We start from the raw sequence: 71,060 nt of genomic DNA on the forward strand, positions 1-71,060 counted from the left end.
TTTTCTTTGTTACATACATATATTTTGAAGGATGCAAATTCAAATGTGTTACAAAACTCTATAAAAACTCTCCTATACATTCTTCTTAAAAATTGTAACACAAAACATTGCAAACAAGCAGATAAACACAAAAACAGCAACATCTTGTAACTCTTCTGCAGTAAAATCTCGCACACCCAAGTAATTCTCTGCAGCTGCCACCACAACATCTATCCTCTGTGATTTACGTACCATTCCTGCGATACAGTTGACAACCATGGCCACCAATGCCAAAAAAACAACCTTACTGATGTACGTTATTCCTATCACTCTCTATTTGCCCCAGCCTACTCACAGGGATCCTCTTAGGATCCCTCACCCTGGACCCATCTTCCTCTCCTACTCTCTTCACTGCCTCAGCATACAACAACTTCTGTACTACTCTGATCCTGGCCACCTCAACCTGCCTCTCTCTCACCATGGGTACCCCTTATTGATGTCACTTGTTAAATCCACATCAGTCACTGTAGATGAAGGGAAGGAGACAGGTTAAAGAAGGATTTTTAAGCAAGGAGACAATTGAGACACGGCTTGTGTATGTGGGCCATTCAGAGGGTGAATGGCCAAGACAAAATAGGGGGGGAAATTCAGTATTAGGAAGGGGTTCTTAAAGTTTTGTACACTCAGTGTATATGTTTTTCAATAACATTCTTTGAAAGTCTTTCAACTTTACTCATGCTTTTTTGTGTTTTTTATGGAAAGTTTTCTGAGAACATTACTTTAAATAGAACCATGAGGAAACCTGCAGAAAACATTATGCTGAAATACTGAAATTCCCACAGAAGAACGTTGTTTCGTAGGGTTCTCTGAACAAGCATATCTACATGTACATACTACCTCAATCAGCCTGACTAACCGGTGTCTGAATGTAGCCTTACTACTTTTATAGCCTCGCTACTGTATATAGCCTGTCTTTTTACTGTTGTTTTATTTCTTTACTTACCTATTGTTCACCTAATACCTTTTTTGCACTATTGGTTAGAGCCTGTAAGTAAGCATTTCACTGTAAGGTCTACTACGCCTGTTGTATTCGGCGCACGCGACAAATAAACTTTGATTTGAATTTAAGAACATTAAAACATTTAAATAGAAAATTGTGGAAATGTTATGCTGAAGTATTGAAATTCCCACAGGAGAACATTGTTTTTTAACATTCTCTGAACCTTTTGAGAACATTCCCAATGTCAAACAAGTTGGAGAACTTGCCGAGAACATTACCTAAAATTAAACTAAATGTAACAATGTTTGAACTTTTAGGAAACATTCTGTTAAAGTAAGGAAAACCCCCCAAAAAAGTTCCCTAAATGGGGTGAGAATGTTCCAAAGCCAAGCAACTATCCTGCACCATCCCAGAACGTTGTGGGAAGGTTATATGTCAAATAACCATGGGACAACCAGTCTCACCAAGCTCTAAGAAGCAGAACGATAATTAAGAGTTTAACCCTGGCATTTCAGCTGCAGCTCATTCCACTATGTTCCCACTCCCTCTCAAAAGCTAGGCTGCAACAACACTGATCAACACAACGAGATTTGTATTTTCATGTGTATTAAATGGCCTTAAACAGGGTAGTTACATAGGCATGTATGGTAAAGCGTAGTACTATATAACTACAGTATAATTACACTTTACCTGCATATAATGCATATGCATTAGCCACTGTAATATGGAACAAAAGTTTTATTTAATCCAGATGCCAAATCTGTAGTAAATTGCATTGCACATCCCATGACATTAACACAAACATACAGTACCAGTCAAAAGTTTGGACACACCTACTCATTCAAGGGCTTTTCTTTAGTGTTTTACTATTTTCCACATTGTAGAATAATAGTGAAGACATCACAACTATGAAATAACACATATGGAATCATATAGTAACCAAAACAGTGTTAACAAATCAAAATGTATTTTATATTCTTCAAAGTAGCCACGCTTTGCCTTGATGACAGCATTGTAAATTGTGATCTGTTCTTGGGTTAGAGCTGGCTCCTCTGCTTCTCTTGGATTCAAGAATGGCAAAGGATTATTTGTGTTGCAGGCCTCAGAAACCACAATGCTGTGATTTGGAATATAAATAAAAATAATTCACCATTACAGATTGGTCTTCAAGTTGTCCCTGGAGCTGGCTTGCTTGTGGACCAAGTCAATTGGAATTGTACTGCACAGCTGTGGTCAGACATCTATGATATAAATCAAAAGGATCAGCCCAAAAATATTAAACACTTCTAATATCAATGGATTCCAACCCCTGGAAGTGGGAATTGAGGGACCCAGACGTGGATTTTAGAATTTAGTATCTCTTTCAGGAATTTCCCTTCGCATGTCGAAACATATCAATTTACTTTATAATTATCAAACTCCTGAATCCTGCTTACTGCATTTGAAAGCCACAATGACTCACAGGCACCCCCCCATACAAAAGACATGTTGCAACGGTAACCTTTAAACCTTAAAACAACATTTAAATCGTTTAAAAAACAGTGTACAAATATGACCAGAAAACAATTACACAATACATTTTGGACATCACATTGTTAACCTAAAGTACAGCACAGCCATTCACTAAATATTCACCTGAAACTAATTCACTCAACATGGAAATGACATACTATATACAATTTATTTTCTGGATAATAGTAAGGTCAACAACAGTCCTGATTGATATTTCTCAGAGAGCTTCTCAAGGTAAACCATTGGTTTTTTTCCGCTGCAATTCTTTTGATTTTCACAATGATTTTGCATTCTCAAAAATGTTGAGTGTAAAAACAAGAAATGAAAGAACATTAGAAAAATGTCACCAAAATTACAATCTTGGTACTCTTTGATCACATATCCAAATAAACATTGATAGAGAAAATTCTAATTGTTTTAAAAGGGCACATGAAGAGACAATTTCCTTAGAGTGAAACATTGTGTTGTCATGACACGATTGGTCTCTGGCAGGGCAGGGCTTGGAAGTAGAGAAGTTTGCGTAGAAAGTTAAAGGAACCAGGCATCTGTTTGTAGAGGCCGTTGGCCGTGTATTCTGAAACTTCATGATTTACCTGAACACAAACAACATGGAGGCTTCATAAGAGGATATACTTTAATATCATTAAAAGTAAATACAGCAGTATTTTAAAAAGACAACAAACTCACCATCATTAACATGGTGACCAGGTCATCGGTGGCAGCATTCTCTTCCAACATGTTATCCAGTGTCTCTACATACCAGGAGCCAGCCTGGGTATCTCTCCAGGAGACATAACCTGTACAAGTCACACCGACAAACAGCCATCAGAGCGACAGACACACTAACAACACTTTCTGGGATTGATAACCACAAAGATTGACTGTATTTGACAGAAACACACGCACACACACACCTGGGAAGGTGGAGTAGGACACCAGTATGTCGCTGGCTGTGGGTAGTGTGGCCTTTGCGTCTGGCTCATCAGACTGAGTGCTCAGAGAGTCACTGCTGGAGGACATGGGCATTGCATCTGTCTGGTCACCTGTTCCTCCAATACAAGGCCTCGCCTTGTCAGGAGACACCTCAAAGCCTGTGTCTCTCTCACCTGCCAGTCCACAATGTACAGAACATTATACAAGTTATAACAAATGACTCCAGCCATTCTGGGTTTCCCAAACGAGAATCCTGTGTGAGGACTGACAGAGCGAGACTAGTTCCACTAGCCCCCAAATACTTCCTCCACTGTTGGAGATGTAACCCAGTGTACAGACTATTATTTCAACACCTTCATAACATTGTTGTTACAGTGCTGCAAAAGCAGTAGTAAGTAATAACTAAGCATGAGCAACTATTATAGCTAGTGAAGTTGCCTTACCTCCCCCACAGGCCTGGATGAAGAAGATCTTTGGCTTGCCCTGTAGGGAAAGACAGTTCTGACCGTTCAGGTAGTTGGTAATGTGCTGAACTGGGACATTGGGCCCATCCACTGCACCGGGGAAGCGATTGTTACACACCTGAAAATATGCAATGAAATGGATTAACTTTATTAATCTCCTGAAAGACAAAAATGCTTACACTTTCTATGCATTTGTAAAAGGATAGAAAGAGTCTTACCTCCGTCCCATGTGATAACATGATCACCACACAGCAGTCATACTGTGAATGATCCTTCTTGGACAAAGCTGAAAGCTCCTGCTTTATTTGCTGAAATATAGTGATTAATGTAAGCATTGGATCACTTGGCCAGTTAAACATGAATATTTATAAACTAAACTAGTAGGCTAAACAGGAAGGTAGCTGGGGACATCCTCACCTTTTGTTTCAGGTTTCTTTTGACAAGAACAATAAAGTTCAGAGATTTGAATCTTCTTTCCAGTTTTTCACAGTCTATGTTGGACCCTGTGTGCTTACTCAGCACCGACTTAGGCTCGTAATCGACATTGTTTATGATCAGGCAGTGTCCACAGGGGTTGGCATCCATCTTATAACTCTGAGAGAATATGAAAGTAAAGCATGCAAAGATTCCACAGTATATCCAAACAATCAGGAAACTGGTTGGACTCAAATTTAGACTTGTTGCAATCTTGACTAGGCAAGATATAGAGTATGTGGAAATATCACATTTAAATAAGTATTCAGACACTTTAATCAGTACTTTGTTGAAGTACCTTTGGCAACAATTACAGCCTCGAGTTTTCTTGGGTATGGTGCTACAAGCTTGGCACACCTGTATTTGGTGAGTTTCTCCCATTCTTCTCAGCAGATCCTCTCAAGCTCTGTCAGGTTGGATGGGGAGCGTCGCTGCACAGCTATTTTCATGTCTCTCCGGAGATGTTCGATCGGGTTCAAGTCCAGGTACTGGCTGGGCCACTCAAGGATATTCCGAGACTTGGCCCGAAGCCAATCCTGCGTTGTCTTGGCTGTGTGCTTAGGATTGTTGTCCCGTTGGAAGGTGAACCTTCGCCCCAGTCTGAGGTCCTGAGCACTTTGGAGCAGGTTTTCATCAAGGATCTCTTTGTACTTTGCCCCGTTCATCTTTCCCTTGATCGTGACTAGTCTCCCAGTCCCTGCCGCTGATAAACCTCTCCACAGCATGATGCTGCCATCAACATCCTTCACCGTAGGGATGGTATTAGCCAGGTGATGAGAGGTGACTGGTTTCCTCCAGATGTGACGCTTGGTATTCAGGCCAAAGAGTTCAATCTTGCTTTCATCAGACCTTAATAATCTTTTTTCTCATGGTCTGAGGGTCCTTTAGGTCCTTTTGGCAAACTCCAAGCGGGCTGTCATGTGCCTTTTACTGAGGAATGGCTTCTGTCTGGCCATTCTACCATAAAGGCCTGATTGGTGGAGTGCTGCAGAGACGGTTGTCCTTCTGGAAGGTTCTCCCATCCCCACAGAGGAACTCTAGAGCTCGGTCAGAGTGACCATCGGGATCTTGGTCACCATCCTGACCAAGGCCCTTCTCCCCCGATTGCCTTTCCAAATCATGTCCAATCAATTGAATTTACCACAGGTGAATTGGGTTGTGCCGTGGCGGAGATCTTTGTGGGCTATACTCGGCCTTGTCTCAGGATGGTAAGTTGGTGGTTGAAGATATCCCTCTAGTGGTGTGGGGGCTGTGCTTTGGCAAAGTGGGTGGGGTTATATCCTTGCTGTTTGGCCCTGTCCGGGGGTGTCCTCGGATGGGGCCACAGTGTCTTCTGACCCCTCCTGTCTCAGCCTCCAGTATTTATGCTGCAGTAGTTTATGTGTCGGGGGGCTAGGGTCAGTTTGTTATATCTGGAGTACTTCTCCTGTCCTATTCGGTGTCCTGTGTGAATTTAAGTGTGCTCTCTCTAATTCTCTCTTTCTTGGAGGACCTGAGCCCTAGGACCATGCCTCAGGACTACCTGACATGATGACTCCTTGCTGTCCCCAGTCCACCTGGCCGTGCTGCTGCTCCAGTTTCAACTGTTCTGCCTTATTATTATTGGACCATGCTGGTCATTTATGAACATTTGAACATCTTGGCCATGTTCTGTTATAATCTCCACCCGGCACAGCCAGAAGAGGACTGGCCACCCCACATAGCCTGGTTCCTCTCTAGGTTTCTTCCTAGGTTTTGGCCTTTCTAGGGAGTTTTTCAGAGCCACCGTGCTTCTACACCAGTATTGCTTGCTGTTTGGGGTTTTAGGCTGGGTTTCTGTACAGCACTTTGAGATATCAGCTGATGTACGAAGGGCTATATAAATTAATTTGATTTGATTTGGACTCCAATAAATTTGTAGATGCATCTCAAGGATGATCAATGGAAACAGGGTGCACCTGAGCTCAATTTCGAGTCTCATAGCAAAGGGTCTGAATACCTACACAAATAAGGTATTTCTGTTTTAAATTTTTATAAAATTGCCAAAATTTCTAAAACCTGTTTTCACTTTGTCATTATGGGGTATTGTAGATTGTAGATTGATGAGGACAATTGTTTATCTAATCAATTTTAAATAAGGCTGTAACAGAAAAAAAATGTGGGAAAAGGGAAGGGGTCTGAATACTTTCCAACGCCATGTTTATAGCATATTGTGTGTTATATTATAAGTTCAATTCAATATAACTGAAATACAACAATTCCTTTAGAGAGTACTGTCAAAAACCACAATAGGGAACTGATGCTTACTTTAGCCTACAGTAAATAGAACAAAAAGGCAAGATAACTTACCTGAATACTGTCATGTCTAACTCTTCCTGTTGCCCTGGGTTTTCCAAACTCCCTTTCAGGGGCTGTAATAAGCATGGAATAAACATGGAATAAACATCACCACATTTATACTTGAATATGCAGACTCAAATTCCTTACAGAAAATTGATGTGAACACTTACAGTGGCAAGAAGAAGTGTGTGAACCTTTTGGAATTACTTAGATTTCTGCATAAATGTGTCATCAAATTTGATCTGATCTTCATCTACAACAATAGACAAACGTAGTGTGCTTAAACTAATAACACACAAATGATTGTAATTTTCTTGTCTATATTGAATATATAATTTAAACATTCACAGTGTAGGTTGGGGAAAGTATGTGAACCCCTAGGCTAATGACTTCTCCAAAAGCTAATTAGAGTCAGGAGTTAGCTAAACTGGAATCCAATCAATGAGACGAGATTGGAGATGTTGGTTAGAGCTGCCTTGCCCTATAAAAAACACCCACAAAATTTGAGTTTGCTACTTACGAGAAGCATTGCATGATGTGAACCATGCCTCGGACAAAAGAGATCTCAGTAGACCTAAGATTAAGAATTGTAGAATTACATAAAGTTGGAAAGGGTTACAAAAGTATCTCTAAAAGCCTTGATGTGCATCAGACCACGGAAAGACAAATTGTCTATAAATGGAGAAAGTTCAGCACTGTTGCTACTCTCCCTAGGAGGGGCTGTCCTGCAAAGATGACTGCAAGAACACAGCGCAGAATGCTCAATGAAGTTAAGAGGATTCCTAGAGTGTCAGCTAAAGACTTACAGAAATCTCTGGAACATGCCAACATCTCTGTTGATCAGTTGTCAATACATAAAACACTAAACAAGAATGGTGTTCATGGGAGGACTCCATGGAAGAAGCCACTGCTGTCCAAAAAAAACATTGCTGCACATCTGAAGTTTGCAAAAGTGTACCTGGATGTTCCACAGCGCTATTGGCAAAATATTCTGTGGACAGATGAAACTACAGTTGAGTTGTTTGGAAGGAACACACAATACTATGTGTGGAGAAAAAAAGGCACAGCACAGCACACCAACATCAAAACATCATCCCACCTGTAAAGTATGGTGGAGGGAGCATCATGGTTTGGGGCTGCTTTGCTGCCTCAGGGCCTGGACAGCTTGCTATCATCGACGGAAAATTGAAATCCCAAGTTTATCAAGACATTTTGCAGGAGAATGTTAGGCTATCTACCCGCCAATTGAAGCTCAACAGAAGTTGTGTGATGAAACAGGACAAGAACCCAAAACACAGAAGTAAATCAACAACAGAATGGCTTCAACAGAAGAAAATACGCCTTCTGGAATGGCCCAGTCAGAGTCCTGACCTCAACCCGATTGAGATGCATGACCTCAAGAAAGCAGTTCACACCAGACATCCCAATAATATTGCTGAACTGAAACAGTTTTGTAAAGAGGATTGGTCCAAAATTCCTCCTGATCATTGTGCACGTCTGACCCGCAACTACAGAAAACGTTATTGCTGGCAAAGGAGGGTCAAACAGTTATTAAATTCAAGGGTTCACATACTTTTCCCACCCTGCACTGTGAATGTTTACACAGTGTGTTCAATAAAAACATGAAAACATATAATTGTTTGTGTGTTATTAGTTTAAGCAGACTGTGTTTGTCTATTGTTGTGACCTAGATGAAGATCATATCAAAATGTATGACCAATTTATGCAGAAATCCAGCTATTTCCAAAAGGTTCACATACTTTTTCTTGCCACTGTACATGGAATGGGTGTGGTGGGCATAGGCTTCACTGATTGAGTTGGATAGACAGGGGTTACCACTTGAACAGGCTTGACAGTGTCCATAGGTGAGTCTGTCAAAATAGAGCAGTCCAGGGCAAATATAAGAATTTCAGCAGTATGGACCGATATTGTAATGAATGACTACACATGCCTACTCACAAACTGGTAAAGGCCTAACGACTGGCCGGACATGAACAGGCTGAGGTAGAGGCTGGTTTTGTGGTTCTCCATCCAGTAGGAGCTCTGCTAAACTATGCTGCCCTGTCTCATGAAGGCACTCTATTAAAGCTGGGAACGCCAGACTCCCGCGGGTCTCCAGGTCTCGAACCAACTGCCTGGCCTGGCCTTGTCTGATCCCTGAGCTCTGAAATAGAGGAACAAGGTATGTGCTTTTGAGAACTGAAACAGTGGCATATGACGCATGGTAATAATTCAGGTAACCTGTTCATAGTCTCACACACCAGACTTCGCAGTGCGTAACAACATGGGATGAGAATAGCCTAATCATGATGATGTTTATCATGAATCGGGATTCTTTCAAAACAGACAATAATAGTCAAGAAGCATACCATCACACACTACCTTAATCTCGTCGATCATGTCTTGAGTAAATATTCCTTTTGACAGAAGTCCATGATACATATCTGAAGGGTTCAGGTCTCTCACGAGATTGACCCTATTGCATTGGAGAATCCTTTTGTGTGTCACGAGTCCGACCGAGGGTGTTTCCTTTTCCCGGGCGGGTGGCGCTCGGCGGTCGTCGTCACCGGCCTATTAGCTGCCACTGATTGTTTTTCCTCCCCCTCCTTGTATGTTTAGTGGTAGCACCTGTGTAGGGTTAATTAGTTTGTCTTTATTAGACAGCCGGCCCGCCTGGTTGTTGTGCGGGATTATTTCTATGTAACCTTCGGCTCTGTTGTAGAGGTACGTGTTTTGTGCCTGGCCGTGATTTGTTCCAGTGTATATTTTGATTCCCTGTGTTTGGGAACGTTACTTTTGTGAGCACCCTGTGGTGTGTTAAGCGCTATTAAAAGACGCACAGCATTGAACTCTCTGTTTCCTGCATTTGACTCCACACCCACGACACCCGGAGCATTACAGAATCCCGCACCTATCAAATTGAATGGAGTCAGCAGGAGCAGCAGCCAACCCTCTCCCATCGATGGAGGAACGGGTTCTCCACCACACCACCGTCCTCCATCGGATCGGATCCGCGATGGATCAAGTGATGGAGAGAATGGACAGATGGGAGAGGAGTGGTCTCCTCTCTCCACCTTCGGCACCCACGGTTCCGGACTCTCCATCTCCCGACTCCAGCACCCTCCGTCTGACGCTACCGAAGGCTTATGATGGAGCTGCGGCGGGTTGCCAGGGGTTTCTGCTTCAGATGGAGCTATACCTGGCCACCATCAGACCCACTCCCTCAGGAGCAGAGAGGGTGAGTGTCCTCATCTCCTGCCTCACGGGTCGTGCTCTGGAGTGGGCGAACGCAGTCTGGAATGGCCCAGACTCAGCGGGGAGCACTACCCAGAGTTATCCCGCCGCTTCCGTGCCGTGTTTGATCACCCTCTAGACGGCCGAGCGGTGGGAGAACGACTATTTCATCTCAGGCAGGAGAGGAGGAGCGCCCAGGATTACGCGCTGGAGTTCCGGACCTTGGCAGCCGGATCTGGGTGGAACGACAGGGCCCTCATGGACCACTACAGGTGTAGTCTCCGAGAGGACGTCCGCCGGGAGTTAGCGTGTCGGGACACCACTCTGTCACTGGATCAGCTGATTGACATGTCCATTCGACTGGATAATCTGCTGGCTGCCCGCGGGCGTTCAGAGAGGGTCCTGTGCATTCCACCACCCAGCCCCTCCGCTCCCATTCCGATGGAGTTGGGAGGGGCTGCGCCGAGGGTACCGGAGGAGGAGGCCTTCCCTGCACCAACTGTGGTCGGAGAGGACACACGTCTGATCGGTGCTGGGGGTCCGTCTGGGAGTAGAGATGGCAGGCGGAACGCTTCTCGGTCACCCCAGGTGAGTCAGCATCAAACTCACCCAGAACCCCTTGTTGGCCACATGTTTGTCTTAACCTTTTTCCTTCACTTTTTTCCCTCTTCCCAGCATAGGGCGCTAGTCGATTCAGGCGCAGCTGGGAACTTTATGGATCGCGGACTCGCCCTTAAGTTAGGGGTTCCGCTGGTGCCGATAGATTCTCCCTTCCCCGTGCACTCCCTAGATAGCCGGCCATTAGGGTCAGGGATGGTCAGGGAGACCACGGTCCCACTGGACATGGTGATGCAGGGGAATCATAGGGAGCGTATCAGTTTCTTTATTATTGATTCGCCTGCGTTTCCAGTGGTGCTGGGGACTCCCTGGTTGGCCCGGCACAATCCTAAAATTTCGTGGAGACAGGGGGTTCTCCAGGGGTGGTCAGAGGAGTGTTCTGGAAGGTGTTTGGGAGTTTCCATCGGTGCCACGTCGGTGGAGAGTCCAGACCAGGGTTCCACGGTGTGCATTCCCCCCGAGTATGCCGATTTGGCAATCGCTTTCAGTAAAGTGAAAGCGACTAAATTACCACCTTATCGACCGGGAAGGGATTGTACGATAGATCTCCAGGTAGACGCTGCGCTTCCCAAGAGTCACGTGTACCCGCTGTCCCAGGAGGAGACGTTGGCAATGGAGACATATGTCACGGAGTCGCTGGGACAGGGGTACATTCGGCCCTCCATTTCACCCGTCTCCTCGAGTTTCTTTTTGTGAGGAAAAAGGAGGGAGGTTTGCGTCCGTGTATCGATTATAGAGGTCTAAACGCCATCACAGTGGGGTATAGTTACCCTCTACCTCTCATCGCTACGGCGGTGGAATCGTTCCACGGAGCGCAGTTCTTCACAAAACTGGATCTCAGGAGCGCGTATAGTCTGGTGCGTATTCGGAAGGGAGACGAGTGGAAAACCGCATTTAGTACTACATCAGGCCACTATGAGTACCTCGTCATGCCGTATGGGTTAAAAAATGCTCCAGCCGTTTTTCAATCCTTTGTAGACGAGATTCTCAGGGACCTGTGCGGGCAGGGAGTGGTTGTTTATATCGATGACATTCTGATCTACTCGGCCACTCACACCGCGCATGTGTCTCTGGTGCGCAAAGTGCTTGGTAGACTGCTGGAGCATGACCTATACGTCAAGGCTGAGAAATGCGTGTTCTCTAAACGAGCCATCTCTTTTCTGGGATATCGCATTTCCACCTCGGGGGTAGTGATGGAGGGTGACCGCATTAGTGCCGTGCGTAATTGGCCGACTCCGACCACGGTAAAGGAGGTGCAGCGATTTTTGGGTTTTGCCAACTACTACCGGAGGTTTATCCGGGGTTTTGGCCAGGTAGCGGCTCCCATTACCTCACTGCTGAAGGGGGGCCCGGTGCGTTTGCAGTGGTCAGCAGAGGCGGACGGAGCATTCAACAAGTTGAAGGCGCAGTTCACTGATGCGCCCGTGTTGGCGCATCCGGACCCCTCTCTAGCATTCATAGTGGAGGTGGACGCGTCCGAGGCTGGGGTGGGTGCCGTGCTATCACAGCGCTCGGGTACGCCACCAAAACTCCGCCCCTGCGCTTTCTTCTCAAGGAAGCTCAGCCCAGCGGAGCGTAACTATGATGTGGGGGACCGGGAGTTGCTAGCGGTGGTTAAGGCACTGAAGGTGTGGAGACACTGGCTTGAGGGGGCTAAGCACCCCTTTCTCATCTGGACCGACCACCAGAATCTGGAGTATATTCGGGCAGCTAGGAGACTTAACCCACGTCAGGCAAGGTGGGCCATCTTCTTCACCCGGTTCCGGTTTACTTTGTCTTATAGACCGGGCTCCCAGAACGTAAAGGCTGACGCACTGTCCCGCCTTTACGACACGGAGGATGGGTCCACCGAACCAACTCCCATCCTTCCCGCCTCAAAGTTGGTAGCCCCAGTGGTATGGGAGGTGGACTCGGACATCGAGCGGGCGTTACGGGCTGAACCCGCGCCTCCTCAGTGTCCAGCGGGGCGAAGGTACGTGCCGCTTGGTGTTCGGGACAAACTGATTCGGTGGGCTCACGTCCTACCCTCCTCGGGTCACGAGGACAGTGGGGAGCCTTCGGGGGAGGTATTGGTGGCCTACGTTGGCTAAAGACGTTAAGGGTTATGTCTCCTCCTGTTCAGTGTGCGCTCAGAGTAAGGCTCCTAGGCACCTTCCTAGAGGGAAGCTACAACCCCTCCCCGTTCCACAGCGGCCATGGTCACATCTGTCCATAGATTTCCTGACCGATCTTCCGCCGTCTCAGGGGAACACCACGGTTCTAGTGATTGTGGATCGGTTCTCTAAGTCCTGCCGTCTCCTCCCGTTGCCCGGTATCCCTACAGCCCTACAGACTGCGGAGGCGTTATTCACCCATGTCTTTCGGCACTACGGGGTGCCGGAGGACATCGTTTCTGATCGGGCCCCCAATTCACGTCTCGGGTATGGAGAGCGTTCATGGAACGCTTGGGGGTCTCCGTCAGCCTGACCTCCGGTTATCACCCCGAGAGTAATGGGCAGGTGGAGAGAGTGAACCAGGAGGTGGGTAGGTTTCTGCGGTCGTATTGCCAGGATCGGCCAGGGAGTGGGCACGATACATTCCCTGGGCTGAAATGGCTCAGAACTCACTACGCCACTCCTCTACTAACGTGTCCCCTTTTCAGTGTGTGTTGGGGTACCAGCCGGTCCTGGCACCATGGCATCCGAGCCAGACCGAGGCTCCTGCGGTGGAGGAATGGGTACAGCGCTCCAAGGAGACCTGGAGGGCCGTCCAGGACTCTCTACGACAAGCGAGTGGACGGCAGAAGAGGAGTGCTGACCGCCACCGCAGTGAGGCCCCGTGTTTGTACCGGGGGACAGGGTCTGGCTCTCGACCCGAAACCTACCTCTCCGCTTGCCCTGCCGGAAGCTGGGTCCGCAGTGTGTAGGGCCCTTTAAAGTCCTGAGGAGAATAAACGAGGTGTGTTATCGATTACAACTCCCTTCCTATTATCGTATTAACCCCTCGTTTCATGTGTCTCTCCTCAGGCCGGTGGTGGCTGGTCCCCTGCAGGACAGTGAGGTACCGGAGGTCCCTCCCCCTCTGGACATCGAGGGGACCCCGGCGTACACGATCCGGGCCATTCTGGACTCAAGGCGCCGGGTGAGGGGCCTGCAGTACCTCGTGGACTGGGAGGGGTACGGTCCGGAGGAGAGGTGCTGGGTACCGGTGGGGGACATCTTGGATCCCTCCATGTTGAGGGATTTCCATCGCCTCCATCCGGATCGCCCTGCACTTCGTCCTCCGGGGCGACCTCGAGGCCGGTGTCGGCGCGCTGCGGGAGCCGCGCGTCAGGGGGGGGGTACTGTCACGAGTCCGACCGAGGGTGTTTCCTTGCGGGTGGCGCTCGGCGGTCGTCGTCACCGGCCTATTAGCTGCCACTGATTGTTTTTCCTCCCCCTCATTGTATGTTTAGTGGTAGCACCTGTGTAGGGTTAATTAGTTTGTCTTTATTAGACAGCCGGACCGCCTGGTTGTTGTGCGGGATTATTTCTATGTAACCTTCGGCTCTGTTGTAGAGGTACGTGTTTTGTGCCTGGCCGTGATTTGTTCCAGTGTACATTTTGATTCCCTGTGTTTGGGAACGTTACTTTTGTGAGCACCCTGTGGTGTGTTAAGCGCTATTAAAAGACGCACAGCATTGAACTCTCTGTTTCCTGCATTTGCATTTGAGAAATTACCAAATCAGTTTACAATAAGTGTTTTTAAAACATATGTATTTACAAAGACAGTCCCAGTACTACAAAATATCAATGATCAATACAAACAGCAAACAGGCAGAGAAGAAGATTACTTTATTGTCCAATTGAACGGAAATTCGACTTCCGCTTTATCCCAACCCCTTCAAAAGACTACCCTGCCCTTCTAAGGTCTTCGAAAGCCAAGTCAACAAACAGATTACCGATCATTTTGAATCTCACCATACCTTCTCTGATATGCAATCTGGTTTCAGAGCTGGTCATGGGTGCACCTCAGCCACGCTCAAGGTCCTAAACGGTATCTTAACCGCCATCGATAAGAAACATTACTGTGCAGCCGTATTCATTGATCTGGCCAAGGCTTTCGACTCTGTCAATCACCACCTCCTCATCGGCAGACTCGACAGCCTTGGTTTCTCAAATGATTGCCTCGCCTGGTTCACCAACTACTTCTCTGATAGAGTTCAGTGTGTAAAATCGGAGGGTCTGCTGTCCGGACCTCTGGCAGTCTCTATGGGGGTGCCACAGGGTTCAATTCTTGGACCGACTCTCTTCTCTGTATACATCAATGATGTCACTCTTGCTGCTGGTGAGTCTCTGATCCACCTCTACGCAGACGACACCATTCTGTATACTTCTGGCCCTTCTTTGGACACTGTGTTAACAACCCTCCAGGCAAGCTTCAATGCCATACAAGTCTCCTTCCGTGGCCTCCAATTGCTCTTAAATACAAGTAAAACTAAATGCATGCTCTTCAACCGATCGCTGCCTGCACCTGCCCGCCTGTCCAACATCACTACTCTGGACGGCTCTGACTTAGAATACGTGGACAACTACAAATACCTAGGTGTCTGGTTAGACTGTAAACTCTCCTTCCTGACCCACATCAAACATCTCCAATCCAAAATTAAATCTAGAATTGGCTTCCTATTTTGCAACAAAGCATCCTTCACTCATGCTGCCAAACATACCCTTGTAAAACTGACCATCCTACCAATCCTCGACATCGGCGATGTCATTTACAAAATAGCCTCCAATACCCTACTCAACAAATTGGATGCAGTCTATCACAGTGCAATCCATTTTGTCACCAAAGCCCCATATACTACCCACCATTGCGACCTGTACGCTCTCGTTGCCTGGCCCTCGCTTCATACTCGTCGCCAAACCCACTGGCTCCATGTCATCTACAAGACCCTGCTAGGTAAAGTCCCCCCTTATCTCAGCTCGCCGGTCACCATAGCATCTCCCACCTGTAGCATACGCTCCAGCAGGTATATCTCTCTAGTCACCCCCAAAACCAATTATTTCTTTGGCCGCCTCTCCTTCCAGTTCTCTGCTGCCAATGACTGGAACGAACTACAAAAATCTCTGAAATTGGAAACACTTATCTCCCTCACTAGCTTTAAGCACCAACTGTCAGAGCAGCTCACAGATTACTGCACCTGTACATAGCCCACCTATAATTTAGCCCAAACAACTACCTCTTTCCCTACTGTATTTATTTTATTTATTTTGCTCCTTTGCACACCATTATTTTTATTTCTACTTTGCACATTCTTCCACTGCAAATCAACCATTCCAGTGTTTTACTTGCTATATTGTATTTACTTTGGCCAGGTCGCAATTGTAAATGAGAACTTGTTCTCAACTTGACTACCTGGTTAAATAAAGGTGAAATAAAAAATTAAAAAAGACACACATACATACACAGTTTGGAGTGGAGAGGTCAGAGCAGAGGGCGTGGGGCCCATGGAGCAGCTGGGATATAGGATTACTGCGTGTGCCAACTCACATTCCAACTACTGTTCCCAAGGCAGACCCAGGATTTGAACTTGCTGGCTCATGAAAAATTGTGGAAACCTGCCTAGCTTTAACCATCTAAAAATTATGTTTTGGGACACATTGGTGGGACCAAAAACACATAATTTGAACAATGTTGAGCAGTTATTTCTCAATTCAACTCATTATAAAAGTCACGCTGGTTTGGTTCCTAGAGTAAACGATAAACGGTTTCCGTTGCCAACGCAACGTTTTGTAAGACACAACGTTTTGCAACGGAGTACGACTAATGAATACACCCCAAGCTAGGTAAAGCGTTAAGATACATGTTATTGAAACGATGTAGACCACAGAGAGCTACGCGGAAGTCCTGAGTTTTAAAATACCAAAAATGGCTTATACAGTTGTCGTAAATGGAAATAAATAGAATACACAAACTATAATGACAAGCAGTGGTGATAAATATGTTTTTTTTTTACCAGCTCCGTGTGATCACTCCCCACGCTTCTCTCCCCTCCTTTAATTTTTCAACGACTTCCTTGTTTACATCACACTTCCTCGTGATTGGTGGATTGTAAAAGACTGTAACTCCCACAATGCCTTTGGTGTCTCTGGTCCCCGGTTCGCACTCACTTGATGCAGTCCCAGCAGGTTATCATTTAAGGAGAGAGATAACAGTAGAGAGCTCAGATGATGCTACAAACTACACATTGTCCATGCTTTCCTTTCGCAGCTAAACAGTGACAATGTTGAGGAATGTGGCAGAAGAACAGTTGATCCAGACAGATGCTTGAGGTCCAGACAGATGCATGGTATTCAACAAGCTAATCTGGATAGCTAACTAGCTAGGTTAGCTATCCATCTATTCTAAATTGATTGCAAGGCAAGGTGGTGAATTCAAGTCAATGGCAATTTAATGAATTTTTTCTGTTTTGTAACTTACATGTGGCAATTATAATGGTATTGCCTACTAACGGCTGTGTTTAGACGGTTATCTAGTTGGATCTGTATATGTTTCAAATCTTCCCTTTACCAATGCAGATTAATTTACCTACGCATCCCGTCAGACATATGTGTTCACCCTGACTGTTGTTGTTGCTTTCCCGACAGAGAACATGGCAAGAAGAACAAGGATGTGTTTGGCATTTCCTGATATAGTGGTTGTCTGTCTGCTTCTTCTGGTTCGCTTAGTGGAGACAGCCAATGAAGTAGACCCATACAATATTCTTGGAGTGACCAAAAGTGCAAGCCAAACTGAAATCAAGGAAGTGTACAAGCGCCTAATTAGAGAATGGTAAGAACATGACTTACTCTTTCTGTTCTGGGTGTCAGAACTCATATATTTAGCACTAGACTATTGACTGTTTACAACAATGAATGGCCCATTGATGCATTGTCTTTCCTTTATTTCTGTAAGGCATCCTGATAAAAACAAAAATGAAGGCGCTGAAGATCTGTTCATCAAGATTACCAAATCTTATGAGGTAAGAGTGAATCCAATTTTCACCAGCATCAAAACTTCAGCAGCCTATTGTTACTTTCTTTTTACGTGAGTTTATTTAGTCAATATTTTATTAATTTTCTTAAAAATGCATTGTTGGTCAAGGGCTTGTAAGTATGCATTTCACGGTAAGGTCTACACCTGTTGTATTCAGCGCAAGTGACAAATAAAATTTGATTTGAAATGCATTATTCAGAAGGGAATGCCCCACCCTCTGGTAACAATATCCATGTGCTTTCTACCCAAACTCTTTAAGATCTTATCCAACAAGGAGAAAAGGGCCAACTATGACCGGTATGGACAGACTGATGACACCCAGCCGTATGGTCATGGTCACTACGGTCATGGTCATGACCAATTCTACTTCGATGAGTCCTTCTTCCACTTCCCCTTCAGCAACAAGGGCAGCCAGGAGTTGCTGACTTGCTGACAGCAAGTACTCTCTGCGCTTCAACCAGTATGTGAATGACGTGGTGCCAGACAGCTTCAAAAGACCGTACCTGATCAAAATCACCTCCGACTGGTGCTTCAGCTGTATCCACATTGAGCCAGTCTGGAAAGAGGTTGTTCTGGAGCTGGAGGCCTTGGGTAGGAAATGACGAAATGAATTACACAAATGAAAGTTACTCAACGACTTCACCGTCCATATGACATAATATTACGTTCTAGTAATTTAGCAGACACCATTATCCAGAGCAACATGCATTCAGTGCATTCAACTAAAGTAGGTACAATAACCATAGTGAGTCTTTGTATGGCTGATTATGTGTGGTATGTGTTAGGTGTGGGGATTGGTGTGGTGGACGTTGGTTATGAGAGACGTCTGGCCAATCACCTCGGTGCTCACCGTACCCCGTCCATACTCGGTGTCATCAACGGGAAAGTGACCTTCTTCCACTACGCTGTGGTAAAGGAGCACCTGAGGCAGTTTGTGGAGGACCTGCTCCCTCAGAGACTGGTTGAGAAGGTAAATAACAACAGCAGCAGCAAATATGATTTTGCAAATTCACAATAATTTTTGTTGTGTGTATATGTTTCAGGTTACAGACAGGAATGACCTTCAATTCCTGAACAGCTGGCATGAGCAGAACAAGCCGCACTTGCTTCTGTTTGACCAAGTGCCTGTAGTCCCACTCTTGTACAAGGTAAGCCATTGTCTAGACTAGTCAGTCTGGCATCAGTTTAAACTACCTCTGAGAGAGCTGGTCTGACTATCACTTATTGACTTCCTCCTGGAACAAAGGTCATCGACAACTGCTTTCTGATACTTGCTTCCAGGTTTTTTTTCTCATCTTCCGTAGCTGACTGCGTTCGCCTATAAGGATTATATTCAGTTTGGGTACATGGACCAGGGTCTCTCAGATACTCCCAACCTACTGAAACAGATCAACATTAACACCTATGCCCCCACCATGCTGGTCTTTAAGGAGAGTATAGACAGGCCTGCAGACATTATACAGGTAGTTACTAGACAGTTAACTAGATTTGACTACTTTTCCACCAGACAGGTTAATTTAATTGTTAAATAGCATTTGAATACCCGAGTAGCATCTGTATTACTGATGTTTATTGATTATATTTAGAGATGCTGTTTTTGTTGAGGTGACAATTGTTAATTCAGCTGATTAGATACAGGGCATTTGATTAATATCTCCATGTTGTTGTTCTCTTCTTCTAGGCTAAAGGAATGAAAAAACAAGTCATTGATGAATTCATATTGAACAACAAGTTTCTCCTTGTCCATCGACTGGTGAACCAGAAACTGTTTGATGAGCATTGTCCTGTGAAGCAGCTCCACCGACGCAGAACGTAACATACTGATGCCCTTTGTGTTGTTCCGGCGCCGACAGAGATGGCCGCCTCGCTTCGCGTTCCTAGGAAACTATGCAGTTTTTTGTTTTTTTACGTGTTATTTCTTACACTAGTACCCCAGGTCATCTTAGGTTTCATTACATACAGCCGAGAAGAACTACTGAATATAAGATCAGCGTCAACTCACCATCAGTATGACCAAGAATATGTTTTTCGCGATGCGGATCCTGTGTTCTGCCTTACAACCAGTGTAACGGAGTGGATCACATGCAGCGACCAAAAAAAAAAACGACTCAGAAAAAGAGGGAAACGAAGCGGTCTTCTGGTCAGACTCCGGAGACGGGCACATCGTGCACCACTCCCTAGCATTCTTCTTGCCAATGTCCAGTCTCTTGACAACAAGGTTGATGAAATCCGAGCAAGGGTAGCATTCCAGAGGGACATCAGAGACTGTAACGTTCTCTGCTTCACGGAAATATGGCTCACTGGAGAGACGCAATCCGAAGCGGTGCAGCCAGCGGGTTTCTCCACGCATCGCGCCGACAGAAACAAACATCTTTCTGGTAAGAAGACGGGCGGGGGCGTATGCCTTATGGCCAACGTGACATGGTGTGATGAAAGAAACATACAGGAACTCAAATCCTTCTGTTCACCTGATTTAGAATTCCTCACAATCAAATGTAGACCGCATTATCTACCAAGAGAATTCTCTTCGATTATAATCACAGCCGTATATATTCCCCCAAGCAGACACATCGATGGCTCTGAACGAACTTTATTTAACTCTCTGCAAACTGGAAATGATTTATCCGGAGGCTGCATTCATTGTAGCTGGGGATTTTAACAAGGCTAATCTGAAAACAAGACTCCCTAAATTTTATCAGCATATCGATTGCGCAACCAGGGGTGGAAAGACCCTGGATCATTGTTACTCTAACTTCCGCGACGCATATAAGGCCCTGCCCCGCCCCCTTTCGGAAAAGCTGACCACGACTCCATTTTGTTGATCCCTGCCTACAGACAGAAACTAAAACAAGAAGCTCCCACGCTGAGGTCTGTCCAACGCTGGTCCGACCAAGCTGACTCCACACTCCAAGACTGCTTCCATCACGTGGACTGGGAGATGTTTCGTATTGCGTCAGACAACAAAATTGACGAATACGCTGATACGGTGTGCGAGTTCATTAGAACGTGCGTTGAAGATGTCGTTCCCATAGCAACGATTAAAACATTCCCTAACCAGAAACCGTGGATTGATGGCAGCATTCGTGTGAAACTGAAGGCACGAACCACTGCTTTTAATCAGGGCAAGGTGTCTGGTAACATGACTGAATACAAACAGTGCAGCTATTCCCTCCGCAAGGCTATCAAACAAGCTAAGTGCCAGTACAGAGACAAAGTAGAATCTCAATTCAACGGCTCAGACACAAGAGGCATGTGGCAGGGTCTACAGTCAATCACGGACTACAGGAAGAAACCCAGCCCAGTCACGGACCAGGATGTCTTGCTCCCAGGCAGACTAAATAACTTTTTTGCCCGCTTTGAGGACAATACAGTGCCACTGACACGGCCTGCAATGGAAACATGCGGTCTCTCCTTCACTGCAGCTGAAGTGAGTAAGACATTTAAACGTGTTAACCCTCGCAAGGCTGCAGGCCCAGACGGCATCCCCAGCCGCGCCCTCAGAGCATGCGCAGACCAGCTGGCCGGTTTGTTTACGGACATATTCAATCAATCCCTATACCAGTCTGCTGTTCCCACATGCTTCAAGAGGGCCACCATTGTTCCTGTTCCCAAGAAAGCTAAGGTAACTGAGCTAAACGACTACCGCCCCGTAGCACTCACATCCGTCATCATGAAGTGCTTTGAGAGACTAGTCAAGGACCATATCACCTCCACCCTACCTGACACCCTTGACCCACTCCAATTTGCTTACCACCCAAATAGGTCCACAGACGATGCAATCTCAACCACACTGCACACTGCCCTAACCCATCTGGACAAGAGGAATACCTCTGTGAGAATGCTGTTCATCGACTACAGCTCGGCATTCAACACCATAGTACCCTCCAAGCTCGTCATCAAGCTCGAGACCCTGGGTCTCGACCCCGCCCTGTGCAACTGGGTACTGGACTTCCTGACGGGCCGCCCCCAGGTGGTGAGGGTAGGCAACAACATCTCCTCCCCGCTGATCCTCAACACTGGGGCCCCACAAGGGTGCGTTCTGAGCCCTCTCCTGTACTCCCTGTTCACCCACGACTGCGTGGCCATGCACGCCTCAACTCAATCATCAAGTTTGCGGACGACACAACAGTGGTAGGCTTGATTACCAACAACGACGAGATGGCCTACAGGGAGGAGGTGAGGGCCCTCGGAGTGTGGTGTCAGGAAAATAACCTCACACTCAACGTCAACAAAACTAAGGAGATGATTGTGGACTTCAGGAAACAGCAGAGGGAACACCCCCATCCACATCGATGGAACAGTAGTGGAGAGGGTAGCAAGTTTTAAGTTCCTCGGCATACACATCACAGACAAACTGAATTGGTCCACTCACACAGACAGCATCGTGAGGAAGGCGCAGCAGCGCCTCTTCAACCTCAGGAGGCTGAAGAAATTCGGCTTGTCACCAAAAGCACTCACAAACTTCTACAGATGCACAATCGAGAGCATCCTGGCGGGCTGTATCACCGCCTGGTATGGCAACTGCACCGCCCTCAACCGTAAGGCTCTCCAGAGGGTAGTGAGGTCTGCACAACGCATCACCGGGGGCAAACTACCTGCCCTCCAGGACACCTACACCACCCGATGCTACAGGAAGGCCATAAAGATCATCAAGGACATCAACCACTGCCTGTTCACCCCGCTGTCATCCAGAAGGCGAGGTCAGTACAGGTGCATCAAAGCTGGGACCGAGAGACTGAAAAACAGCTTCTATCTCAAGGCCATCAGACTGTTAAACAGCCACCACTAACATTGAGTGGCTACTGCCAACACACTGTCAATGACACTGACTCTACTCCAGCCACTTTAATCATGGGAATTGATGGGAAATGATGTAAATATATCTCTAGCCACTTTAAACAATGCTACCTTATATAATGTTACTTACCCTACATTGTTCATCTCATATGCATACGTTGATACTGTACTCTATATCATCGACTGCATCCTTATGTAATACATGTATCACTAGCCACTTTAACTATGCCACTTGGTTTACATACTTATCTCATATGTATATACTGTACTCGATATCATCTACTGTATCTTGCCTATGCTGCTCTGTACCATCACTCATTCATATATCCTTATGTACATATTCTTTATCCCCTTACACTGTGTATAAGACAGTAGTTTTTTTGGAATTGTTAGTTAGATTACTTGCTCGTTATTACTGCATTGTCGGAACTAGAAGCACAAGCATTTCGCTACACTCGCATTAACATCTGCTAACCATGTGTATGTGACAAATAAAATTTGATTTGATTTGATTTGAACTTACAATTTATTTGTGAACATACAATTTCTGCACAGCCAGGTGACATGATTGATTATTTTACTTCTATAATTGAGGTATACACATTTGTGTGTCATGCGGCACAGTAGAAGATTCAGCACACGCTAAAGGTTTTAGTGCTGCAGAACAAACACTAATGTCCCCAAACATCTGCCTTTCAGGTACTGTGTCCTGCTGATCAATGGTGATGAGGAGTCCTATACCATAGGAAACCAGGCCTTCATCTCATTTGCCTATACCAACACTCAGGAGGTGGTGAGATTTGCCTATGCCTACCAAAGACTGCAACAACCACTGTGTGATACTCTGCTGAAGACCAAGGACAGTACACAGCCACCACAGGTACATTTATGCCATATTGAACATTGACCTTTGTTAATGTGCTCTCCTTGGATTTTTTTGAGAGCTTCTGGTAGAAGTGTCTGTATAATGAGCCACATACACACACACCTCTCTCTATTATACTTTATAAAAATGTAAAATCACCTTTCCCCAATACTATAAGCTCATGTGGAAGTGTGTTCATGTGTGCCTGCATGTGCTCGCTCCGCAGGTGTTCATCCTGGAGCATCGTAACGCGGCAGGAAGGGTCCTGTACAAGGAGGTGGCGGGCGGTTGGAATGGAACCGATAAGAATAAACAACGTCTCTTGGATGAGCTGCAGAGGCTGCAGAAAGACCCCTCCATCCTCAACCAAGACACAATTCTGCCGGAGCTCAACAATGAGTTTGCCTCTGTGGGTTGAGTTCCTCACTACTGAAAAGTACTGTATGTAAAAGAACAAGGCTGCCCTACTTTATTATCTCTGAAGAGCAAGGATAATGATGTGGTAATTAGTACTGTGTCCAGAAATAAGATACTTGTTGGAATGTTCTTTTGTAGGATTCCAAACCTTTTATGATGGGTAATGCAGTACAATCATGTAAGTGTGTTGTTCATCAGTTAATGACTAGCCAGTAAATATGTTTTAAATTCCAGATGTTTCTCATTCGATGGATCTATACAGCTTATGATTACCTCACTGAAATCATTGATGATATTATTCACAATAATTGGTAAGTTAACTCTTATTCTCGATGTTAGGTAACAACATATGGAGATGTGGACATAATAAAATGGCCCATGCCAATTCAACAGATCTTTCAAATAATGATAGTTCTTCAGTTGTTTGCTTGATGTTTTAGTCAAGAACTGCTTATGAGTGTTATAATCAAGATTAGTGTTAACACAGTTTGTCACTAACCCCCTTGTATTTAGATATATCTGTAATATGTTTCTGCAGGCGTGAGATGATGCCCCTCCTGTCGTTAATATTCTCTGCCTTATTCATCCTGTTTGGAACTGTGGTGGTTCAGGCTTTCAGGTAAGATGGAGAACCAGTGATTCTGCGACTCAAACGTATTTCCTTGGGGGAAACTGCTTGTTCAGATTTATCGTTCTGCTTTGTGTGATTTCAGTGACTCTAGTGAAGACGGCAAATCCAAACCGAAGGCAAAAGACGGAGCTAAGGCAGAAAATGGATCACCGGGTAGCAGCAGCACCTCAAGGCAAGACATTTTCAGCTTCAGTGAAAATATTTAAGCGGTGACTGAAATATATATATATTTTAGCTCTGACATATTTTAGGGATTGTAGTTATCTTTTCAGTGATGTCGATGCAATAAATACAATTGAGTGGTTCTATGCTTATCATGTTTTTGTAATTTATAGTCGCCCACTGAAGAAAAACTTTGTGGAGGTGACGGAGCTGACCGACATCACGTACACCAGTAACCTGGTGAAGCTGAGACCAGGCCACATGAACGTGGTGCTGGTGCTCACTGACGCCTCCAAGAACGTCCTGCTCAGCAAGTTTGCCAAAGAGGTCTACTCTTTCACTGGGTGAGCGCATGATCCCACATGGTCTGGTGTTTTGAGGGCACCGTATAGCTCCGCATTGACATGATTGGTTGACAGTAGGTGGGGGCGGGAGGTCCTGTATAAATACAAACTCGCTTCCTTGACAACTTCCTTCACAATAGCTCTGCGAAGGGCAAGAAGTATGAATATCCTGACTTCTGCAGAGGCAGTATTGCAGTAAATGCTGTATGGCCACTGCAGATGTCGGATTGACCATGCAGCTCCATTTAGGGGTGTTTTTATGCACGACATGAAGCGGAGTGCCTGGATACAGCCCTTAACCGTGGTTTATGGGCCATATACCACAAATCCCTGAGGTGCCTTATTGCTATTATAAACAGTTTACTTACATAAATAGAACGATAAACAAGTATTTTTGGGCCATACACGTGGTATATTGTCTGATAGACACACGGCTGAAATGTTGTTTCAGCCAATCAACATCCAGGACCCAAACTACCCTCTTTGTAATGGTGTATATAGTGATACATAGCATTGTACATATAACATGAGTGTTCATATGTGAGTGTTGTGGAAAGCTGCCTCTTTGGGGGGTTGGCAGAATCCAGCAGTTATAACATATTTATAACCAACCTATCATATCCTTTCTTTTTGCCCCTAGGAGCCTGACGCTCCACTTTTCCTTCTTGAACGTGGACAAGCACAGTGCATGGGTGGAGATGCTGCTGGAGTTCGCCCAGGATACCATGCAGATAGACACTGACGAGGACGATGGCGCCCGCCACAAGATAGACTACACGGGCTACATCCTGGCACTCAACGGCCATAAGAAGTACCTCTGCCTCTTCAGGCCTGTCTACACCGGGGAGGAAGGACCTGGGGGCGCCACTGGGGGAGGGAGAAGGTCTGGGTCCAGAGAGGACCACCCACCACGCAGGTCTGTGCCCAGGTCCCACTCCACTGCCACACTGCAGATCCACCACAAACTGGACCACCTGGGGCTGTGGATGGAGAGGCTGATGGAGGGAACCCCTCACAGGTACTACATCCCTGCCTGGCCTGGCCTGGAGAAGATCACCGACCCCAAATAGGGGGGGGGGGTCAGGATTCAGGCCTAAATAGACACATACCAAAGCTACCTGTGTCTAAAAGCCAAGATTCCAAGGTGTCCTCATGGCAATGTATTCAGGGGGAGGTTAATGTATGTTTTGAGTGCATGCACTGGGACATAGTTTGAAGAAATGACTTTCAATAGTGAAGTTGGCTTGACTCATTGAGACAGCTGGACTACATTCATCTGCCATCTCATGTTCTGCTGGAGTTAGCTAGAGCTGTCTTTTTTTGCACTTCGGATATTTATTTCTTACAGAAGTACTTTAAAGTAGGATCGATAGAGGGAGGGTACAGAATATAGTAGATCTAAAAGCAACAACCGTTGAACAATTCCTAGATCACTTACCTTTTGGGATCCCTTCCTCTGCATGCTCAATGGTGATTGGTCAATTCTGTGAATAGAGACGCATGTCTCTACTAGATCTATTTTGTTCACCATTTTGATCGTTTCCTGAACTTAAGGCTTATTATTGTGCAATATATAATGGAACTATAATGCCTTCCATTTCCCCTGGCAGCTAATATTACATGTTTATCCTTCTTCATGTAGACATAGGCTAATATTGAAAAATCTACACAACGTTATTATTGTGCTGTTTGTTACATGACCAATTGCAAGCTTTTTACATTAGTCTATTTGACTTTTTATTCTATTTTTTACATCACATAGCCAGTGGCTTCAGTGGGCTCAGTTGGTAAAGCTTGCAATGCCAGGGAACCACTACGAAAAATGTATGCAATCACTACTGTAAGTCGCTCTGGAGAAGGGCGTCTGCTAAATGACTAAAGTGTATGTTGGACGACATTTCATGTGATCTATTTTAGAATAGATAAGGGCAGAGCAAATGCAAATTAAAAAACAATAACTGTGCTTAACCCAATTTATAAGCATTAAACTCTGATATTGTCGTCATGACAATAGTGTAGTTATATTTGGGAAATGTAAATGCTGTACATATTCTACCTTCTACCATGTTATCTGTACATATTCTACCTTCTACCATGTTATCTGTACATATTCTACCTTCTACCATGTTATCTGTACATATTCTACCTTCTACCATGTTATCTGTACATATTCTACCTTCTACCATGTTATCTGTACATATTCTACCATGTTATCTGTACATATTCTACCTTCTACCATGTTATCTGTACATATTCTACCTTCTACCATGTTATCTGTACATATTCTACCTTCTACCATGTTATCTGTACATATTCTACCTTCTACCATGTTATCTGTACATATTCTACCTTCTACCATGTTATCTGTACATATTCTACCTTCTACCATGTTATCTACATGTTCTACCTTCTACCATGTTATCTGTACATATTCTACCATGTTATCTGTACATATTCTACCATGTTATCTGTACATATTCTATGTTATCTGTACATATTCTACCATGTTATCTGTACATATTCTACCTTCTACCATGTTATCTGTACATATTCTACCTTCTACCATGTTATCTGTACATATTCTACCATGTTATCTGTACATATTCTACCTTCTACCATGTTATCTGTACATATTCTACCTTCTACCATGTTATCTGTACATATTCTACCTTCTACCATGTTATCTGTACATATTCTACCATGTTATCTGTACATATTCTACCATGTTATCTGTACATATTCTACCTTCTACCATGTTATCTGTACATATTCTACCTTCTACCATGTTATCTGTACATATTCTACCTTCTACCATGTTATCTACATGTTCTACCTTCTACCATGTTATCTGTACATATTCTACCATGTTATCTGTACATATTCTACCTTCTACCATGTTATCTGTACATAGTCTACCTTCCACCATGTTATCTGTACATATATTAACATCATACTATAATTTTATAAAAATGACTTTTTACATGCATTTTATAATAACATGGTCATATCATTCATCAATACTGTTGTTTATTTGATTATAAACATGTTTTTGTTACAAAATCACTATACTAATAACCCTGGTACAATGTTGACAAAATAAATGTATCTGATTTGCAGATGTCTCAAAGGTTCTGCTACAGTGCATATCCTCTCGCTGTGTGTAAATAACTGCTTTATGCTTATTTGTTGCAGAGACATTCTATTTTTCTGCCTTACCAATCCTTGTTTGGTGTGATATGGTCACACTGGTGATTAACCTCTGATTACATATTGAATCTGTTCAGTAACCGTGCTATTCTTTCGATTAAGTATGTGCAGAACCTCATCACATAATTAGTCATAATATTTTGTCTTTGGAAGGACACACATCATTTCAAAGAGCAGGTTGGCGGCAGTCAGTGCTGTATTGCCTGCAAAAAAAAAAAAAAGTGTGTTTGAAATTATACTCAAAGTAAAACAGATTATTCAATGTGACACAGAGTCATGATAAGTACAGTACCTGTGGTGTCATAGGGTGGAGACACCTCCACTAAATCACACCCCACCAGGTTTAGGCCATGGCAGCCCCGGATGATTTCTAGTCCCTGGGTGTCACACACACAAAGAGGAAAACATAACACCACCCTCTGTGTCAGCAGCTGCCTCCATCTCATATCTGTATTATAACACAGTAACAACTAAATATTCTACCAAATGTCTGTAAAAACCACTAAAACAAAGTCAGGTATTTCCTTACTTGTATGGATGTGAGGCCTGCTATCTCTGGTGTGCCTGTTCCAGGGGCGAAGGCTGGGTCTAAAGCATCGATATCAAAGCTGAGGTAGACTGGACCCGTCCCCATCTGAGTCCGAACCGCAGCCATGAGAGGAACCAGGGACTTGAACCAACACTCCTCCACCTGAACCACACGGAATCCCTACAGAGCATATACAAACACACAGAGAGCGAGAGAACATACACACACGGAGAGAGAGAGAACACATACACACATTTATGTTTTTCCTACACACTTTTCTGTAGTTGGTATTCAGACTTAGGTGCGTAACGGGCTTTGCTGGCGTGGTTCCCTTGCGAGCGCTGAATAAATGTAATTCAACTGCTGAAAACCCTCCCAATTGCTGGCGAACAAATTCTCTTGTGGTTTTCATTCAATAGTGGTTTCAGTACATTTATCTTAAGCCATCCCTATAAATACACTGTACCTTTCATTTGAATTTTGTCGACAGACTAAAACACATTGAGAGAATATAGGGATCAATGAAAGAAAATCATCTAAATAAATAAATATTCGTCTCCGTTTCAACACCAACTGGTACAAAAAAAAAAATACTCTGATCGTATAGATTATTTAGGCAAATTTTTGGGTTAGGAAAGTATGTTTGAATCATTTCATATATTGCGCATGAAATATATATATATATATTCTAAAAATTGCCACATTCAGTTCTTTAACCCATGGTAATGTTGGAAGTTTAGTGTATTTACATTTATAATAGGGGGAATAGTGTACAATAGTAGGCTACACCCTCATCTATTGCCTGCACTAACCATGGAACTGTGTGATGACAGCCAAGTATTGCACCGTGTGTCGGGTTCAAACTGTTAGGGCTCGGTCTGCGCTCCGCTCCATAACGATTTAATTAGCCTATATGTCTTTCATTTTTTATATTATCAACTGTTACTAATAGAGCCCCACAGTGGAGGTGTCATAATATCCATAGAGCCTAGTGGTCAAACAGGGAAATGGTTCCAATAGTTTTTCCACCATTTCCATAGGGGATTTTAGAAACACTTAAAATAAGGGCTATGTTCTGTGTAGGCTTAAGCTGGTGTGACGTTTTGATAACAATGTAAATCTCTCACAACAGGTGAGCCATATAAGGTGACTTTTTTAAATCAATATATTCAGCTCTATTTACTCTCAGATTCGAAAATGCTAATTAGCATCAAAGTAGATGTCATGCAAGACTACAAATCCCTGCAAGCTCCTGCATGACACCTTTGCTAACAGGTATTGTGTCAATTTAAAACTTGCACAGTTCACAGAATTGTCCATTTAAAGAAATGTAGCCAATTTATTAATTACTAAATGTAGCTTATATTAGAGATCCTTACCTTTGACTCGATTGAACAGTCTTGTCCAGATCATCATGGCATTTAAAGTTTTTTATAATAGCCACATTAGCAGCTAATTAGCATTTCATTTTGGGGGAGTAAATACAGGTGAATATATTGATAGAAGTCACCTTGTCCTAGAGACTTTTACACAGTTAGCAAAATGTCATGCTAGGGTAAGCCTACCCAAAACACAGCCCTTATTTTAAGTGTTTCTAAAATCTTGTGTGGAAAAACAATTGGAACCATTTCCCTGTTTGACCACTAGGTTTTATGGGTATTATGACTATTACTGTGGTACTCTGTAATCCTCAGCAACGTGGTGTTTACAGAGGAAACAAATGAAGGTAAACAAAACTATGTAATTAAATTGAATGATAATGTAGGATATACCAACTGAAGGGAACTTTGCTGTTGAATATGAGTTATTAGGCCTACTGATAGTGTTATTTAAAATGATAGAAATAGGAAACGGGGTAGCCTATAATTAAGACCTTCGAGAGTGCACATAGCTGCAAGTTAAAAGGCTGTACAATTAAAATTCTGCAAAATGGCACAGCATTTCATAAACGTTACTGTGAGAAAGTTGATATGCTCAGTTTTCTGCCATATGACTGGTTTCACATTTGTCTGCAGTGATTATAAGGTAAAATGTATCTAAAACAAATGTCATTTATATTTGCAATTCCCTTATCGAAACAGATTACTTATTTAACTAGCACTTAGCACTTATCAATAGCTCTTATGAAATTGTAAATTAAAGTGCATGGAGAAAGAAGTGTTATATCTATCGGGAATTAAGTCAAGATCAGAATACAGCGTTTCTGTAGACACACCTCCGCCACGCCTTCAATTCAAGGTCAGAATACACAGAGAGAACAAAGTGCATAAAATGGGAATAGCGTTCCATTTACGTGCAGTTAACTCAGGCCGGAATCGGGGCCATAGAGAGATATTTTAATCATATATAATGTTTATTATTTGACCTATTTTTTTACTTTTGTGAATGTTTGTGTCCCCCTAGGTGAGGACAACCTCTACGCACAGCGAAGTGAGTACCTGTGCTCGGCTCCACTCATAGGCATCAGGTGAGTAACCTGTACCACGCAGGCCTATCTGGACGACCCTCTTGCAGTCTAGCAGGCCCTCCTCCACACAGCGCCTGAAGGGTGTCCCGTGGCCAATCTTCTCCCCCAGGACCACGTCACTTGTGTCGGCATGAGCATCCACATGGATGAGACCCACAGGGCCGTGTCTGACAAACACGGGATACAAATGTACTGTTTCACAAAGATCGATTCAGCCCAGTCCTGTACCAAAAATTGAGCTGAACAGAGATTCTCCATTGAAAGGTCATTTTTTTAACCAAAACAAAAAAATGTATGTTAAAATGGCATGTTATTGAAGTGTCCAGACACTTTTTTTGCCAGTTCACTTGGTTTGAGAAAATTATCCGACCGGCGATAGACTTCCTCAGGCTAATTCCGCAGTATCGGGGCAGTGATGAAACATGAACAAAGGCTCCAGAAACACCCACATAGGTCCTTTTAGAAACTGAAATGCTCTCAGTATAGTGATGCAAGTCATTAAATGTTGTACAAATTGAGTCATTGCGAACTTCTGCCAATTTACATTCCATGATGTTGGACTTGAACGATACTTTTTGCAAGCATGGACGTACTTTCTATCAGCACAATGGGGGACAAGAAAACACTTGCATGCTCGCACACCGATACTGCAGAACGAGCATGAGGAAGTCTATCCATGGTGGGGTAAGTTTCTCAGAACCAAGTGAAATCGCAAAAAAAAGTGAACACCTCTATAACATGCATTGACATTTATTTTTATTTTTTGCAAACCTCTCCTTTAATATGTCCAGGAAACTGGCCCTGAAAGTATTCTAGTTATTCTGGCATTTTACAAATGTAGGGCTACTGATACACTACTTACTTCTCAGCAACTGCTTGGAGAATAGGGTATGCTATGGTGTGATCACCACCTGTTAAAAGACCGAATAAAATGTAGCCTATCCAGTTAAACATACACCTTAACGTTAGTGTGTCATGCCAACACTTTGTAACAGTAACCTTTGTACTATAATTGTCAGGAAGGTTCATAAGCAGGGCAAAGATGAACCATTCAACGTTAGCCTAAATGTGTGACAAGGAGAAAGAAGAAGCAGGTATTGTTTTGAGGCACATCTGAAAGGAATATCGATCACTGTTGAAATGTAGTTAGTAGGCATTTGCTATAATGTCCAAAATCCCTTTCCTCACATCTCAGATTGCATAGTGTAGAAATGGGTGCTCCTCCTCACCCATAGTAAGGGGGATACAGCCCGTGGCCAGGATTGTACGGTAGGCCTCCCGGATTCGTCTGCAGGTGTCCTTTAGGTCATACACGTTGACGTTGACGTCCCCAATATCAGCAACCATCAGAGACTCATAGGGGGCTGCCCGGGTGCCACTGTTGTAGGCCCTCAACATGGCCGACTCTGCTCTGATCTGACGGGGGCCAAATCTGTAAAGGACCATGCATGGTCCTACTTTTAAATAACATTGGTTGTAACACGCAGAATTAGTTTGACACATGCTGTCAACTGACCAACCACTAGATTAATTCATAAATTAAATGTGTACATTATACTACAATTTACAAATATGACTCTCAATTTGTTAAAGAAAATAAAAGGTACAAATGCACATCTACTGCAAATGTGATAATGTATTTCAAATCAATTAGTACAGCCTGCTATGCTCGTACGAGTAAAGTATTTGCATAGATCAGGCAGTGCAGAAGTAGGCTACCTTGTCCCAGGTCGGTTGGAAGTACCAGTATCGATTGGAACACCAACAAATGCTGCATCAAGTCCATCTGCGGTCTCCTGGTAAGGTAACTTGCCCATTGTAGCAATTCCAGAGACCCTCGCTACAAATTCGGCGCTCGGAGGGACATTGTAGCGCTTGCCTGAGCAAAGTCGTCTAGGCGTGATACATGGACGTCGCCTGTCAAGTCTCTTGTTGCACACTGCTGACACTTCCGAAAAAGTATCGGTAATTCTTATGCATGACCGCCGTAACGTTCCCAGAATGTCAATTCGACTCGTTTTCAAAAGAGACAGCATACTTTCAATAGATATAACAGCGTAGTGGTTGTCGACTTTTGATTTCAGCTTCTGGATTCCAGGGCTTGTTTTTTGGGGGGTTGCGTTTACAATTCCACAGATCTATTAAGTATATGGATTGACTCGACAGACCATTGGCAAGTGTTTTGACCTATGCTTTCATCATGTTCATATGATTGGAGATCTGTGCACAGTCAGATCTCTCTGACAGGCAAATAAGTTCTAGGCAATAAAAGGGGATGATGGGAAATGCATTTTATTTATCAGCGTACAATCTTTGCTAGATAATGAAATACATTATTATTTTGCTATCAACGCTAGGGACTCAAGGAAACACCAAGTTCAAACACTAACACTTTATTATAATCTTTGGATGTCTTTTACACTACATCCAGTGTTTATTAAAAACATTCTCACAATTAAAAATGTAGCTTCACAAAGTGTTTGTTGTCAGAGACAAAACTCATTCTGTAATTTTTTATAGGACTATATTCTAAAATGTCCCATGAATCAATTTTTGCATGCATGGACTTTCATTTGATTTAAATAAAGGACTTAACTCAAAATGTGAAGTACAGTGATCTGGTATTGCTATTAAATCTGAACTAATATTCTGCTACATAACCATCTGGAGATATTTAGATGCTTTATCATATCATCCTTGACATACAGTAAATACATTGACTACCTCATGGTCTTAGTCAAAAACACACTCATAGAGGCTATGGAATAGTCTATATGAGACCGTAGTGGTGTAACTCAGGTAAGATGTGATGATTTGGAAAATACACAAACCAAACAAAGGGGTAAACCTCAAGCATGTCATTGACCAGGTCCAAACTGGACATAAAGTGCAAAAATTCCCCAAATAAAATTCAACCCCCTAACATATGGAGTCTAGTCTTAGCATTAATTAAAAAGTGCTTATATGTTTCCTGAAAGCTCTATAGACAGGGGTGGAAATGGGGAGAGAAACTATTTTGATTTTATATTGGTGGGTTCCCACAAATTCACAGTGACATCTTTTATTCCATTTTCCATCCCTGGCACTACATTCACCTACATTCAAACTCAACGGGTTAGACCAGAGTTACACATATATGTCTCTGGGTTAGACTGAGAGGACCTAAAGCGACATGATGCTGGCTCTGCCCTGTTCTCGTCCGTACATGAGGAAGCTGACAGCCAATCGGAGGTCTTCCAGGTCCAGGTTAGACAGGAAGCACCTCTGTAGCTCCGCCTCCACCGAGCTCCCACTGGGGCCGCAGCCCCTCAGGAGCACCACAGCAGACTGGCACAGCAGCCAATCAGCTAGCTTCTTCATACCAGCGCTGTCCTTATTGGCAAGGGCACACCTTCCCCAGAGGCTCAGATGCAGCATGTTGGCAGCCACTCTGGCACTGGGGCGCTGCAGAATAAATAGCAATAGGAGCATGGGATTCTCTGATGGTGATTAGTATTGGAAGTCATTATGTACACTAAGCCCTTACGTAGTGAATGGAGTACTGCATAATGAACAACTTCAACTTGTTTCTCACAAAAATACTCTTGAGAATCCCTGAGAAATTGGTAAATAATTTTTAACATACCCTTCAATGAAGTGATGGCCATATAATCTAATTCATTTCCTTACTAGACTCTGTACCTTATTGGGGTTCCTACGCAGAAGCAGCTTGACGACAAGTTGCATGTCAGCAGATACACAGGCAGGCAGGGCAGGAAGCTGGACGTCCTGGAAATTCCTGCTGTCCAGTCCACCTGCTCCATAGAACGGGTTGGCCTGGCCAAATATCTCATAAGAAATGGTCCCGACAGCCCATGCATCTGCCTTGCTGTAATTGATAACCACACCCTGCCCAGGAACTGCAGTGACAACCTATAGAGAGATAGAGGTGTATTTTAATCCCAAAATCAGGAAAATGTTTCCATTTATGTTAACAGTCAGTCACAAGAGACAATGCTTGCATGAATCTTGATTGTATAGGTTGTTGTTCTCTATTTCTCTGATGATAGGAGCTTACCTCAGGTGCCATCAGGCAGGAGTTGCCTCCTCTGTTCACCCACATAGTGTTGAAGGGTAGTTGGAGACTAGAGTCACTCTGAGCCAAACAGCAGCCGAAGTCTGTTATTACCAGGCGGGGGCAGCCCTCTGAACAATAGAGATGCCAAATAGCAATAGGATTATTTGATTAAAACTAATATGATAAGCATTCATTAATTAATTAGTATCACATGCCATGTAAATATCTTCATTTGAGTTTGGAGAGAGAAAAAACATCAAGACAGAATTCTGACCATATCTTTTGTCAAATTAATTTCACTTAACTTTTTTTTTTAAACATGGCAAAGCTTAATGACACTCAAGATACCATGCATGAGCTTGCCCTGTTGCTCTCTCTGACCTGAGTCAAACTCCAGGAGCACGTTGTCTGATTTAAGGTCCCTGTGAGCGATGCCCTGTCTGTACAGGTGGTCGACCCCCTCTAGCAGTTGCAGCACCATCAGAGAGCCCTCTCTCCTGCTGGGCACGTTCACCTCCAGGTACTGACGCAGGGTGCATGGGTAACTATGGAAACAGGGGGAGGAAAGATCAGGATACACTAGGTTAGGTGAACAAATAACTAGTGGGATGGACAAATCTGCACACAAAATGGTCCGGTCTGGGAAAAAAACAAATGCTTTTTAGTCCAAGAGTTGACTGTCAGAGATTTTATAGGAAGAGAGACTGTAGACTCCTGTAACAACAACTTTATTATAAGATTAGCAAAAATTAAGCAATCAACCATTACCAAGAATGGTTCAGAGGTGAAAGCTTAAACATAGTCGGGTTTCTGCTTTTATAGAAAAGGTACAACCTCTTGTCTACGTGGCAGTTTAGCAGATGTGTGGAAACAGGCGGAACAGTGTAAAAGGCGATTGGTTTGTCTGTGCAGATTAAGATAGCCCCAGGTTGATAGCACGAGGGCTCAACCGTTTAACTGTGTTTTGTCACAGTTCACATTATAATGTGCTCCTTCCTGCAAGGTTCCACACAGCTGACTTCCTGCAGATAGTAAACCCCACGGGATGTCTCACATGCTGTAGCCGCACCTAAACAGATCTTAGCTAAGTCACACAAAGACAAGTTTGTATCAGGTTAGAAAAAACACTAGCATATAACAAGAGATTATTCTTTAAGCAGTGAAACACAGGACTGCATGACTAATTGTGTAATTTTCCATGACACAAGTTAAGCTGGGGCTGGGACACTGAGATACAGAATGGATGTGGGAGAATGATCCTTACTTCTTCATGACCAGGAACAGAGTACGGTTGTTGCCCAGGCCATCAGGGTTGAGTCTGGCTGGCAGGACATCAGGGTACTCCTCCTGGGCACCGGGTAGAAGGGGTACGTCCGCTGTGAATGCCCGGAACACCCTGATCACATTGGGGTGGGCAGAAACCCTCTTGGGCACTTCCCCAAAATACCTGCAAAACAGAGCAACGGAAATGAAACTTGCAATGCACTCGTTTGATGCATGGCAAAACACTCAAAATATGTTGGGCTATTTTGTGTCTATTGAAAGTAAATTGATGCTATGACTGACTGCTGATACTAACCCATTTAGTGCAATCTGTTCCTCTTTTTCCTGTTTCATGGCAAGAGGGCCTGCAGGGACCAGCTCCTGGGACATGGATCTCAGAATAGCCTCGCTTGATGAACCAGCCTGCAGGGGAACAGGGAAGACAGTCTTATTACTATGCCAATTGCACGCTGAACATAGCGTATATTCTACAGTAATATAACATTTTTAAAAAGTAACACTCTCCCTGTGGCCCAATAATCTGTCATTTTTTCTGAAGTGTAGATTGGTGTAAGAATGGGCTAGACTGTTTCCACCAAATTTCTTAAACCAGTCCTTTCACTTAAAATCCATGAAGGAAAGTGAACAAGTGCAAACTTCGGGGGAAAATGACATTATCTTGACAGACACCCACCCCAAAGTTCCACATCATCTTGACAGCTAGAGGATAGATGCCCAGAGAGCTGGAGGGGCTCCTCAGAGACCCAGTGGCCACCTCTCCATCTTCACTGGGCTGGTCATTTAGGGAACACCGGTCACTCTCCCTGTCCCTGGGCACAGATGATGGTGCCACAGCTTCATACACTGCAGCGTTGGAGCCTTTTCCTATCTGCTTCCCAATAACGTAGTCCTCCAGCTTGTAGCCCGAGGTGAAGCACTTGAGTGGACTGCAGTACTTCTTCTTGGTAAACACAGCCTTTAGAAAAGAGGTGAAATTTAGTCCTTTTAGATTAAATAACACATTTTTATTAACGTTATTAAATTATTAGATATGTAATTATTATTTTATTTGACTAAATGTAATATTTAAATGTGATATTCCTGTCCAGACTAAAGATAAAAACTGATGACTCACAAAAATGTCTTTTTTCAACATAATAAAATATTTCACATTGTTGATTGCTAGCACTTTGTTGTCAACATCCATGTTGTTTACCTGGATTTCCTGGCATGTCGCAGCACTCCTTCGATCATCATCGAGCTGTTTTTCGATCAACCCCACACCGAGACCGAAAGCCAAAAACACTGCTCTGTTTCTTGGCGAGCCGCTGCCCCCAAACCTCCTGAAACCACCGGACTGCAGCTGTGCTGCAAGACCCCTCAACGACATGCGGAAATATCGGTACCGAACTGGCAGGAAAGTCTGAGGCTGAACGGTGCGGGCCGGTTGGCCTACACGAAGACGCTCACCTCGGAACTTTGCTGCAAGTCGACCAGCAGGTTTGAGACCTAGCTGGATAACCGACCGTCCCAACTCCACCCCACGGCTGATGGCATGTTTTACAGACATGCTTTACAAAAAATGGTAAGTTTCGCTTTGTTTTTACTTTCTCCGTCAGTCCTCGTCGTTGATAACGTTACACAACTTCTTCTTCGTTGAGATTTAACGGCGGTTGTTATCCAATACATGTTGCATTACCGCCATCTACTCGACTGGAGTACAACTTCCGTATACTGCTCCGCTATTTAAATCAAATCTTATTGTCACATACACATGGTTAACATATGTTATTGCGAGTGTAGCGAAATGCTTGTGCTTCTAGCTCCGAAGGTGCAGCAATATCTAACAAGTAATCTAACAATTCCACAACAACTACATAATACACACAAATCTAAGTAAATGGATGGAATAAGAATATGGACATATAAATATATGGATGGGCCATGACAGACCGGCATAGACCGTATAAAATACAGTATATTCATGTTGGATGAATAGTGCAAGATATGTAAACATCATTATTAAAGGTGCATTAATAAAGTGACTAGTGATCCATTTGTTAGAGTGGCTAATGATTTCAAGTCTGTATGTAGGCAGCAGCCTCTCTGTGTTAGTGATGGCTCTTTAACAGTCTGATGGCATTGAGATAGAAGCTATTTTTCAGTCTTTTGGTCCCAGCTTTGATCCACCTGTAGTGACCTCGCCTTCTGGATGGTAGCGGGGTGAACAGGCAGTGGCTCAGCTGGTTGTTGCTCTTGATGATCCTTTTGGCCTTCCTGTGACATCGGGTGCTGTAGGTGTCCTGGAGGGCAGGTAGTTTGCCCCCGGTGATGTGTTGTGCAGACCGCACCACCCTCTGGAGAGCCCTGCGGTTATGGGCTGTGCAGTTGCCATACCAGGCGGTGATACAGCCGACAGGATGCTCTGAATTGTGCATCTGTAGAAGTTAGTGAGGGTTTTAGGTGACAAGCTAAATTTCCTCAGCCTCCTGAGGTTGAAGAGGCGCTGTTGCACCTCCTTCACCTCACTGTCTATGTGGGTGGACCATTTCAGTTTGTCTGTGATGTGTACTCTGAGGAACTTTCCAAGTGCTATTTAGTCACCCCTCAGGTCAACAACCTGAAAGGATGGGACACCATTACTTAAAACACCCTGTAACTCTTCTGATGTCAAGTCTCGCACACCCAAATACCTCTCTGCAGCTGCCACCACAACCTCAATTTTCTGCGACTTACGTTCCCTCCCTGCAGTACGTACAGTTGGTAACCATTGCTATAAATCCAATCTTCCTCAAACATATATGACTTGTTGCCCTATCCCTCTGTACTGGTACAGTTCTACTACTCACACCACTCCTCTCCGGATCCCTCCCCCTAAACCCATCTGTCTACTTTCTTCACTGCCTCAGCATATGCCAACTTCTGCACTATTCTAACCCTTGAAACCTCAACCTGCCTCTCTCGCACGGGACATTTCTGATCCCCAGCCCCATGGGCACCCCTACATTTAACACATACCACTACTTTCCCCAATGCTACACATTCCTTTGTCTCATGCCCTTCTGCACACCAAGGAACCTGACTTCTGCACACTGCTGTCAGATGCCCATAAGCTTGACACCTGTAACAACGTAATATATTCGTCACAAAAGCTCGTACAGGATACCTTATATATCCTAACATCACTTTGTTGGGCAAAGAATCAACATCAAAACTCAAAAGAACAGACAATGACTTCTGTTTCACCACTCACGCCACCCTGTCTGCGTTGCACCAAACGACGAGCATCCCAAACACCGGGAATCTTCCCCTTCAGTTGGTCAACTTTTACATTTACCGCTACCTCAGTAATCACTCCTTTCAACGGTGGCCTTTTCTTGAGAGCAAAACAATTCACATTTCTTGCCCCCATTCGTTTAACACGGAGAGCCTTCTCCCACTGACCAGCAGAAACACAATTATCACAAGACCACGTCTGGTTACCGATTCCACAGCACCCAACTCTGTTTTCACACACCCTGAAACTACAAATGGGTTAAAAAAACAAATATGTACTTTATCCTGACCCTTGGTGCAAGCCTAGGGCTCAGAGAACCTCACCACATCTACCAGCTCAGGTACTTCACCCTCATTCACTTCCATTTCTCCTCCTGTCTTCAGCTCACTCTGCTTACACTTTCTACCATTCTTCTTTAACAAATCATCTCCCTTTTTCCCACCATTTTTAACCGACTCAAGCTCACCCTCTTCTTCCCTCTCTCTCTTAGACCTCCTCTGCCTCTCTTTTTCCCTCCATTGCTCCTCCGTATTCCAAGTATACGTCTCCTTGTGATAATACTGCATTTCTCCTGCCGTACATATTATTCTTGCCTTCTCAAGGGACGCCATTTAACCGTCTGTCACAATCTCCATACAATCAGCATGAACACATCAGGATGTAGCACTCTTCTTCTTCTTCTGTGGGGTTTATTAGTGGGTAGCATCCAACGTGATGCATTACCACCACTTACTGTACTGAAGTATGGGCCAAAGACAGGGAGAAACTAAATCCTACCTGCCAGCCCCGTTGCTCTTAAAAAATATAACAAAATATTTTAGACTAGATCTAATGACGTTCGACTCAATATACTTTTAAAACTCAATTCCTGTATCCCCTTTTCCCTCATACTAGATCTCAGCCTCTCTCTTTCCCTCTGATACTTCCCACACTGTAGGAATACATGCTCCACGGTCTCTGTTTCCTGGCAAATAATCACACTTTCCTGTTGGATGCTTTCCTATCACATTTAAGACTTATTCAACTGGCTGTGTCTCACCCTTAATCTTGTAAAAATAGCCTCCTCTCTTCTGTCCCTTCCTGCCATCCTCCTCTCCGACTTTACTCTGTACTTGAAATAAATGCCAGTCCTTAGTATCCACTGCTCCTGCCATCTCTGCACCATCACTGTCCATGTCAGGCTTTTTGCCTCTGCCTTGCTCATTGAAACTACAACATCCCCACTACTAAGTGCTTGTTTAGTCAGTACATCAACTGCCTCGTTCCCCTCCAACCCCTAAATGGGCTGGGATTCAAGTAAATCTTATCTGTATACCCATCTGTCTAATCCAGCCATGGGTTTGTAGCACCTCATAAAGCAGGTCTTGTCTGCTACGTGATATAAAGGACTGGAGACTCATCAACACTGCACATGAATCAGAGCAAATAACTACTCTCTCTGGCTTGACTTCCTCCACCAACTGCAAGGCCAACAGTATGGCCATCGGCTCTGTCGTATATACATACAGATGATCTGTAATACGTTTCCTGACTGCCACCCCACACTCCTGCACTACAAATGCTGACACAGTATGTCATGTCCTTGGATCTTTTGAACCATCTGTGCAAATGACCACAAAATCCTGTGGTGCAGTGGGCTCCCGAGTAAGGCACTGCATCTCAGTGCAAGAGGTGTCACTACAGTCCCTGGTTCAAATCCAGGCTGTATCACATCCGGCTGTGATTAGGGGCCCCATGAGGCAGCGTGCAATTGGCCCAGCGTCGTCCGTGTTTGGCCGTCATAAAGGTTAAATAAATAAACATAAAATAAATAAAATCCAGATGTCTCTAAACAAATCAGATGGATTAACACCCTCCCTATCTTTCTGTAGTCTCTCCAACACTTCTAGATCAACTACTCAACACTGAATACCACTTATAAAGCAGCTGCTTCGTCTTGATGTTCTTCTTTATCAAAAGCTAGCGCTACGCTTTTCCATTTCAAACAAGCGCGCTCTTCCAACCACCATTCACCGTCTCGCTTCATGCGCTTGATACCATTCCACTCCCAAACAGGAAACTACCTTCCCAACGTTACACAACACAAGGACGAATAGTTATGTAAACAAACTGGAACAGTCACAGAGAACGTGCTTCTTAGTGTCACATGACCTTTTATTTTTTACTTGACCTGTTTTTAGAATTAAAGAGACAATGACAATGTTATTGGTGTCAGCAAATGACGCAAATAGGCCTAAACACAATCAAAACTGTACACAAATGTCCTAAAATATTGTAATATTAATGAGAAATACATCAAAATGCATTTTCAACATTGATACTTCATACTTCAAACAAGCACTCGCATACTAATGTGATTATGAGCTGTGTAGCTTAATATCGTTTGATGTAATTTACTGCATTTCAAACAATTGTTAGAAAACACATTGAGACCAATTTTCATAATTTCAAAGGTACAGACAGAAGAAAAATAATATCCAATGACATTATTCAACTAATAAATTGTATAGTCCTAATGGCTGGCAAATCAGCCCATTATCCAGCCCAGCAGTCTAACATTTCACGGACCTGTAATGCTGTTATGAACGATTCTGGTTTTGCCTCTTGTCTTGTGAATACTATTATGACCCATTCTCTGTGGTGAACAATCTCTTTTTCTTCAGGTCTTCGGGCCCAAAGGACACAGGAAGCAGGTCTTCTATAGTCATTTCCTTGTAAGAACCATCAGGCTTGGATAGGTAGACAGACCAATGATCACCAAACTCCAAAGAAAAGGGAAATTAGATTATTTGAGATTTTTCCATTATAGATGCATGGCTGTGTGTGAACCAGTACCTGGGTTTGAGGAGACTTAGACCTTTTCTGGAAGTACAGACCGAGCGTAACGGCAGTAATGACGATAGCTGTTCTGTGAAACTGCATGTTTTTGTGGTAGTGAACATATTTTGACGTTATAACGTTTGCAGAGCTGGTTAATGGGACTTTCAACTGAAGGATCCTGGGCGTCAGAGACCTTGTCTCCTCATGTCCAGGTACTGGTTCAGGCTGTGTGATGTACCTTTGATTTTCAAACAACATGTTGCTTTCCTGGATCAGACCTTTGTTCCATTATCAATGCACTCATTCACATATCTAAGTTGTATAAATCATTTATGTACCTCTCTCATGAACTGTCTGCAACCTCCACATGGTGAGATGAACTGGTCTTCCAGGTCACTACAAAATCAATCATGTCATTAACAACATTACCCTCAATGGTCATTTTTAGTACTGTGTGCACCCATATAGTTAGTGTTGACCATAATAGTATAGTTGTGCAGAAATGACAACTTTTTTTGTATTTTCTCTATTAATTATCTACCGAACATTTCAGGAAGACTAAGACATACCCCAAATTACTGTTTATATCAGCATGACTTTGATAGTAGAATGGTTTATAACCATCGACATACTCTGAGGGGAAGCAAAACCCAATGAACTCTATGATGGGGTCATTAATAATTGTATGTACTAATCTTAACTTGATGAAATCAACAGGATGACTGAATCAATACTTTTTTGGGATTCAGACATCATCGATCAACTGACTGTTGTTTACTCAGAAACAAGGCAAAGTTTAAAAAAGTATGTACCTGGCAATGGCAATAGCCTTAAAACTTCTGTATCCCCCGGAAACAGCTTTTGCAATAGCGGTCCTCTCTGCACAGAGGCCAAGGTTGTAGCTAGCATTTTCTACATTGCATCCTGTTAAGAAAAGTTCTGCATTTGTAAGAGGGCATCACATTAAAAACAGAACACATTTTTTCATTTAATAAAACTATAAAATAAATGACTCTCAATTATCATTCTTGACTCACACTCAGAGGGTTCAATTTGATGCTTCTAAGGGCAATCTTAGTGTCACATATATTCATGTCTCATATGACCTGCACCGAACAGGAATGTAGAAAATCTACCTAAAATCGACATCTTTAAAATGTCTGGGTTGTGACTTCAAGCAGAACAGACACAACAGAACAGACATAACCAATAAGGAATCAGAAAGATCCTGTTTGTATCCACTGGCCTGTATGACTTTATCCTCTGCCATGTCTGACTTTATTTACTGGCCTGTCTGACTTTATCCACTGGCCTGTCTGACTTTATCCTCTGGCCTGTCTGACTTAATCCTCTGGCCTGTCTGACTTTATCCACTTGCCTGTCTGACTTTATACACTGGCCGGTCTGACTTTATCCTCTGGCCTGTCTGAGTTTATCCTCTGGCCTGTCTGACTTTATCCTCTGGCCTGTCTGACTTTATCCTCTTGCCTGTCTGACTTTATCCTCTGGCCTGTCTGACTTTATCCTCTGGCCTGTCTGACTTAATCCTCTGGCCTGTCTGACTTTATCCTCAGGCCTGTCTGACTTTATCCTCTGGCCTGTCTGACTTTATCCACTTGCCTGTCTGACTTTATACACTGGCCGGTCTGACTTTATCCTCTGGCCTGTCTGAGTTTATACACTGGCCTGTCTGACTTTATCCTCTGGCCTGTCTGACATTATCCTCTGGCCTGTCTGACTTTATCCTCTTGCCTGTCTGACTTTATCCTCTTGCCTGTCTGACTTTATCCTCTTGCCTGTCTGACTTTATCCTCTTGTCTGTCTGACTTTATCCTCTTGCCTGTCTAATTTATCCTCTGGCCTGTCTAATTTATCCTCTGGCCTGTCTGACTCTATCCTCTTGCCTGTCTGACTTTATCCTCTGGCCTGTCTGACTTTATCCTCTTGCCTGTCTGACTTTATCCTCTTGCCTGTCTGACTTTATCCTCTTGTCTGTCTGACTTTATCCTCTTGCCTGTCTAATTTATCCTCTGGCCTGTCTAATTTATCCTCTGGCCTGTCTGACTCTATCCCCTGGCCTGTCTGACTTTATCCTCTGGCCTGTGAATAAACTTTATAACATCAAAGGATGTTCAAAGTTATTATATTTTTTAAATAATTTATCTCTCTGTTGCTATGTTATTTTTCTATTTCCATTCCTTAACAGAATACCATTAAATGTTCTTTATTCCATGGTGCATAACATTGTTATACATTATCATGACTGTAGTTATTTTAAGCCACCTGAAGAGTTACGGCAGTATTCAAAATACTAAATAAATAAATTGAAGCATTTTTATCAGCCCCCAACCCATGTATTCTTATTCTTATATTATACTATTATTATATTATTTGAAAGCCCCTCACCTGTAAAAACTGTCCCATCATGTGCCAACAGGGCTGCCCCCACCCGGAACTTACTGTAGGGGCAGTAGGCAAACTCTTTAGCCCCCTGGGACTGGTGAATAAGAGGTTTAATCCAATCCTCATTTTCCTCTTCACTCGAGTGATTCCTGGCTTCTGTGTCTGCTCCGTCTACCCTTAACTCACCAATCCTGAAGTCTGTCATACCAACCCTTTCTTTGTAAGTGTCTGTTGAGAGAGAAAAGGAGAGATAAAAGGTGAAAATAGAGAGTGGATGGGTTGAAAGCTGTACCCAACAAACAGGTTTTTAAGAGCCCCACAGCTCACACATGGTCTGGGTGGGAGGGGCACTGGCCCACTCTTTAGGGGAAGCCTAGCGTGTGTAATGACTTTTAAAGAGATCATTACCATATAGGGTTGGGGGGCAATTCCTACTTCCTGAATGTACTGATTTTAAATGGAATTGACCCCAAACTTTATAATTACTTTACTCTGGCTAATGACTTTCCTTTTAAACAGAGGTTACTTAAATTATAATGGCTCATTCGTATGCTTATGACAAGTCTTACAATCCATTATGCAAAATCATGCATCATAATGCATTATTGATTATACCTGCAGTCTTGTACCAAATCTTTATAACTAGTCAATTATGATTGATACATGTATGTGCAGTGAGGGTAAAACTGTAACAAACTGGGTAAAAACTCAAACGGACAACTAGAAAAAGCTCATACCAAGTTTATTCACCCACTAGGTCATACAGCTCCAAAGACAAGGCATGATTACACAAGCACATATATATTTTTTAAAACTTTATTTAACTTTATTCTACCTGGGGTGGTAGGTAGCCTAGTGGTTAGAGCGTTGGGCCAGTAACCAAAAGGTTGCTGGATTGAATCCCCGAGCTGACAAGGTAAAAATCTGTTGTTCTGCCCTTGAACAAGGCAGTTAACCCACTGTTCCTAGGCTGTCATTGTAAATAAGAATTTGTTCTTAACTGACTTGCCTAGTTAAATAAAGGTAAAATACATTTTAAAAGTACTACAGTAGGAAAGACATTGTGGTGGGCCACTCTGGCACCCCTCCCAGAGGTTTCTTCTCACTTCATCTGTTGATTTGACCTCGAGACGCATTCCTCACTCCTCCGCAGTTCCGCAGCTGTCCTGCCTTATCAGAGACTAACTATTTCCTTTCACCTCTCTCCTCAGAAACATGGAACAGAATATGAATATGTCTTTCCATATTCCTACTTCCCATCCACTTTTCATTGACCCCAAAATATACATACCTTATACACGTAAAGTAATTAAAATTGTGGTTTATTGCTATTCCACACAGAATGACATACTGTAGGATCTCTGTGCTACTTCCCCTAATATTTCCTCTATGTTGGCCCTCTACTCACAGCTAATGTGATGCCTCAGCCACTGCTCTTGTTCATATGGTTTAAAACTGTGACAAGCAGGAGTGGAATAGTGTAGTATTTTATTTGACCTCATGGTGATTTATATCCTTCTATTCAATTCATTGTGGAACTGTTCTCTTCCCTGGGTGCGCTACCCTTCCTGGACATTGGTCTTGATTCAGTTGTTGGGGTTGTCACTGTTGATGATCCAGTCGATCCATCTGACATACATTCTGACTTGAGTGTAGACTCCTGGGAAGTAAGGGTTGGCACAGCTGATTCCCCATGAGACGATGCCTTCCAAGTTTCCATTGCAGATAAGGGGTCCGCCCGAGTCGCCCTGTAGTACAATAACACAAAAGACACAATGATGAACAAAAGCTCTGGTCCTTTTGTTAGGGATATAAAGTGTGAATACACCACTTGTATCTGGCAAATTTCATGTTAGTTACCACACATTTTACAGAACACTGTTTTGTGTCTGTTTTTCTATTCTACAACTAAATTGTGATATTTTATTTTATTTTGTCACTTTCTTCTGTCATTGAAATGCTGTTGTTGTGGTTTTTAAGAATGTCCTGTGATCTGGGGATCAGCATCTGATGTCCCTTATCTGAAACCCATACTATACATTTCCATATTCCAAATTAAATCTATCCCATTGGCTCTGGCCCTGTTTTAAAGGCCCACACCCTCTATTATTCATAGCAGTCTATACCTAGGCTCTTGTGACAGATGTGTTCTGCTTTTCATGTTTTGTGTTTGCCTGTCATGTATTGTGTAATTGATGTGTATTGATCATTTCATGTTGGGCTATCTAGAACCTAAAATGGTTCTTAGCCTGTCCCCATAGGAGAACCCTTTGAAAAAACCTTTTTGGTTCCAGGTAGAACTCTTTTGGTTCCAGGTGGAACCTTTTTGCGTTCCATGCAGAACCCTTTCCATAGAGAGTTCCTAATGAAACCCAAAAGGGTTCTACCTGGAACCAAAAAGGGTTCTACTTGGAACCAAAAAGGATTCTCATATGGGGACAGACACATAACCCTTTTGGAACCCTCTTTTTAAAGAGTGGTCTCAGCATTGTTCCCTGGTTAAATAAAGGTTAAGAAAATAATATTTGATTCTGGGAGCCAAGATTAGGCTAGTCTCTACCTGACAGGAGTCCTTGCCACCAAAGCGAGACCCAGCACACATCATGTTGTCTGTGATCCTCCAGTAGTAGTATTGGTGGCAGTAAGGAATGGTCTGCACATCCACAGCACGCAGCACAGGGGACAGGAAGTAGCTGTAGATACGCGTGACACCCCAGCCGCTCACCGTACAGGTGGTGTACCCTGGGAGAGCAGGGGTGTCGTCTTCTGGCAGTGGGGCAGGCTGAACGTAGGCATTGAGCTTGGCTGGCTCACTGAGCTGGAACACACCCAACCACAAAAAAGGCACAACATCAGATGCTGCTGACCAATCAGGAGGCACACAATCAGATGCTGACCAATCAGAGAGAAGGGATCAAAGGGGGCCGAGTCAATGTTATGGTACAACGTCTAAGCTGCAGCAGTATCTGAAGTTATGCGGTGATTAGACTAACTGAAATATTGAAACACATTAACAACATAGAGAGGTTCCAATATCTACACTAGCATACCACTTTCCCAAGCTTCATTGTAAGTGGTATGCCTGTATGGGCATTGAAACACTGCATGTCTCTACCTCATGGTGATGGAATGGAAAGTCTCTTACCTTGATGAGCATGATGTCGTTGTTGAAAGTCTTGTAGTTGTAGCTATAGTGGACCAAGATCTTGGAGATGTTGAACACTTGCTCGAAGCCTTCTTCCTCGACCAGACTGTGCTCACTCAAAACCACCTGGATCAGCTGGGCCCTGAGGAGGAACAGACATGATCCAATCTAGTAAGAACTATGTCCAGGGGAATTGGAGAGGATGCAAATAGAATTGTTACAACCTACAACATGATACACTACTACTCCCCACCCCCAAAACATTTACTCATTCAAGTGCGAGCTGGCCCTTACATTTTTTGATGTAATTGACTGTTAGCTTCAAGCATCTGTTCATTGTTTTATGCAATAGGATAGAGTTGACCACATTCTATTCCCTTCAACTGTGACACTACTATCCCATAATTGTAGTCAGTACTCACGGTCTCCAGCAGTGGGCAGCAGACACCACCCACTGGGGCCGAATGAGGGTGGCTCCACAGTAGTGGTTCCTGTTGTACTGTATAGATGCCTGGTACTTGATAGAATACCGTTCGACTTCTTGTCCTCCGATGATTCTCTGTGTAAATGTCTCTGTGGATTAGATTGAGAGGACAGTTTGTTATTAATCTGAATTAGTAATCTGAATTCCTACATGTGCATTGTGCATACAAAATTATTCAGGTGGTTAGTAAATTATACTTGAAAATATAATTATTTTGACATAAATAATGTAGTTGTCATCTTTATGTGAATATAATTGAATATATTACTTTACTTCACTTCACCTGTAACGAAAATGTTTGATTCAACATAAGATAAATGCATAATCTAAACAACTATTTGTGTGTAAAAACAACTACAAGGAAATTTGTGTTTAATATACATGTTCATGATATTTCCTTGCCATTTAAGAATTTTAAGTTCTTCCAACAACTTGCCATGTGGCTCTGTTTTCAGAGGATTGTGGGTATTTTTTGTATTTTTTTAACTTTACGATACTTTTACACAATGTTGTACGCATGTTTGAAGAATGAAAAGCTCATTTCTATATTAGTATCAAACAGTTTGTTATGCTATGAGGTGTAATGGATCATGATGAATGGATATCAAAACTGTCTGGCAAATTGACGTTAAATGATGAGAGCACCCATTCTCACCATTAATAAGATCATGTGAGTCGCTCTTGACAGAGGCAAATACATCAAGCTAGTTAGTGCTAGTGGAACAAATTCCTGCTAAAGTGGATGAAAATGTTGAGCGATGAAGTTCATAAAGCCATGTTTAACACTAAGACAAAATCAATGAAAGTAACTACATAATCAGAAAGATTAAGTAGATCTAATGTACAATGACAGTTCTGGATTTGCTCAAATTAATTTGGATCGTAGCCATTGTTTTTTGCTGGACTTTATATATTAGTGTTTGTGAAACCCTAAAAGTGAAATATATTATACGTAAAAATACACCATGTTGGAAATTCTCAAAAAGCTGATGCAAAAAGTTGCCCATTTTTAAAAGTGGAACTAGCACAATATTTTTTACAGTGTTCATTAAAAACCGTTGTGGATACACTAATTGAACAGATGGCTGAAAAAGGAATGTTCGAGGCCTGATGCTCTTCAGGGCTCTGTGGCCAATATTAGAAAAACAATGTTAATTCTGAAACAGTTGTAAGCTGTGCTCATTATTTACAAACAAATACTAACCAGCTGGATATTGGCAGCGTACTGTAAATTGTCATACTGTTATAAAGCATCAACAATGTACTTTTAGCTGTCGACAGAGTCACACGGTATGTGTTTCTAGTGTGCTACTGGTTTCACGTGGCTTAACTTCACATGCTATTACATATTGTAACAATGTTTGTCCAATCATGTAACCTGGACTGTAGGGACTTCAAATGTCATAGGATCCTGGGCCTGACACCCGTGAGGAGGAGGATATGCTGTAACATACAATGGGTATTCAGGGCCAGACTTAGGCTAATCATTGCTCCTTTAACTGTCTTTGTTTCCATCTCTACAGCCAGCACGCAAACAGGCACACAAACAGGCACACAAACAAGTGTACAGGCCGCAGCATACAGAAGCATCTACCTTTCAGAGTTGACTGTTTTTACTCTGCCCCAAACCATACTGGGATTTTATTCATCCTCCTAGAATTCAAGGCATATTTGTACTGTTTACACACATAATATGGCCTATTACAAGTATTTTTTAAATATCCAAGTTTGATCTAGTAGTAACCTACCTCTGACTGAGAGAGCCAGTAGGAGCAGCACTGCAGACCATGTCAACTGTTCCATGTTTACTTCACTTGAAACATGGAAACACATTGAATTTGATTAGAGAAATCCCCAATAATTACATATCAGTGTTTCTAGCCTACATAGATGTCCTAGGGATTGTTTTATCTCAAGACAAAATCCCACACAGCTTCTGAGAGATCAAAGTATGTTTCTGGTATCCTCAATTATGTGATTTTTACATGAGATACATCCCATCCCGTGTTAGGACCACTGAGATGATCGAAGACGACATCCTGTATCTCTTCAAACTTGTTATTTTCCCTTAGAAAGTATTCAGTGTAGTTTAAACAAAATTTCACATGTAAAATTCAATAACTTGACAGATAGAATTAATGTAATAAGGTCATTGATTTTAACAAACCAATCACATATCTTTGAGTAGATGTAGCTTTTGACCCAATGTAAGTAACCATGGACTTTAAAAAGTAAACAGAAATGTTTTACATAAAATATGCACACAAAAAAACTTTAAAGTATCTAGGCGTTTTGCTACTCACCAACAGCCACAATCCTTCACTGCACAGCCTTCTGGTATCTCCAACTGGTGGTTCCAGGGTTCTCCTCTCGCCTTTTATAATGCTAACATGCCCTTTTATTTTGCTTTGTTATGTCCCATCATGCATATGAAATGGGGTATCCCACAACACAAGACAGAGACTGACCTAGTCCATGACAAAACATTGTGTTCTCCATTATCTCCATTTCTAAGCCTTTTCTTGATTGCACCTTGGGGCTCATTGTTGAGTGGAGGTAGCTGGGAATTGAACACCTTTCTCCAGTCAAGCCCAAGACGTGAACATAATAAGAGTTCATAGGTTTATTGTGCTGATTGGATTGAATGGGGGTGGTGTTAGATAAGAATTCATGTATTGTGGCATTGAAAAACAGTATTATTATAGCAAATATAAAAAGTTACATTTGTCCCCTTGGCATGATGTAAATGACTTGAACAATAGGCCTATCCAAATATGAATAACATTTATGGTTCTTTGTGTGAGGTCATGCATCCTCAAAAAAACAAAGGCGCTACACTGATAGTACATACATGAAAATAACAGAAACGCCCACACGCTGTATGCTCCTAATTACCACATTTACAGACAACATTACGATCTGTGTATTGCACCATATCAGGTTGTCAACTTCTGCTTGAAAAAGTGTATTGATGTGTATTTTCTGTCATTTCTGTAATTCAGGGCTCATCTGTAAAAGAGACCTTGATCTCAGTATGACTCTCTTTTAAAATAAAGGTGAAATAAATAATTTCTGCATTTGATCTAAATAGGTATTTCCAGAAACAGATCCTAATGGGGAACCGTGATAATGACAAGTGTACGTTTTGCAGTTTCAAATATGAATGAAATAATAGTAGTTACATTATAGTCATGTTTGTTCCAATTCCTATACTCTAGAGATACAGTATCATGCATCATTACATTGGGGAGTTATAGTGTGTAGATACTGTATAGTGTATAGTTACAGTAGCATTGAGATCAACTTTTATGTTGTTGTCTGATCCCATCTCAGATTCTATACTTCACACCTAAAAAGGGCAATTCCCAACGGACAGAAACCGTTTTGAAGATAAATTCTAAACCAACTCTTTCATTACTCGTGAATACACTGAGAAGTTGTACTATGAATATACTTGTTACAAACCAGGCCTGAGCCTATTGAGATACATTGATCATACAAAACCTAACAATTCCCTATAGAGCTCATCAATACATAAGCCACAGTATGTTATTAAAGCCACTCGCTACCTGCTATCAGTCACTGTTCTGCTTCAGGGTTATGACCTTGAGGACTGTGTTTGACTGATTGTTGAAGTAGCCCACGGACAGACAGTCGCTCATGACTCTGCTTTGTATATGGGCGTTTGTGGCACCCTGTTCCAATTATGCTCTTACGGTAAATTGGGAATATTTAGGTCATGTATATCACTGAGGCCAAGCTTCCTGCCATCCAGGACCTATATACTAGGCGGTGTCAGAGGAAGGCCCCAACAATGGTAAAAGATTCCAGTCACCCAAGTCATGCACTGTTCTCTCTGATAACGCAGGGCAAGCAGTACTGGAGCACCAAGTCTAGGTCCAAAAGAAAGTAAGCATTTCACGATAAGGTTGTATTCGGCACAACTAACAAATAAAATTAGATTTGATGTTTATCTCTTCCTGTCTATGAATGGAAACGCAGTGTCACTGTACTGTGTCTCACGCAGTATCTCATACTGTTGGCAATTCAACCGCATACGTTTACAATATGTTCCACATATTCACAAATGGAAAATGTGATCATTTTAAAGAAAGCATTATACAATGAATTATGCTCAGCGCTGTTCTTCTCTGATTGCTATCATGTTAGTGATATATCATACAGATGTAGGATCTTAATTCCAGATGTAGGATCTTAATTCCATTTTTAAGGACATCTAACACTTCTAGTGTATTTGAGGTTTTAAAAATCTTCTAATGTTTGTAATTTCCACTTTTAAATTTCAGACTTGATTTTACTAATCATTTATCAACCCCTATAAAAATGTCAGTTAATTATAACCACATAATAATTCACATTTTCTGATGCTGCAGGATTATTTTCCTGCTGTAGCAAACTGTCTCAAATTAAGATCCTACGTCTGTATAGATATGTTGTGTGAAATTATAGACAGTCATTGTCCCAATTTAGATAAAATACAGAAAAGATACATTCTTAGGTACAAAACATCTCTGGATTATACAGGTATGTATGGAGGAAATTAGAGATGATTTACGTTTACCCTATTTTGGAGTTTAGTGAGCGTTTCTATCTAATACACAAGGAGATACATCTGTCATTTAATCTGCAACTTAAATAATCGACACCTGGGTTTAGCTGTATGGCAAATCAATCTATCCATATCAAGTTTTACAAAACAGTAAAGTCATATCGACAGAAACAGGATTGAGGACAATTCCACAGAAACTCCAGTTCTAATTCATTTTTTTCTCATAGCTTTACAAGCAGGAACATTTAAGTTTCCGTTTTACTTCTTGAATTTACTGAATTACAATGGAATTGACCCCAATTATCCCTGACCCCAGATCGATGAAGATAGAGTAATGGCCGAATGGCCATGTAGCGTGAAGATAGTATTGGAGCGCATCATGTGGAAAAAAAGCTTTGGTCAGCACCCAGGGGATGAGCAGCAGAGGGAGAGACGAAGGGAGGGAGGTTGCTTGCGGTGTCAATAAGTGTCTGACCCAGAGAGGGCCATTAGCTTGCAGAGGTCAGGAGGTCCACCAGGGGAAGGTGGCACTAGTGAGAAAGAGGGAGAGGGGAGAGAGTTAGAAAGAGAGAGAGAGAGAGAGAGAAGGAGAGTGAGAGGGTGGCGTACGGTGGCACTGATGAGCCCTGTCAGAACCCTGGACGCTCCATTTTTAATGATGCCCTAACCAGGTCTGTTTGGAAGATGTACTGGGCCAAGCCTGAGGCAGTACAGTGCTGCTGCTGATCAGTCAAACACTCATCGATCACTCCTGGTTATAGAGATCAATAAGGAAATGCACAATAAGGATAAAGAGCTGAGGTGCCAAGCTTCCTGACATCCAGGACCTATATACTAGACAGTGTCAGAGGAAGACCCAAAAAAATGGTCAAAGACTCCAGTCACCCAAGTCATAGACAGTTCTCTCTGCTACCTCACGGCAAGTGGTACCGGAGCACCAAGTCTAGGACCAAAAGGCTCCTTAACATCTCCTACCCCCATGCCATAAGACTGCTGAACAATTAATCAAATGGGCACCTGGACTATTTACATTGACCCCCCCCTTTGTTTTTACACTGCTGCTACCCGCTGTTTTTTATCTATGCATAGGCACTTCACAAATGACCTCAACTAACCTATATAGCCTCGTTATTGTTATGTTGTTTTCTTGTGTTACTTTTTGACTACTTTGTAAAAAAAATAATAATAATGTAAAGTTCACTTTAGTTTATTTAGTAAATATTTTTTGAACTGCATTGTTGGTTAAGGGCTTGTAAGTAAGCATTTCACAGTAAGGTCTACACTTGTTTCGGTGCATGTGACAAATACAATTTGATTTGATTTGATTTGAACCTTACTCTTTATTCTCTTTTTCATTAAAGGTAGACACAGCGAAATGACCTTGCCACGAGCAGCGCAGAAGATAATGAGGTGAGCAACATGCAAGACTTCGCTCTCAGACAGTCACACACAGTATCTGGGCATGTGCACGGGTTGGCTTCATGCTGTTTACAGTGTAGAAGCCAGGCCACCAAAACAGCTGAGAAGTTGAGCCTGTGCTTCAACACTCTTAGTTGTTGTGGAAATTCTGTTTATTTTCTACATCTACGTCATATCGCTGAGTTTACCTTTAAGACATGAAGTCGACCAATTTCTCATACACATTAATGGTACAGTCTATTTTTCATATTCATCAGTAGCAATGATCCCTGTAATTATTTTAGGCACTGAGCAAGTATCAGGTCTGCTGTAAGCAAACTTGAACATTGTGAAAATTCTGTGCAACTTCCAGCGCACATTTACTGTGAACACTGAGACTGTACCCACTTTAAGTTACAGTGTTAACCAGAGGTGTGGACTCGAGTCACATGACTTGAACTTGAGTCAGATTCGAGTCACAAATATGATGACTTGCAAATCGACTTTGACTTTAACACCAATGGCTCGTGACTTGACTTGGACTTGAGCCTTTCGACTCGACCTGACTTGATACCCTCCCCAAGTCCAAATATTAAAAATGATGCTATTAAAAAAAGTGTGCAGCTCATCAACTCTTCATTTAACAGATTACAGTTTGAATCAGACAGCAGCCAATCAAATTGTGTTAGCTGAGAAACAGTGCGTGGCAGTGCAGAGGAAGGTTGGTGGGTGAATTCAGATGGAGCCCTTGGAAAGATGATACCCCAAATTATTATTTTAGGATATAAAGACGACGCTGTATCAACAAATAACAGATTGCAACTGAGTGACCATCGAGTGACCATTTATTCATCCGTTATTTTACCAGGTAAGTTGACTGAGAACACGTTCTCATTTGCAGCAACGACCTGGGGAATAGTTACAGGGGAGAGGAGGGGGATGAATGAGCCAGTTGTAAACTGGGGATTATTAGGTGACCATGATGGTTTGAGGGCCAGATTGGGAATTTAGCCAGGACACCGGGGTTAACACCCCTACTCTTACGATAAGTGCCATGGGATCTTTCATGACCTCAGAGAGTCAGGACTCCCGTTTAACGTCCCATCCGAAAGACAGCACCCTACACAGGGCAGTGTCCCCAATCACTGGGGCATTGGGATATTTTTTAGATCAGAGGAAAGAGTGCCTCCTACTGGCCCTCCAACACCACTTCCAGCAGCATCTGGTCTCCCATCCAGGGACTGACCAGGACCAACCTGCTTAGACCAGCTTAAAAAACAGCTATGCAACATTTAACCAATTTAAAACTGCACTGTAGCAATGAAGTTAGTGCAGTTAGCTATAGGCCCAATACATTATCACTGCATATTGGCTTTGCTTGAATTGCCTTGCCAATGCATTGTTGGCAATTGATCCATTGTTGTATTACTTGTGAGGCACAGCTGAGTGAGCATAAGTGTAAATAATTAACTTTTTATTTTACTGGGCTGATGGTACCTGTGTCGGATGGTCAGTGGAGGGAGAGAGCAGCAGCCTCTCAACAGCCCTCCGCTCTCCCTTTCCTCCACTGACACTGACCAAAAAGGGACACCGTCTTCCAGCTGATGGTGAAACTCGAGTCGCACCGCATTATTTCTGCCTCATGCACAAATTCATGTTGTTACTCCTATGAACAGAGAAAGTGAAATATTCCTCAATAATTAAAAGACACAAGCCACTAATAATAACAACGCAAGTCTATAGATACACTTTCCTACTCATTCATTACTGCTGCAGTGCTTGTTGTAGCACTGAGTGGAAATAGGAAGAACGTGCATTTTATGGCTTATAAAAGTGTTGAATACAAAGTGTTGACAGTGCTGAGTAAGAACTTAAACATGAACTCACTCATTAAAAAAAGCAGCTCTTTGTCTCTCTCCAGTCATGGTTTTAAATGTTTTTAAATCTCAAAGTATCAATTTTGCTGTAGATTTCTTATACCTGCTATGTTACCGCAGACACAGTAATCTGAGTCATCCGATTGGCCAGTGGTAGGCTTATAGTGCACTTGATTTGCTCTCTGGGCCTGCCGGGGAGGCAGAGTTTGTACCTTCAGACACATGAAATAGTTCAAAATGGCAAAAGAACATTAACATACCGGTGTAGTGTAAACATTCTAAATGAACCCGCAATCTAGTTTACCTTTATTGTAATTTAATGAAATTGGGGTCAAAGTGGTAAAATCACAGTCTTTTATTTTCAATACATCGATATAGGGTTCAGTATGTATATAGATTACACATTTAAATGTTAATAGGAATTAGGCTAGCTGAGCAAATATAACATGGATTATGTTATCACAATAAATAAGGCCAGTATAAAAGACTAAAAAGAGCGCATGACAGGTTATACCAGGGTGTGTAGGCTTTACTTTGCTGCTGCTTCAGTTATACATTGTTTCCAGGACGACAGGATGGCCACGGAAATAGAAACCGGATTTCAGAAATCAGAGAATGCTGATGAGATCCCAGATCCTTTCCCTTTACGATTGGAGTAGTGTAGCAGCTATAGATGAGCGCCTCTCAGTCTGGCCTGGCCTCACCTTTGTTTAAACATGGACCTGCCTTCTGTTTTACTACCTATACTTCTGGAACTCCTTGCTGTAAGTAAATGTAAAAAAAAAAAAACTTTTCTGTCTCATTTACTGTGGTAGTTAGTAGCTGTGTGTGGACAACTAGTCCATTGAATGCCGATTTTATTGTTGAATATGAAAAGATGAAGGTGACAAAAGTAGAAAGGGTTGTAGTAGAATTTGAGGTAATCCTTGAGATGCTGGTTGTGGTCATAATACTCATAAACACTTTTTGGCTGTTAGAACTATTTCTCTATTTACTGGATCTGTTGTAATATCCTACTGCGTGGGACAATCTTTTTGCCAACATACTGTATTTGCCACTGTCATTTTTATGTAGAGATGTTTATTACTGCATGTCATTTGTTCATAATTTGTTTGTAATTAGGATTCTTTTATTTATTTTTATTTTATTTTACCTTTATTTAACCAGGTAGGCAAGTTGAGAACAAGTTCTCATTTATAATTGCGACCTGGCCAAGATAAAGCAAAGCAGTTCGACAGATACAACGACACAGAGTTACACATGGAGTAAAACAAACATACAGTCAATAATACAGTATAAACAAGTCTATATACAATGTGAGCAATTCTTAATTCTTAATTAACAGAATAACACAAACATCTGGCGGCAGCAGGGCTGAGGTCCCAAAGTGGGTAGAGTAACTTATCAAAAATATCAGGTCTTCCTTTCCAGTGGCGGTCCTCATGAGAGCCAGTTTCATCATAGCGCTTGATCGGTTTTGCGACTGCACTTGAAAAAACTTTCAAAGTTCTTGAAATGCTCCGGATTGACTGACCTTCATGTCTTAAAGTAATGATGGACTGTCGTTTCTCTTTGCTTATTTAGCTGTTCTTGTCATAATATGGACTTGGTCTTTTACCAAATAGGGCTACTTTCTGTATACCACCCCTACCTTGTCACAACACAACTGTTTGGCTCATACGCATTAAGAAGGAAAGAAATTCCACAAATGAACTTTTAACAAGGCACACCTGTTAATTGAAATGCTTTCCAGGTGACTACCTCATGAAGCTGGTCGAGGGGATGTCCAGAGTGTCCAAAGCTGTCATCAAGGCAAAGGGTGGCTACTTTGAAGATTCTCAAATATAATTGTTTTTGTTTTTTGTTTAACACTTTTTTGGTTACTACATGATTCTAAGTGTCTTTTTTTTACCCTGGAATGAGTAGGTTTGTCCAAACCTTTGACTGATACTGTACATGATGAGTAAACAGACAATAGTAAACGTCTTCACGAGACAGATATTCACAGAAAAAGCACAAGGGAATATATTATTAAATCAAGGTCAAATTCAATCTTACCTCTAAGAGAACATGAGAGGGTACACTCTATGATGTCTACAGTGAAGCATGATTGATATTGACTGTGATTCTGTGCACTCCTGAGATTGGATTGTATTGATCCACAAAACATGTGCCATAAAACCCTATGATGCTGTCTTTATGAGTTGTGTGCTGCAGCAGTAACTGTTACTACCCTACACTCTAAGGGTAGTAACAGTTACACTCTCCCGGGGATGCCCTTGCACCCGATTCCATCACATACATTGTATCAATAGTCAACTACAGTATACAGTATACTGGGTGCTCACAGCAACACATTGTAATAAGAGAAGTTATTTTCTTTATTTTGTCATTCTTTGTAACACCCTCCCCCCTTTTAATAGTTTAATAGTAATAGTAAGCTTTACATACGTGTGCAGTTTGTGTCACAAGCACAAACCTGATCTCACAAGATACAATAAACCAGGTCAGATATGGATTAGGATGCAGGTAAGGTATATATCATTATATGATCTGGCTACGGTGGCCTCAAAAGTACAGTATACAGCAATATAATAGACTCATTGATATAAGGCAGCTCGACTTGACATCCATAAGAGTGTGCGTGTGTGTGTGGTGTGTGAACGTGGTGAGTGTGCAGTCGTAAGTGTGTCTGTCTGTGTGTGTCTGTGTGTGTCTGTGTGTGTGTCTGTGTGTGCGTCTGTGTGTGTCTGTATGTAAGTCAAGTTTATTAGCAGGTCCAGGAGACCATGGAGAGGTATCAGATTGTCTCAGCTGAAAATGATCAACGCTGAGAGCAAGTGCATGAAAGCGATACAGGCACCAAGCTCACAATGAGGGGCATTGTGCTGTGATTCTGTGGCACAGCAATCTGACTCAAGCATCCCAGGGACCAAAGGCTAATCGACATACTTACATACTATACTGTACAGACACCTAAACACAGAAGCTTTTGTTCGGGAAGGAAGTGAGCTTACACATGAACCCATTTCTGTCTGCAAATGTTGATATATATTAGATTTTTTAAAGAATGGAATCTAGGACAGATTTCGGGATGGCTGAGCGACCTTTGTGAAACTAGTTTGTTTTAAACTATGCCAATGATATGGTGCTTGCTGAGCTACAGTTATGTTCTAGTGAGGGGAACGAAAGGAATAATTGAACTGGTGAATATCAGGTTTTCAACACATAGAATAAGGCCTACTGTATATCGATGGTTGGCTCTGCATTTATTTGGTAGTAATACAAATATGTATCTTTCTTGATAGTAGCAAGACACTGATCCCTAACCATGTACAGTGCATTCGGAAAGTATTCAGACCCCTTCCATTTTTCCACATTTTGTTACGTTACAGACATAGTCTAAAATGTATTAAATAAGACATTTTCCTCATCAGTCTACACACAATACCCCATAAAAAAAACAGAAATACCATAGTACCATAGTAATAACAAGTATTAAGACCCTTTGCGATGAGACTCGAAATTGAGCTCAGGTGCATCCTGTTTCCATTGATCATCCTCGAGATGTTTCTACAACTTGGAGTCCACCTGTGGTAAATTCAATTGATTGGACATGATTTGGAAAGGCACACACCTGTCTATGTAAGGTCCCACAGTTCACAGTGCATGTCAGAGCAAAAACCAAGCCATGAGGTCGAAGGAATTGTCCGTAGAGCTCAGAGACAAGATTGTGTCGAGATACAAATCTGGGGAAGGGTACCAAAACATTTCTGCAGCATTGAAGGTCCCCAAGAACACAGTGGCCTCCATCATTCTTAAATGGAAGAAGTTCTGAAACACCAAGACTCTTCCTAGAGCTGGCGCCTGGCCAAACTGAGCAATCAGGGGTGAAGTGCCTTGGTCAGGGAGGTGACCAAGAACCCGATGGTCACTCTGACAGAGCTCCAGAGTTCCTCTGTGGAGATGGGAGAACCTTCCAGAAGAACAACCGTCTCTGCAAGCACTCCATCAATCAGGCCTTTATGCTAGAGTGGCCAGAAGGAACCGAAAGGACTCTCAGACCATGAGACACACGATTCTCTGGTCTGATGAAGGCCTGATTGGTGGAGTGCTGCAGAGAGGGTTGTCCTTCTGGAAAGTTCTCCCATTACCTTGTTTTATATAATAAATCACTACCAATTCAAGGTGGAAAGCTTTAAAAAAAATGTATTACAAGTCTATCATCCAGATTTACAGTAATTGAGGAATCAAATTCTAGACAGGCATAATTTTTTTATATTGTGGAGTAGAGATATTGACGAATATCATAGCCGTATTGCATACCGTAATACCATGGGAGTGAGTTAATTACAGAAATCAAATTCCGTGAAACATAGCTACCCAGCTCATTAGCAGTTGTAATGTGCATCAATCCTAAGTTTTTAAGTGATGCAGCGGCATCTTTATGAAGCGATCCATATGATTAAAAATGAAGTTGCTGAACAGCACAACCACTAATTTGTCTCAAACATTTGTATAGTAACCCTCATTCGTGCTTGATCCAGATATCCATGCACAGTGATATGATACTGCTACTCCATATAGCTTAATTCTTGTGTATTTTCTACCACTTGTTACTATACTCATCAAAAAAATTTACGTCCTTTCACTGTCAACTGCGTTTATTTTCAGCAAACTTAACATGTGTAAATATTTGTATGAACATAACACAATTCAACAACTGAGCCTACAAGCCCTCAGTCCAGCCTCTCTCAGCCTATTGCGGACAGTCTGAGCACTGATGGAGTGATTGTGTGTTCCTGGTGTAACTTGGGCAGTTGTTGTTGCCATCCTGTACCTGTCCCGCAGGTGTGATGTTCGGATGTACCGATCCTGTGCAGGTGCTGTTACACGTGGTCTGCCACTGTGAGGACGATCAGTTGTCCATCCTGTCTCCCTGTAGCGCTATCTTAGGCGTCTCACAGTACGGACATTGCAATTTATTGCCCTGGCCACATCTGCAGTCTTCATGCCTCCTTGCAGCATGCCTAAGGCACATTCACGCAGATTAGCAGGGACCCTGGGCATCTTTCTTTTGGTGTTTTTCAGAGTCAGTAGAAAGGCCTCTTTAGTGTCCTAAGTTTTCATAACTGTGACCTTAATTGCCTACCGTCTGTAAGCTGTTGGTGTCTTAACGACCGTTCCACAGGTGCATGTTCATAAATTTTTTATGGTTAATTGAACAAGCATGGGAAACAGTGTGTAAACCCTTTACAATGAAGATCTGTTAAGTTATTTGGATTTTTACAAATTATCTTTGAAAGACAGGGTCCTGAAAAAGGGACGTCACTCTGCTTGCTTACTGACACTCTTTAATATGGTAGTAGATGGTGGTCTTTGGTTGATGAATTACCTCAAGACTGGCATAGAACCCTAATAAAATATGCAGTCAGGCCTTGCTCTGCTCTGCAATCTCTGCTAATGTAATGACTCTGAGGCTTTGTTAGATTCTATAACCCTGCGTGGCAGAAGTGTAAACACTAAACAACACAGCTATGAATCCATGAAGGAAGGCCCAGCCTGCCTGTCCTTTCGGCAGAGTGCTTTACCACCCTGGAGAAATCTGTACAGACTCCAGTGACACCTGATAGCGCTCAGCGTGTCACAACAGAATGAATAGTTGGCCTAGTTCATGAGCCTCTCGTTTCCCCGTTGTGTGATGATGGGGCTACTGCTGTGTGATGATGGGCCCACTGCTGTGTGATGATGGGTGTGTCAGCCAGGTGTTGTGTCATATGATTATGTTTCTTGGCCTTTTTAAAGCTCTAACTTTGGTGGTTACATAAAGAGTGGTTACCATTGTGCCATCTTTAGAATGGGTATCCAGGGTAATTTCAAGTGTATCACCTGACATTTGACCGTTTCAGTTTGCCAAATATACAGTACGTACATTTCAAAGGAATTTGGAAACGTTATTGTGTTTGTACGTTGAATGTAGCGTATAGTAGGTATTGATTCGGGCACAGAAAAAACTTTTAACCTAAATCCAATGACATGCTGAATTGTTTTATTTATTTCATGTCTAATTCACTTTAGTTGACAATTCAACCAACTGTCAATCAAAACTAGATGTTGAAAAGATGTCTTTGCCCAGTGGGATCTTTACATTACATCCAATGGGAGGGATTTGTGACATACTTGCATTGGGTCCAGGATGGAGTAGCCCACAGGAAAAGCAAGAACAATTATTACATTTGTATTTTTTTTAAAGCTAGAATCTTTAATTTAAACAACAACGAAGTGAACACCCTGCCTGTGTTTTGGTTAAAAGCTGAGAGATGGGCCTGGAGAAATGCAACCACCCTCAAAATTATAGACAGAGCTATGGATGCAAGGACTGACCATCAATATGATCAAAATTATAATTTTAACCATGATCTGAGACTATAATCAAATTTATAGTTTTAACCATGAGCTGAGACTATTATCAAAATTATAGTTTTAACCATGAGCTGAGACTATTATCAAAATTATAGTTTTAACCATGATCTGAGACAATACAGTGTTTGTTTACATTGTTTACAATCATTCCACAGTTTTAGAATCCCTGGCCAACTCTCAGATTTTTAAACTTCTCAGTCTATTGTGAATATGCACCAATCTGGTTTTATACGTGGTCATGGCACCATTTCAGATGCTACGCTTGTTTTAGATTATGTGTTAAATTGCTTAGATCATAAAAATAATTTTGCTGCCTTATTTATAAACTTTTCCACGACTATTGACCATCACATACTCGTTCAAAGGTTGACTGAACTAGACCTGGGTCTATCAGGTTTGAAGGTAAGACCCAGGTGCAGACATTATCGAAGTAACAAAAGTTTATTAAATCAAACACAGGCAGGCAAAGGTACAGGACAGCAGGCAGGCTCAGAGTCAGGTCAGGCAGAGGTCGGTAATCCAGATTAGTGGGGCAAAGGTACAGGACGGCAGGCAGGCTAAGGGTCAGGTCAGGCAGAGGTCGGTAATCCAGATTAGTGGGGCAAAGGTACAGGACGGCAGGCAGGCTCAGGAATGGTGAAAACCAGGAAAACTAGAAAACAGGAACTATAGACAAGACAGGAGCAAGGGGGAAAACCGCTCGTAGGTTTGATGAACAAAACGAACTGGCAACAGACAAACAGAGAACACAGGTATAAATACACAGGGGATAATGGGGAAGATGGGTGACACCTGGAGGGGTTTGAACAGAACTTAATTGGTAGAAAACCATAAAACATTATTTGTGGAGACAATCACAAAGACAGGTGAATCAGATCAGGGTGTGACAGGATCAGGCTTCTAGCAAGTGGTTTGAGAGTGATCTGTCAGACAGGATACAATGTGGGATTTCTGATGGTGTTAAGTCTAGTTTCCTGGATGTTACAAAAGGTGTACCGCAGGGGTCGGTATTGGGACCTGTCCTCTTGACTACTTATATAAATAATTTTGGTCTGTTAAAACGTGTAATATTCATCTGTATGCAGACGACACTGTGATGTATGCCATTGACCCAACTGTTGACCAGGCTATGCTAGAGCTACAATCTGACCTTGTGTTTTTACAGAAACCCTGGTTGGTTTAAAATGTGTACTTAATGTGGGCAAGACTAATACATGTTGTTGTTCAATTCTTGCAAAAATGTTCATATGGTCTACATATTTATTCATTGGATGGTTCTCCGATCGATCGAGTTTCTCCCTAGAAATATCTGGGCATTTGGATTGACAAAGACCTAAGGTTTAAAAAATGTACGTATGAGCTAGTTAAAAAGCTAAGATTTAAAGTGGGCTTCTTTTATTTAAATTTATCTTGCCTCCCCCTAAATAGCAGGAATCAGATTGCACAACTTTCCTGCCAGTTCTTGACTATGGTCCCACTGGGCACAGACATCAATTCAATGTCTATTCCATCATTTCATTGGGCCTCCCGAATGACACAGTGGTCTAAGGCACTGCATTGCAGTGCTAGCTGTGCCACTAGAGATCCTGGTTTGTGGCCAGGCTCTGTCGCAGCCGGCCGCGACCGGGAGACCCATGGGGCGGCACACAATTGGCCCAGTGTCGTCCGGGTTAGAGGAGGGTTTGGCCGGCTGGGATGTTCTTGTCCCAACGTGCACTAGCTACTCCTGTGGTGGGCCGGGCGCAGTGCATGCTGACACGGTCGCCAGGTGTACGGTGTTTCCTCCGACACAGTGGTGCGGCTGGCTTCCGGGTTAATCGGGCATTATGTCAAGAAGCAGTGAGGCTTGACTGGCTTGTGTTTCGGAGGCTCTCGACCTTCACCACTCCCGAGTCTGTACTGGAGTTGCAGCGATGGGACAAGACTTTAACTATCAATTGGATACCACGAAATTGGGGAGAAAAGGGGTTAAAAAAAAAAAAAATAAATACAAATAAAAAAAAATTAATTGAAATTACGTGGAAACATTGATTCTACCAGTGTGTGCCCAGAGGGTTGACACCATTTACCAGATTTGCAGCAGCCACTACTCTTACATTTTTGGATGCCGTCTAACATAGATCAGTTCGCTTTATCACAGGTGACATTTTTAATACTCACCACTGCATCCTGTATCAAAAGGTTGGCTGGTCATCCTGGAAGTCCCGTAGATCATTTCCTTTCTCCCTTTTTATTTACAAATCTCTACTTCTCAGGCTTACAACTTACCTAACTTCAATGCTAAAGTATAAAAGAACGAGCTACTAAACCCGCTCGCAGTGTTGGTTAACTCTTGGTCTATTTGGTCTCGACCAATTTAGGTAAATCCTACTTTAGTTTTAGTGCCCTCCGTTGTTGGAATAACCTGCAAAATTACTTACATCTTGATTCCCTAGGGCAGTTTAGGACAGGTGTTAAATTAATTAATTGAAGATTGCAGTTGTTTATATTGATTGTAATGGTTTATTTGTTTAAATTGTAGTGTTGTAACTGTACTTGTGGTTTATTTTATTCTTCTTGTAAAATGTTCAATGTTTGTACTCAGGTCACCATTGTCAATGAGACCTGGATCTCATTTGTGATCCCCTGAATAAATCAAAGTTAAATGAGGCATTTATATGTTATATTCTTCAAGAATCAATGGGGTATATATAATTAATTTATAGGTCCAGCTTTAAGGATTCCCATTTGTTTAAATAGAATTGATCAGGTAATGATTGCTCGTAATGGACCCTGAGATTGGATATTGTTTTAATTATATTGCGAGAAGATACATAGTTGTGATTTTGCTGTATTTAGTCTTGTTGAATATTTCCCTAGCAGCCCATTCCGCACCCAAGCACTTTAACCACAAGGGGGCATGTGATCATCAGGGCATACAGACACAACACCACATTATGACTTCAGGCCTTCCTCTTCACTTTCTCTTCATTTATACACAACAACAACTTCTGGGGTGTCACTGTCATGTCAATGAATGTACCCTGACCTGAAAAATATGTTGTTGTTGGAGACTGGGTACCTAAGGTAAGACAAATAAACATAAAATGTGTGTTGTTCATTTCTAGAAGACTGTGGGGTTTATACTGTTGTAGAGAGGGAGAGAGAGAGAAAAAGAGAAAGAGAGAAAAGAGAGAGACAGAGAAAAGAGAGAAACGAGAGAGAAAGGAGAGAGAGAGGGAAAAAAGAGAGAGAAAAGAGAGAAAAAAAGAGGGAAAAAAATTCTGAAAAGTAGTAAGAGAAAAAACATGCCATCTTCAATTGAATTGGCTAGAGAGATAGGGAGTGTATTACTTGAAAATACTATCTTTTGCCCCACCATTCTACTCACAGTTGAGGTGCTGACCCTCACAACCACATGACCCTGATAGTCTTTAAGCTGAGTGCCATGACTGAGACCTCTGAGGGCAGCAGTCTCTCTCCAGTCTCCGGTCTCCACACAACCAAAAGGCCATACAACCACTCTAATGCACTCTTTATTCTGCCTCTGTTCTTCTCTAGCTTTGTGCTGCAGTGTACTTTTTCTACATTTCATTCCTTTTGTGCTAGGCTAAAAGTGCCAGCAGGCTCTTTTCAAATCTGGGGCAGAGCTTGTGTACAATTCACCCCAGCTGGTATCAGGACAGTGCTAGGCACAGGACAGGAGTAGAGCCTCAGTTGAGAAATGGATTATAATTATTCTGCCAGTTGTAATGCAATATTTCCATGGTCTTACATTTTTAGAAAGCAGTAAATGTGAAAGAGGAGAAAAAAAGTGTAGTGAAGCCCTTGAATCAAAATGTGATCCATTTTAAAGCAGCATAATTGATGACTGCAATATATGCCACTGAGCACCACAACAGATAATATCTGCTACTCACAAGTGTCCAGTGAGGTTAGATACACAGGATAATGAATAATGTCTTGACTGATTAAATGATCCTATATTGTTCAGATTAATACAGAAACATACCACCCAGTCGTCTCTCCTGCCAAGGAACAAATGGAGACAAATCGGTCCATTAGCTAATGTAGAAACATAAGTCATAGCTCCTGTATGGTTGAAAAGAGTCCTCCGGTTAATAGATGTCATCCTAGTCCTATCTAGGACAGTCTCAAATGTTTACAGCCATTCAGCACTGAAATCCATTACCACTTAAATGGGGCTCATTTATTCTTTCCCATTCATTGAAAGAGAGATGTTTTATAGAGAGAGAGAGAGAGAGTGAGAGAGCTACAGTAGCAATGTGGCTAAATTGAGATGAATAGCTCAAACACAGAGCCCTGTCAGTTTTGGCAGTGTGCACCTGGGAGAGCGTGGATGTACCTTAAAACATGGTGACATTTATAAGGCCGGTAAAAGACAAGGAAAAGGGGAAATGATGTGTCCTTTCGTGGAGCAGGGAGGGACACAGATTTGTCAGATGATATATATACACATGTCCTCGGGTGAAACTTTGGTTTTAAAAGTGGGGGGACAATTTATTATATATTTTTTCAGTCGGATAAACACTCCAAACAGCCTACCTGACTGATCGGATGCGCCCGCATGGTCCTAAAGCACACCGTTGCCTGGTTTTGTTTCACATTCCAATGATAGAACTGAAATGCAATGATAGAAAAAAATGCAATTTCAGAATGTGGGGCCTACTCTCAGACAGGGTGAAGATCAGGAAATTATTTAGGTGATTCAGATGAGCTGATGAATCAGACTACTGACATCCCTCATCCTCCAGTTCTATATTTTCAGGCTGCATCTTACATTCCGACTGCGTTTCAACGTCATACCTGTGCCCTATGCTGTTACTATCGTAATACCATCATACTACACAGGTATAAGAACAACTTAATGTTACCCATATATCTTTATTTTATATCTAATCAAATCTAATTTTATTGGTCACATACACATATTTAGCAGATGTTATTGTGGGTGTAGCGAAATGCTTGTACACAGAGACTATAAGCAACAATGAGACATTATGCTTTAAAGTACTTTGGCCATTCTTTTCATTTTTCGCCTCATATCAACCTCTGTCCTTTTTGGAGCTGAGTAGATTTATCAAGTTACCCCTCGGAGGATTAGGGAGAAACTGGAGCACTTTAATCATGGTTCCCAACTGAACTTTGGGCTTCTGGATGCTGCCATCAAAGGGATGGGCTGCTTTCTTCTCAACCAGAGATATTGCTGATAACAGTACTTCTTGGTGCACATCTGATTGGAGCCTACTGACACACACAGTGACACACTCCACACAACCAACAACAAAGGCCTGCTGAAAATCCATGACACACATGTTATAGAGCAACTTGGCTCTTACCTACAGCCTTGAATGTGTCAGGAATCAAGGTAAGACCCAGATGCAGACTGTCGAAGTAACAATGTTTATTGTGGCAACAGAGGCAGGCAAAGACAGGTCAAGGCAGGCAGGGGTCAGAAATCCAGGGTAAGGCAAAGGTACAGGACGGCAGGTGGACTCAGGGTCAGGGACAGGCAGAGTTCATTAATCCAGAGGTGGAGCAAAGGTACAGGGCGGCAGGCAGGCAGAGAGGTCAGGCGGGTGGGTACAGGGTCAGGACAGGCAAAGGTCAAAAACCAGGAGGACGAGAAAAGAGAGGCTGGGAAACGATAGGAGCTGACAGTAAACCGCTGGTTATCTTGAACGAACAAGACAAACTGGCAACAAACAGAGAACACAGGTATAAATACACAAGGGATAATAAGGAAGATGGGCGACACCTGGAGGGGGGTGGAGACAAGCACAAGGACAGGTGAAAAAGATCAGGGCGTGACAGAATGCTTCAATTCAATATGTGATTAGCAGTATATTAACAAATGTGTATATCCATTTGTTAATACATGCTGTAGATCAAAAAAAAATCGAATCAAATTTATTTGTCACATACACATGGTTAGCAGATGTTAATGCGAGTGTAGCGAAATGCTTGTGCTTCTAGTTCCGACAATGCAGTAATAACCAACGAGTAATCTAACCTAACAATTCCAGAACTACTACCTTATACACACAAGTGTAAAGGAATAAAGAATATGTACATAAAGATATATGAATGAGTGATGGTACAGAACTGCATAGGCAAGATGCAGTAGATGGTATCGAGTACAGTATATACATATGAGATGAGTAATGTAGGGTATGTAAACAAAGTGGCATAGTTTAAAGTGGCTAGTGATACATGTATTACATAAAGATGCAGTAGATGATATAGAGTACAGTATATACATATGAGATGAATAATGTAGGGTATGTAAACATTATATTAATGAGTAAAGTTAGTTGGATTTTGTGTCAGCTGTCTGAAATGGAGTGCAGTGGCAATTGGGAGTGTTGGTGCTAATTTACAACTTGATTATGAATATGAATATGTGTCACTCGAATCTCACAGTGTGATGGGCAACAGTCATATGGATGGTGAGAAAATAGAGTAAAAACAGCATCTTCAATGAGAGACAGCGAGGAGAGAGAGAGACACAAAACAAACCCACATGATGGTGTTAACAAGTCATGACAGGCTTGTCATATTTGAATGTGGATAGCTGTCATTTCAATACCTCTTAACACGCCTCAACAGTCTCCTATCTATGTAGATTGAGATTTGAGGAGTATGTGTGATGCATGATGACAGTGGACAGGGGCAACGTCATGATCATAAAAATAACGTTAATTGGTACAAAGACTAGTAGTGAAACCTTTGACATTTAGAGTAGGATCTTTATTTGATCTATGTTGTCACAGTAAAATAATCCTGCAGGAACAGGATTTTAATGTTTTAGTCCGTAATGTTGCTTAATTGGTGGTTCAGCTATTAGCTGGCCAAAAGTATGCTACATGAAAAGAGCAATTGTCACGTTCTGACCATCGTTCGTATGTGTTTTCCTTGTTTTAGTGTTGGTCAGGACGTGAGCTGGGTGGGCATTCCATGTTGTGTGTCTGGTTTGTCTATTTCTCTGATTGGGAACCATATTTAGGTAGCCTGTTTTGTGTTGGGTTTTGTGGGTGATTGTCCTTAGTATCCTTGTTCCTGTCTCTGTGTTAGTTTACACTAGTATAGGCTGTTTCGGTTTTCGTTACGTTCTTTGTTTTTGTAGTGTTGAATATTGATTCATGTTTTACGTTTGTTCATTAAACATGGATCGCAATCTACACGCCGCATTTTGGTCCGACTCTCCTTCACACTTAGAAAACCGTTACAGAATCACCCACCACAACGGGACCAAGTGGCGTGTTAACAGGCAACAGCAACAGCGGGAGGAAATCCTAAATGGAGAAGGACCCTGGGCTCAGCCTGGAGAATATCGCCGCCCCAAAGAAGAACTGGAGGCGGCGAAAGCGGAGAGGTGCCGGTATGAGGAGGCAACACGGCGACTCGGAAGGAAGCCTGAGAGTCAGCCCCAAAAATTTATTGGGGGGGGGGCTCAGGGAGAGTGTGGCAGAGTCAGGAGTCAGACCTGAGCCAACTCTCCCTGTTTATCGTGAGGAGCCAAGGAGGAGACCAGAACCAGAGCCGGTGTTGGAGGTGAGCGAAGCAGAGACTGTGAAGGAGTTAATGGGGAAATTGGAGGAGAGAGAAATGAGGGAGTTGCTGTGTTGGTGCTTTTTGCATGGAATTCGCCCGACGGAACGTGTCGGGATTTGATGGCACCTGGGTCAGCGCTCCATACTCGTCCTGAGGTGCGTGTTAGTCGGCTGGTGAAGTTGGTGCCAGCCTCACGCACCAGGCCTCCTGTGCACATCCCTAGCCTTGCACGTCCTGTGCCAGCACTGCTCTCAAGATCTTCAGTACGCCTTCACGGTCTAGCCCATCCTGTGCCACCTCCACACACCAACCCTCCGGTGGCAGCTCCCCGCACCAGGCTTCCTGTGCGTGTTCTCAGCCCAGTACCACCAGTGCCAGCACCACGCATCAGGCCTACAGTGCGCCTCGCCTCTCCAGCGCTGCCGGAGTCTTCCGTCTATTTAGCGCTGTCAGAGCCTTCCTCATCTCCTGCGCTGCCGGAGTCTCCCGCCTGTTCAGCGCAGCTAGAGCCTTCTTCCTCTACAGCGCTGCTGGAGTCTCCTGCCTGTTCAGCGCAGCCAGAGCTGCCAGCCTGCATGGAGCAGCCAGAGCTGCCAGCCTGCATGGAGCAGCCAGAGCTGTCAGTCGGCATGAAGCAGCCAGAGCTGTCAGTCTGCATGGAGCAGCCAGAGCTGCCAGTCTGCATGGAGCAGCCAGAGCTGCCAGTCTGCATGGAGCAGCCAGAGCTGTCAGTCTGCATGGAGCAGCCAGAGCTGTCAGTCTGCATAGAGCAGCCAGAGCTGTCAGACTGCATGGAGCAGCCAGAGCTGTCAGTCAGCGTGGAGCAGCCAGACTCTTCCAG

The 71,060-nt window shown here is 42.8% G+C and overlaps 5 protein-coding genes and 1 pseudogene across 10 annotated transcripts; 1 reads left to right on the plus strand and 5 right to left on the minus strand.

Moving 5' to 3' along the window:
• Window positions 1-1,702: 1,702 nt before the first annotated feature.
• Window positions 1,703-16,647, minus strand: LOC112216271 (caspase-9). Of its 6 annotated transcripts, none has more exons than XM_042299584.1 (10): window positions 16,511-16,647; window positions 8,641-8,845; window positions 8,442-8,552; window positions 6,691-6,752; window positions 4,306-4,482; window positions 4,107-4,196; window positions 3,868-4,006; window positions 3,406-3,597; window positions 3,179-3,288; window positions 1,703-3,084 (listed from the first exon to the last, which is right to left on the minus strand). In XM_042299584.1, exons 3-10 carry the CDS (start codon window positions 8,542-8,544, stop codon window positions 2,959-2,961), a joined length of 999 nt encoding a protein of 332 aa, XP_042155518.1. In that variant the 5' UTR covers window positions 8,545-8,552; window positions 8,641-8,845; window positions 16,511-16,647; the 3' UTR covers window positions 1,703-2,958. The 6 variants fall into 6 exon arrangements, with proteins under 6 accessions (XP_042155518.1, XP_024231908.1, XP_042155517.1 ...); XM_024376140.2 differs by lacking the exon at window positions 16,511-16,647 and adding an exon at window positions 9,064-9,570; XM_042299583.1 differs by lacking the exons at window positions 4,306-4,482; window positions 16,511-16,647 and adding an exon at window positions 9,064-9,570.
• Window positions 16,648-16,664: 17 nt separating this feature from the next.
• On the plus strand, window positions 16,665-26,574 carry LOC112216272 (annotated as a pseudogene).
• Window positions 26,575-27,755: 1,181 nt separating this feature from the next.
• On the minus strand, window positions 27,756-33,083 carry LOC112216275 (agmatinase, mitochondrial). The gene is made up of 7 exons (XM_024376143.2): window positions 32,668-33,083; window positions 32,178-32,380; window positions 31,811-31,859; window positions 30,920-31,115; window positions 28,482-28,661; window positions 28,245-28,329; window positions 27,756-28,155 (listed from the first exon to the last, which is right to left on the minus strand). The coding sequence occupies exons 1-7, from the start codon at window positions 32,982-32,984 to the stop codon at window positions 28,079-28,081; spliced, it is 1,107 nt and encodes a 368-aa protein (XP_024231911.1). The 5' UTR covers window positions 32,985-33,083; the 3' UTR covers window positions 27,756-28,078.
• A 141-nt stretch (window positions 33,084-33,224) lies between these two features.
• On the minus strand, window positions 33,225-37,960 carry pink1 (PTEN induced kinase 1). The gene is made up of 8 exons (XM_024376142.2): window positions 37,485-37,960; window positions 36,963-37,244; window positions 36,585-36,691; window positions 36,270-36,452; window positions 35,387-35,550; window positions 35,006-35,133; window positions 34,630-34,860; window positions 33,225-34,392 (listed from the first exon to the last, which is right to left on the minus strand). Exons 1-8 carry the CDS (start codon window positions 37,836-37,838, stop codon window positions 34,111-34,113), a joined length of 1,731 nt encoding a protein of 576 aa, XP_024231910.1. The 5' UTR covers window positions 37,839-37,960; the 3' UTR covers window positions 33,225-34,110.
• A 3,715-nt stretch (window positions 37,961-41,675) lies between these two features.
• On the minus strand, window positions 41,676-45,114 carry LOC112216617 (cytidine deaminase-like). Its single transcript, XM_024376603.2, has 4 exons — window positions 44,772-45,114; window positions 43,178-43,289; window positions 42,704-42,761; window positions 41,676-42,307 (listed from the first exon to the last, which is right to left on the minus strand). Exons 1-4 carry the CDS (start codon window positions 44,971-44,973, stop codon window positions 42,167-42,169), a joined length of 513 nt encoding a protein of 170 aa, XP_024232371.1. The 5' UTR covers window positions 44,974-45,114; the 3' UTR covers window positions 41,676-42,166.
• A 960-nt stretch (window positions 45,115-46,074) lies between these two features.
• LOC112216618 (trypsin I-P1-like) lies at window positions 46,075-50,739 on the minus strand. Its single transcript, XM_024376604.1, has 6 exons — window positions 50,701-50,739; window positions 50,146-50,210; window positions 48,336-48,486; window positions 47,914-48,055; window positions 47,329-47,586; window positions 46,075-46,516 (listed from the first exon to the last, which is right to left on the minus strand). The coding sequence occupies exons 2-6, from the start codon at window positions 50,198-50,200 to the stop codon at window positions 46,355-46,357; spliced, it is 768 nt and encodes a 255-aa protein (XP_024232372.1). The 5' UTR covers window positions 50,201-50,210; window positions 50,701-50,739; the 3' UTR covers window positions 46,075-46,354.
• Between the last annotated feature and the right edge of the window lie 20,321 nt (window positions 50,740-71,060).

Source organism: Oncorhynchus tshawytscha, linkage group LG16 (assembly GCF_018296145.1).
Source record: "Oncorhynchus tshawytscha isolate Ot180627B linkage group LG16, Otsh_v2.0, whole genome shotgun sequence".
NCBI classification, from domain to species: domain Eukaryota; kingdom Metazoa; phylum Chordata; class Actinopteri; order Salmoniformes; family Salmonidae; genus Oncorhynchus; species Oncorhynchus tshawytscha.

Excerpts from the sequence above, each read along its gene's own strand:
- LOC112216618 (XM_024376604.1), bottom strand. The coding sequence starts at position 50,200 with ATGGAACAGTTGACATGGTCTGCAGTGCTGCTCCTACTGGCTCTCTCA. Across the intron at positions 48,056-48,335 it reads GCTGCCCACTGCTGGAGACC|GGCCCAGCTGATCCAGGTGG; the intron begins GTGAGTACTGAC and ends GTTCCTCCTCAG. Across the intron at positions 46,517-47,328 it reads GTGGCAAGGACTCCTGTCAG|GGCGACTCGGGCGGACCCCT; the intron begins GTAGAGACTAGC and ends ATTGTACTACAG.
- LOC112216617 (XM_024376603.2), bottom strand. The coding sequence starts at position 44,973 with ATGACAGACTTCAGGATTGGTGAGTTAAGGGTAGACGGAGCAGACACA. Across the intron at positions 43,290-44,771 it reads TGATGGGACAGTTTTTACAG|GATGCAATGTAGAAAATGCT; the intron begins GTGAGGGGCTTT and ends TTTTCTTAACAG. Across the intron at positions 42,308-42,703 it reads GCAGACAGTTCATGAGAGAG|TTTGGTGATCATTGGTCTGT; the intron begins GTACATAAATGA and ends TTTTCTTTGGAG.
- LOC112216275 (XM_024376143.2), bottom strand. The coding sequence starts at position 32,984 with ATGCTGTCTCTTTTGAAAACGAGTCGAATTGACATTCTGGGAACGTTA. Across the intron at positions 31,116-31,810 it reads CTCCAAGCAGTTGCTGAGAA|ACACGGCCCTGTGGGTCTCA; the intron begins GTAAGTAGTGTA and ends CGTGTTTGTCAG. Across the intron at positions 28,662-30,919 it reads ATGAGTGGAGCCGAGCACAG|GGATTCCGTGTGGTTCAGGT; the intron begins GTACTCACTTCG and ends TATGCTCTGTAG.
- pink1 (XM_024376142.2), bottom strand. The coding sequence starts at position 37,838 with ATGTCTGTAAAACATGCCATCAGCCGTGGGGTGGAGTTGGGACGGTCG. Across the intron at positions 35,551-36,269 it reads CTGTTCCTGGTCATGAAGAA|TTACCCATGCACCCTGCGTC; the intron begins GTAAGGATCATT and ends CTGTTTCCATAG. Across the intron at positions 34,861-35,005 it reads CCTGCCTGATGGCACCTGAG|GTTGTCACTGCAGTTCCTGG; the intron begins GTAAGCTCCTAT and ends ATCTCTCTATAG.
- LOC112216271 (XM_024376140.2), bottom strand. The coding sequence starts at position 9,123 with ATGTATCATGGACTTCTGTCAAAAGGAATATTTACTCAAGACATGATC. Across the intron at positions 8,553-8,640 it reads CGTTAGGCCTTTACCAGTTT|ACTCACCTATGGACACTGTC; the intron begins GTGAGTAGGCAT and ends CTATTTTGACAG. Across the intron at positions 4,197-4,305 it reads AAAGAAACCTGAAACAAAAG|CAAATAAAGCAGGAGCTTTC; the intron begins GTGAGGATGTCC and ends ACTATATTTCAG.